This window comes from Gopherus evgoodei, chromosome 1, assembly GCF_007399415.2.
Source record: "Gopherus evgoodei ecotype Sinaloan lineage chromosome 1, rGopEvg1_v1.p, whole genome shotgun sequence".
Classification (NCBI taxonomy): Eukaryota; Metazoa; Chordata; order Testudines; family Testudinidae; genus Gopherus; species Gopherus evgoodei.
In genome coordinates, this window is record NC_044322.1 from 284185240 (window position 1) to 284257328 (window position 72089).

Here is a 72089-nt window from a genome sequence, read left to right on the forward strand (position 1 = left end):
CACTCTCTAAGGATTTAATATGGCATGTCATAAAGTGCCTGAGCACATGATAGCTTGATAAATTGCAAATTATAATATCTCATTTACAATATTCCTAACTGCAAACATTCAAAAATCATCTCAGGAACTCTAAAACAAAAAGATTGACTTAAAAATCATGAGGGTTTTGTTTTTAAAAAATATATATTTTCGATCTTTTTATTTGCCTTCTGAACCCTTAGGGTTCACTTTTACAATTCTTTTTCTGCAAACATGAGGAATAGAAACTTATTTTAAAAATACAATAAATAAATCTGAGATTCTCACATAATCATAGGAATTCAGAAGCTGGTACTTTAAGAAAAAAAACACCAAATATTATGAGACTTTTGATAAAATTGTGAGCACTGGTTACACTGGCATTAGTTACACTTTTTCTGCAATTCCATTTCTACAGCCAACTGCCATAAACTAGCATCCTCTTTAATGAGGAAGACAAATTACCAACTATTTACAATCTGCTTAATTAAGGCTCAAGCACTCACCCCAGTAGGCCACTGTGTCTGAGACCCTGGCCCTCTATGTTTGGTTATCGGCAAATAGGGAGTAGACAGCCCCAAAACTTTCAGGCAGCGGGACAATATCTTCCTCCTTCTCCCCACAACTGAGACTAGGCAGCGGAGAGCCAAGGAGGAAAGGGAAGGCCAGTTGCAGTTTTAGAAGTGCTGCTGTGTATGCAGTGAGCAGCAGGAGATTTCCCCCTTCTGTGAAGCTGCTGGAAAGATGACACAAGAAAATAGCTCCACTCACTAGCTGAAAGGCAGTGGCAGCACCAGACCCAGCCAGCAGGGGGAATCAGAGAGAAGAACCCAGTTTCTCTCCTGCTTGTAGCGCTCACAAGTAATGGGGGCAGGGTGACCAGACAGTGTGTGTGAAAAATCGGGATGGGATGGGGGGTAGTAGGAGCCTACATAAGAAAAAGACCCCCAAATCGGGATTCTCCCTATGAAATAGGGACATCTGGTTATTCTAAATGGGGCATGAGGGAAGGGGGAAGGAGGGAATGAGTCCCTTCACCACAGTCCTGGGGCTTCTGGGAGCAGGCAGAGAACAGCTGCCCACTCCTCCACCCAATGGAGGGAAAGAAGATATTGCTAGGTGGGGAGAGAGACCCTCCTGTTGAGAAGACAGGCACAACATGTGGTTAGGCTGGGACACAGAGAGCTCTATAAACATGCACAGACTCACATGGGCATGGAGTAAAATTTTCAAAGGGCTCCATGGCCTGAAACACACACACTTTGATGGGGTAAATATAGGACATGGTGTAAAGCAGGGGCTTTAAGGAGGTGAGGATTGCACTCATCTGTGAAGCCAGCTGCTTGTCCCACCTCCAACAAACTTTGGGTCAAAATGACTCCACTGATGTGATGTGGCCCGCCTCTGCACATATATACTGCCTGGCAACACCACTCCACTGGTGCAGCATAATCACACACTCCCAGGGGCCTCTAGTGCAGAGGTGGCTCCTTGCAAAAGAGTACAGTTTCTGGTACTATCAACTTTCCTCTGATGTTTGCGCTGTGTGCATGAGAGTGGGCTTCACAAGTGCACACGCAATTCTTGCCCGCTCCTTCCCCCAACATGTGACTTCAGTCTCAGGGAAAGCCTCTGCCAGGTCCCAGGATGGGGGAGGAACAAAGCTGCAGAGGAGAGGAAGAGCAGCCCCTTCTGCACAGGAAAGGAACAGCCATCCCAGAGGAATCCCTTCACAGAGAGACCAAGTGAATTCCAATCTGGCCACTGATGGTAAAAAACAGTACTAACAGCTATGCCCAGGAATATTAGATCCCCAGCATGCCAAAAACTCCTTAGCAAATGTCACGTGTTAACTGTTATCTCCCAATAAAAACAAAAAAACAAAATCAAGTTGACAAGCAAAACAATCTCAAGAATGCAAAGACTAGCTGCAGAGTGAGAAAGAACCAATGTGCTCCTGTGAGATATGCATAAGGGATTTTATTATCCCAGCACTGGCTAACCAATGTTACTTGGGTCATCCTGTTAATATTATCAGCTCTAGGCAATCAATTGTGAGTTAGATGATAGTGCCTCACATTCGTGCTGCTTTAGTTTTATCAGCATTTATTTGGAAAAAACCATCATTTTTCATTTGAAAATTAGCCCTATGTTAAAATCTGGAATATGATATCTCAGTTCAGAGATATTAAATATTGGCTCAACAAATATTGGAAGCGGTAAATCCAATTCCTTGGTCATTGCTCTAGAAATATAGTCCAGAGTTGGAGGGAAGTCTATTCTATTCATTTGTTTGTTTCTATCCTATAACTTAAAAACAACAAAAAGAGTGTGACTCAAGTTTTACATCATATTAGTCTATGTAACCATGTATTGCTAATTACCCTTATCTTCCCTCCCTGCTTCTCAGCACCAGCTCTAGTATATTAGATCCTAAGCTTTTCATGGCAGTGATGGTGTCCTTCTGTATCTTTGAACCACATCTGGCACAATGGGGCCACATCCCAAGCATGACTTTTTGGAGTGACTATAATACATATAATTAGTAAGATCAGTGTCTCAATCATTTAAGCAAAAATCCATTGCTTTTGTATTCATTATTCTTTTATTACTTTTTAAAAGAAAACTTTGTGCTTAGTTCTGTTCAGAGATTAAAAATAATAAAACAGGACAATGTGACATAGAGAATGCAGAACAAGCATGAAAATACACCAATGTATGTAGGAGCACAGCAAATGGAAATGGATGCAAGAAAAAGAAAGGAAAATTGGATCACTAGTGTTGTCAAGCTATGAGTGTTTTGTGTGGGAACAGTGGGTTTCTCACTCACACCAATTCAGCATAGGGAGTCAGAATAGGCACAATTCAGGTTGATTTCTTTCTTAAATAATTTGTTTAAATGTGAAGTTCCAATAAATAAGGTAGATTAGAGGGTACATCTACACAGCAATTAAATACCCCCAGTCGGCCTGGGTCTGCTGACTCAGGCATGGGGGGCTCCAGCTGCAGAGTTAAAATTTGCTGTTTAGATGGTTGGGCTTGGACTGGATCCTGGGCTCTGGGACCCTCCCCCTCTGCAACCACTGTAGAGTCTTGGAAGAAATGCTGTATTATTAGGGTTGGATGGCAGTTTCTTTTGCAGGGTGAAAGTTTGCTGCCTGCCTTAATCTCTCTAAATAAAAGAAACTCTTGAGGCAAAGTTGCTCCCTGACAGCTAGAGACTGAAGTTTTGGTTGAGATTCTTGAAAAAAAGGTTTTACCTGCACAATGTTTGACCACCTCTCTTCAAAGACTGGTGGATATAGAGCAAAATATTAGTTATACTAAGAAAATACCCAAACACAGCATCAGTGATTTCTCCTCCAATGGAAAACCAGCCTGCAAGCCTCCAAAATCTGCAACCAGTTGGTAGACAGGTGAAAATAATGTAATAAAGTAACTAGAAGGATTTATCTTGTGAAAACACTGCTGGTTGCTGAAATGTATAAGGAGCATTTCATGAACCTGTGGCAATGTCATCACAGTACAGTCTTTATTTTAAGATTTTCTACAGTGTCCATCACCATAGTATCTAAGAATTATATAGGCAAATTCGATCTACATGATGAGCTCAAAGGTGGGGTTTTCTCAAAGGATTCTTCTACCTTTTGTAATCCCCACCCAGGTTTTAGGAAGACCTGCTAGATCATTATTTTATAAATAAAATAATGATCTATATTATAAATAAAATAATGATCTAGCAGGTCTTCCTAAAACCTGGGTGGGGATTACAAAAGGTAGAAGAATCCTTTGAGAAAACCCCACCTTTGAGCTCATCATGTAGATCGAACATATATATATAGTGTGTGTGTGTGTGTGTGTGTGTGTGTGTGTGTGTGTGTGTGTGTGTGTGTGTAACAATCTGGACCTGATCCAATGTTCACTGAAGTCAATGGGAGTCTTCTCAATGATTTCAATGACATTGGAATGAGGTCCTTGGTTGGAAAGCCACAAGATGCATGGCCTTTTCTGGGAAATCTCTGTAGGACTAAAGAAGAACTGATGTGTATCCATCTGCTTCCACCCCTGACCTACCACACTGCTCCCAGCTCACCCAATTCTTCCCACCTCATGTGGATAGCTCTCCTTCAGAAAGGGTGCTGTGAGGTCCATAGGCAGGTAGAAGACAATGCCGCAAATGGTTGATTCCCTTTTTCCATGTGGGCAGAGAGATCTGTGTGCAGCTTGTCCCTCTTTGTACAGTTATGAAGAAGAGAGGGCAATCTGGCTCTGAGTGTGTTCTCAGGTATACCAATTATTCCAGTAAAGCTTGTGATGCAAATCTTGAAGTCCTCCAGTTGTCCTCTATTCTTCTTGAAGACAAACTCATATTGAAGGCTATGAAATTTTGCTTGAGTAAGTACAGTGTAAAAACAGAGTGAAGATGTCAGGATTTGATCCAAGGAGAGCAAAAAATTGGCCTCTATATTTTAATCTGACCTTTAAAAAAATCTATTTATACTTTGTTTTTTATTAAAAGAGAACAAATGTAACATATTTTACTGAGTAATAATGTTAGTTATATTTGTTTTTTCATATTTGGTCTGGTACTGTTTCTATGCTACTTCCTTTCAGACACTGAGCTAGACACTCAGCTGACATATACTGGCATAGCGCCACTGAAGTAATTGGAGTGAAGACAATCTAAACAAAGTGAGGATATGATTCCATATATTTACTGTTGCAGCTAATGACATCAGGAAACAGTTTAGAAGCTTACCTCTCCCACTGTGCCCACAAACTGTGAGAGCTCTTGTGCCTACACTTATTTGTGGGTTCAATTAATGTCTCCATTAATGCTCCAATGAAGCACTTGATTGTACTCACACTTCAGGTACTTATCTGCCTGCATTAACTGTACCTACATATTATTACTGACAAAACCTCCTAATCCATGGTTAAGGCTGCACTGAAAAGTTGATCTTCAGTGTGAAGCTTCTTGACTTCATGAAAATAATTTCTCTCTTAGTTCAGCAGAGCTGCAACTGGTGACGTTAACCAAGATTAAAACAATTTTCATAGTTCTGTTCTCTCCTTAATCACTCTACCAGTTAACTTCATCACTTCCTTTTTATACCTGTGTATGAGATGCAAAAACCAAAAAGAGACCCTTACTTCCAGTAAACCCATCTCTCATTGCAGAGATAAAATATATTAGAAGGAGCTTTCTCCCTATTCAATCACAGTTACAAATACTCCTCTTAGAGGAGCAGCACAGAATATCACTTCTGGGTTCTATTTCTGGCTCTGCCAACCCGCTGTGTAACTTTGGGTAAGCCACTTCACCTCTGTGCCTCTTGTGTCCCTGTAACAGAGTGGCATCCACCTCTCATGAATGCCCTCTTCTGGTCAGGTGCATCTGTTGTCTTGATTTCCTTAGCTCATAGTGCCCCCTGTTAGCGGCTGTGTTTATCAGGTGAGTCTTTGGTGACTCAGCCCTCTGGCCAAGTCACACTGTCCATATGCGAAACAAACAAACCCCTTCCAGGGTGCACAATTCAAAATGTCCCCAATGTCCTACAGCCCTCCCCGGGCTCAGTCCTTTAACAGTCCAACAGGGCCCATCACAATACCTTGGCTTGGTTCGGTAAGGTTCCTACTCTGGAATTGGCCAGCACCCTGAGGGCTTCTTCCCTGGTGACTCCTTGCCTCTACTTGAGTCCTCAGTGACGCCAGCCTTCTTGGATTCAGTTTGCTGACCACAACTCCCTGCTGATTCAGTCCCAGTGCAGTCCTCTCCCTTAGAGTGTGACAGTTCTAATTCCTTTCCTTAGGGCATAGCCACTTCTTCCAACAGCTGGATGGAGGGACCCGGTCCCACCTCCTGCTCTGTGTCCCAACTCACAGATCCTTTAAATATAGCAGCACATGCTATGTTCTTTTACTAATTGCTGCTTTACATTTCCCCGGACCACTTCCCCATAGCCTGTCTTAGTTTTCCATGGTTTTCAGGTAAGAGAGTATTCTATTTGCTACATCTTAGGAGCATGACAATGGGTGATGCTATATTGGTATCAGTTCTGGTCAATATCTATATAATAAATTCAGATTTTTCAATACCCATGACCAAAGAATTTGGAGCATCTTAGAAAAGAGTAACTAAGAACATGATTTATGGCAAATTAAGGAATGTACCTATATAAATTAGAATGTGGGCACAGACACACACAGCATCCCACACCATTATACAACAAAAGACATAGGAAAATAAATAGGAAAAAAAGGAATCTTGAGCTTCACCATTAAATTGCCTCTCATATGTAAAGGTCCTGCTTTCTCAGACTTTCAAAACTGTACATAGATGGCCAGAAGTTTCAACCCTATTATCACCATGGACCATAGAGACACAGAAGTCCTTTAGGCCAATTGGTCCTATATCGTTTAAGGCTTTCAATACTAAGAATCAGACCTCAAATTGCTCTTGAATTGCTGAACTATAAAGTATGCGTCTTGCAGAGTCAGTATGTGCAGACTCAGACAATGGGGAGATCATACTTTGTCTCCCTTCCACTGAAAGAAGTAAATGTTATCAACTTCTAAATACTGTCAAGTATGAAGCAACACAAAGCAGTGATTCATTTTTCTGAACCTCAGAAACAAAGATTCAGACTCAAATAAAAAATAACTTGTGGTCTGTTAACAGGGTGCACCACCAATACTACTATTTTTGTAAAACTCCAAAGCTGCTATTTCCTTTTTAGAAGAAAGGGAAAAAAACAATTTGGATTACCACAAACCGTGTAATGCTCATAATATGCACCCCAATATTTTCCATTTGAATGTAAGTGCAGGGTAAATATTGGACAAGCAAAAGGATAGGATGAAAGCTTTCAGCTGAAAAATAATGAGTGCCTGCACCACCAAGGATCTGGAGCTGAGTTGTTTTTAGTGGAACTGATTTGATATGAGTCAGCATTAACTAATATTTTTAAAATGTTGCAGGGCTTAAGGAAAAAAAAAACATTCAATTATTATTGAAGGCTGGAGCTAATGCCTTATTTTTCTTCATTCACCATATACTGGAGGCTAAGAAAACCTCATGCCTTTTCAGTAACTTACAACATGCACTACAAAAGCCACTTAGATTAAGTTGCCTGTGCCCGTGACACGGCCAGTGGATTTTAATGGAGATTTCATTTCTCTCTGCTTCAGCAAAAGTAGCAGAGCAATCAAATCAAGCAACGTTCAGTGGAAGTTGCATCTGCATAGCAAAACACAGAAACTTGGCCCACAGTATTTAATTCAAGATGCGTGAAAAATGCATACTCAATCCACACATTTTAGGTAGCAATGCTAAAGTTTCCATTGCCCTTTTATGTAGAGCTCCACACTTCTAACTGAAGCATGTGAGTTCTGTTCCTAGGTCTACTCTCTCTAACTGGGCAAGAGCAAAGGTAAAAAACTCAGAAGAGATAGTGTGTTTAATTTTTATGACTAAGGCTACATTTTAGTCACGGGTGTTTTTAGTAAAAGTCGTGGACAGATCACGGGTAATAAACAAAAATTCATGGCCTGTGACCTGTCCTTGATTTATATTAAAAATACCTGTGATTAAATTGGGTGTGGGTGTGTGGCTGGGAGGGTCTCTGGGGGAAGGGGAGCTACTGGGGGGTGGGTTCCCAAGGCCAGCAACACCAACTGCCTGGGCCAGCAGATCGCAGCAGCTCTGGCCAGCTGGCCAGGGACCACTGCCTGCAGACACTGGAGCAGGGGCTGCTCCGGCCAGCCAGCTATGGACTGCTGCCCGGGGCTGCTGGAGCAGGGGCTGCTGTGGCTGCCCCGGGGTCACCTAAGCACTGGCCCCTGCAGAAGTCATGGAGGTTCCAGAAAGTCCATGACCTCCATGGCAGACACTGAGCCCTACTTATGAGTACACCATATGCTGCCCCTAAATGGGAATGCCACAGTGATTCCTTCTGCCAGTGCAGAAATGATTGTTACTGAGTGCTGATAATATGCTCTTATTTTTACAAGACACAAATGACAGTATACACTGGGGCAGTGAAGGGAAATGTGAAAAGGAGACAGGCAGAATGGAAGATGAAGAGAGCTCCCCTGACTTCAGTTCTCAGATTTCACTGAGATGCTCCATGGGATTCCCAGAAGCCATCCTCAACCAGAAAGATAAGGCATGACAGGGAGGGAGACTTTGTTAGAGAAAGAGAAGTGAAAATGTGTACATACTTACAATGTTAAGGACAAAGTAGATTAGACAAAGAGTATTTTACCCATTGTTCTCATGAACTAAAAATTTTGCCTCAAAAAGTTCACAGTCTAAGGCAGGAGTGGGCAAACTTTTTGGCCCAAAGGCCACATTGGGGAATGGAAATTGTATGGGGGCCAAGAATGGTCACAAAATTGGGGTTGAGGTGCAGGAGGGGGTGCGGGCTCTGAGATGGAGCTGGGAATGGGAATGAGGAGTTTGGACTGTAGGAGTTTGGCGTGTAGGAGGATGTTCTGGGCTGGAACCGAGGGGTTCGGACAGAGGGAGGGGGATCAGGGCTTGGGCAAGGGTGCGGGAAGGGGTGCAGGTTCCAGATGGGGGTTCGGGCTCTGGAGTGGGGCTGGGGATGAGGGGTTTGGGGTGCAGAATGGTGCTCTGGGCTGGGATCAAGGGGTTTGGAGAGCGAGAGGGGAATCAGGGCTGGGGCAGGGGGTTGGGGTGTGGGGAGAGGCTCAGGAGGTACAGGCTCCGAGTGGTCTTACCTCAAGTGGCTCCCAGAAGCAGTGTCTTTTCCTTTCCCTGGCTCCTACACGGAGGAGTGGTCAGGCAGCTCTGCACACCATCCCATCCGCAGGCCCCACCCCTGCAGCTCCCATTGGAGTGCATAGGAGCCAGAGCGGGGTCATGCTGTGGCTTCCATGAGCCACATGGTACAGTCCCGACCCTGAGCCCCATCTGGAGTGCTGGAGCGGGGCTGAGCCATGTGGTGCGGCCCCAACCTTGCACCCTGGCCAGAGCAGGGCTGAGCTGCGTGGTGCAGCCCTGACCCAGTGCACCAGCTGGAGCGCGGGCCAGCTTAAAACAGCTGCGGGCCATAGTTTGCCCATCCCTGGTCTAAGGGTATGTCTACATTACAAGTGCTACAGCAGCACAGCTGTGGCGCTGCTGCTATGCGGCCATAGCACTGAAGTGTAGACTCTTGCTACAGTGATGGAAGGGGGTTTTCTGTCATGTAGTAAATGCACCACCTAAAGAGGCAGTAACTAGGTTGATGGAAAAATTCTTTGTTGACCTAGCAGCGTCTATTCCAGGGCTTTGATCAGCTTAACTACACTGTTATATTGTCCCAGGAGCAAAAGCAGTGACTGAATTGTGGCTCAGAGACTCGCAATCAGTTCCTGTTTTCCTGTGCCAGCCCTTTTCCTGGTACAGATTTATTTCACTACCATAGAGGCTCAGACATGCAGGTGAGCATGGCTGGGAGAGACCCAGGGCCCCATCCACCTCTTGTATAAAATGGAGAGTAATGGCTCCAACAGTGTTAAACTCAACCCCACTGCTGCCCTGACCCTGTTTTACGACCTGTAATATGGGTAGCTTCCTTACTCCCCTGCACTGGCATGTAGGCCGGTTTTGGACCGAACACCGATGACAGCCTATGAATGGCAGATTAAAATTCTGAACAAAATCACTTATCCCTTACAAATGACAGCAAGCAACATAATCACCTCTTCTGGGATAAAATTCAGATGTATTTATTGCTTCATCTCCGACCAGCATGAAACCTTCTATCACAGAATCTTTCAAGATGCCTTGTCTATACTATCCACAGACACATTTGCTTTTTTTCCTCCCTCACACAACTCTTTGAAAAGGGTTTGCATCCCATAAACACATCAAGACACTCACAATTTAGGTATCTGGGAGTTTTCTTATGGAAATATTAAGACCCAGAATGAACAGTTATGGTTCTGCCAATGATTTTCTTTAATATATTATCTTTTGGGATTGTCCAACTAAAACCAACATTCTCATCCAAGCTTTAGGATGCATTCTTGAATGATATCCATGAAATAAGAAACAGAATACATAGCTGAGTGGTTCCAGATTCTGAAGGATAGAAGAGTATTTTGAGAACTAAAAAGGAACAAATGTCCAAAGTGAATTTACAACTGCAGAAAAGTCTTTATGGGACATTTTTATTATGAAACATACATGTATTAGATCAATTGGATCATCAAAGAAAATTCCCAAACCTAGTAAATTACTATATGTATAATGGAAAAAAAAAAGCATTGGAGTCAATATTTGCTTGCAATGTGTTGGAGAAAGATTTATAGCATAGCATTCTAACAAAAATCCTAGTGTATTTTCATCTTTGATTCTTCTCCTCAGTTAATTTTTTAATTACATTATTATGGAAATAATGTGATAGAAAGAAAAACAAGACATAAATGAGTGAATGACTTGGCTTAAGATATATAAAACTACATTGAGGTTTGAATGTTATTTGTTAGATCATGGCTAGTGGTATAAAATAAACTGGGAAACAGAAAAGATCTGTATGTAATTTGTATTTTATTTAAAGCATTTTTTCCTCTAGAATACTAAAATTCCTTGTGTAGGGCTGTGGTTCGGAGTCTGAACTTTTTCAGGTTTGTGAAACACTTATCTTTTCCGTATTCCATAAGGACTGCAGATGGGTTGTCCTTGTAGAGTATACAGTATCCACCTGCACTTCATTAGAGAGCAGCATTTTACATGCCACACCACAAGATCATCAAAATGACATAGCAGCTTCAGAGAACAGCGTGACTAGTGTTTTTTTGGTTTGGGTTTTTTTTTGGGGGTTGTTTTTTGTTTTGTTTTTTTTTAGCTCTTGTATCACAGAGGATCTGGCAACCAGTTACCTCCTGACACTGTTTACAGCATATATTGGTCGATTCAGTCCTTTATTGCATCTGCTCTGGGAATTAAAGAAAGCAGCTTCAAGGCAGTAAGGTAAGTGCTGTTGCATGTTTTAACTATAATGTTCAGCTATTTAAATGTAGCTGTAATGGGGAAATGAAAAATGTCAGAACAAGTTTGCCAATTTGTAAATTGAACACAAAACAGTAGTTTTAGTGTATTTAATTTCACAGTTTGCTTACAATAACCTTGTATTGCATGCATTAGTGGTGAGCTTTTTGTACAATATTTGAGAAGGGAAACTTCATACACAGTAAAAGGAAAATTTAAAAATACTACTCATTTCAATTAGCCCTCCAGTGGTCTGTTAGTAACAATGATTTATCAGTGTTCTTGATGTGTTAAATCATTATTGTACTATTTAAATAGGAGGATGCAAAATAGAAACATTTAAATAATTAGTTTGGCTGTTGATGAAAGGTAAAATGCTAGACAGTTTGAAATTGTCATTAAGTTGTCATTTAACTTTGTTGAATACCCAATTAAATATTTTAATTTCCTGTTATACACCATAGCCAGCAGAGTGAAATTGATATTGCCGAATCACAATATTTTTAATATTGAAGATATTTATTGTTTTCATGACAATTAAACAATATAATGAATGTAGTCAATTTTCAAAAAATTTTAAAGAGTTTTGCCACTGTCTCTATTCCATTTTGGTGAGGTTTTTTGAAGTTTGCGGCGATGCAATTTATCATTGTCTGCATTTGCTGTGCACCTTCCCTACTGTGTGCTCAGGTATTTTACAATGAAACTTGTAAGACAACAAACAATAATTCATCAAAAAATGTTTCCAGAACAAGACTGGCATGTCTGAACACACTCCAACCTAATAATTCAGAATCATATGGTCCAGGGTAATATTTTGAGTATACATAATGAGCACTTTTTAAATATTTTTGATAGACTTTTTTAGATCCACTTATTAAGAATCTGGCAACAAGCAAGATAATTGTTCTACATAATATTTACTTTATGGTGGTAAAGTATTTATACTTTATGTATATATGTGTGTGTGTGTGTGTGTGTGTGTGTGTGTGTGTGTGTGTGTGTGTGTGTACACACACACACACACGCACCATGCTATATTTTATACAGATTTAAAAACACATTCATATGAATCATATGCCATCTCATTTTTAACATTTAGTTGATTACACTAATCTATATAAATTTAGTTTAAATCTTGATATTATTTCTAGTGTTTTGCATCATATTGAATATTGCATGTTCTTTGAAGCAAGTCTCCTGTATATGGAATTAAGGGGGAAAAAAACTAAGAACCATTAAGACTACAAATTAAAACCAGAAAAGCAATGAAATATACAGTTAAAGCAGACTATTCATTCTCCTATATTAGTAGGCCTTTACTTTTGCCAAAAACAATGCAAACATGTCAGAGAATATTACTGTATGGCCAAAGAGTGCCAGTCCAGATTGTTGGCCATAGCTCTGACTTTCCACTTTTGTAGGGAAATAGTAAGACCTCCCATCCTGAATGTGTTTACATAGAGGGGACCAGCCAGATTTTCAGCTGATGTAAATCAGTGAAGTTCCATTGACTTCAGTGAAGCTGTGCCTATTTACACTGGCTGGGGACCTGTGCCATGTTTTGCATTTGATTTAGTATGTTCTTAGACAATAGTGGCTAACAGACAAATAAAACCATACTTGTAACTCACATTTGAAAATCTCCCCGATGGCATCTCTACCCTACTTTATCTAATTAGGTAATATTTGATTGGCTAAGTGCCTAATTAAAGATATTGAATAGATCTCCTCAATCAAAGCTTAGCATACTAAGGCAGAGCAGAGAAACTTAAATTCATTGATCAGATATACCATAACACCACTTTAAAAACTCTTACATTCTGTTGGAGGGTAGATTAGCAGGACCTGCTTGGAGATATTTTAATTCAAGGATTATTTGCCCACTAGAATATAAAATGGCTTTTAGTGAGCAAAAAAAGCAAGGGAACAAACTTAAGGCATATGTGCTGTTCTTAACTAAATTGCAAGCAACACAGGAGCTTTCAATTGTTTGTTTAGCTCAGAGTATATTGTCACCAGATAAATAATAAAAATAACATCGTATTCTGCTGGAGTTTTCCATGGATCTTAGTTCCATGTCGGATGCTACTATGCATACCAAGTTGCATATGGATATGCTCTGAAATTGCTTAGGAACAAGAGGACAATTGAATTTTTTTTTATTGTTTTTTATTGCTTTTCCTCACATTCTGAACTGTAGTTGGGTCTTCAGCTGGTGTGACTCAGCCTAGGTTTGCTGACTTCAGGGGTGCTATACTGATTTACACCAGATATGGGTCTGACCCACTGTGTGAATTGGTAGTGGGACTGTATGTGTATATATATGCTTATATAAATATTTTAAAACACTAACCACCCTTATTAAGCAATTTTCTGTCTCAAGATGGCATCCCAAGTGCACTGAGAAGAATTTTGCTTCACTTGGATTAGAAAACCACCTGTGTTAAGCAAGTGGCTTAATGACCCCTTGAATGGCTGCTTAAAATAAGTTTTACTGTGGGAATCTGCAAAGTTATTTACATAAGTATATGACCAATTTATTCAGTCTATGTAGATATTAGAGAAAGAGATTTTCAGAGCCAGCTCTTCTTCTAGGCCTTCCAAATATGATGTGGATTTGCACACAAGTTTCCTAGTCACAAACCTAATTGGCACTTTTATAAATTAACTTTAATTAACTCAATCTTCCTTTTCGGTTTTTATGCATAATTTTATATGGTAAAATTAAAAGTAATATCAAGGAAAATTAATACAAAATTATAACTCTCACCCCATATAGGGACAAGACACATTTCAAAGATGCATCTAAGCTCTCTACCTTTCTTACTGGTATTAATCAGTGGCATTTTCTGCCAATATGACTATGATATGGGATATTTTCCAGACCCAGATTACCCTTATGTTCATCCAATGATGGGGCCATCTACAGCAGTCTGTGCCCCAGAATGTAATTGTCCTGAAACCTATCCATCCGCAATGTATTGTGATGACCTCAAATTAAAAAGCATCCCAATTGTACCTGCTGGAATAAAATACCTTTATCTCCGAAACAATATGATTGAGGGCATTGAAGAAAATGCATTTGAAAATGTAACAGACCTGGAGTGGCTGATCTTAGATCACAACCATTTGGAAAATTCAAAAATTAAGGGAAGAGTCTTCTCCAAACTAAAGAGTTTAAAGAAATTGCATATAAATTATAACAATTTGACTGAAGCTGTTGGACCACTTGCCAATACCATGGATGACCTGCAACTTAGTCACAATAAGATCACAAAAGTCACCGCCAATGTACTGGAGGGGTTGGTGAACCTGACTGTCCTTCACCTACAGAATAACCAGCTGAAAACAGACTCTGTTTCCGGGGCTTTGAAAGGCCTGAAGTCACTTTTATATCTTGACTTGAGCTTCAATCAACTTACAAAGCTACCAAAAGGACTGCCTCCTGCTTTACTCATGCTGTATTTTAACAACAACCAGATCACCAACATTCCTGATGAGTACTTCCAAGGTCTTAAGGCCCTGCAATATTTACATCTGTCTCACAATCGGTTGACAGATGGTGGAATACCAGGCAATGTTTTCAATATCTCCTCCCTAGTTGAGTTGGATCTCTCCTTTAACATGCTGAAGAGCATTCCAACAGTCAATGAGAACCTAGAAAACTTCTACCTCCAAGTCAACCAAATTAACAGTGAGTAACATCTGCATATTTTATTGTAATGAATAATACAATTAATGCCACTCCCTGCCTAGACCACAAGAGATCCATAGATAGTGACACTTCTATCAAAGCTGGGCATGTTCTCGCCCCATGTTTACCAGCTTTTACTTACCTGCTTTTACTTATCAGTTTTGTATTTTTCCATTTTGAAACCCAATTTTTTGGAGGATGGGGGTTTGAGGGGGAGGTTAACTTTGTTTTGAACTGAGCTGAAATTAATGTATCATGCCAGCAGTCATTTTAAGCACTGAAAGAAGGGGTCAGATGAGGAAGGGGGGAAGGTGGTGATACTCTCCTGGGGGCCACCTACAAAATAGACTCAATCCATTTGAGTCACTCAAATAGACACTACTCATATTGGATTGTGCTCCCTGAGCTTCAATGTGTTCCTAGAGCTTGGATCCCCTCACTGGAGCTTCAGTATGACCTTGGAGTCTGCTAGGTTCATTGAACTTGGGTCTTTCTTAACTGGGAGAGTGCGGGGGGTGGGGTGCGGGGAGAACTCATCCAAATACCATCCTTTTGTGACATCAAAATGAAATCTCATTCACAGTAAATTCTGGAGATCTGGAATTTTCTCTCTCCTTTCTTATGTCAAATAGTTAACAAATGTTGACATTTAAATTGTCATTATTGGGTATCTGAGTTAACACCTCATTGAGTTTACACTGCTCAGAGCAACTGCTGTAGGCTCTCTTCAGTTTCATGTAGACATCTCTGTGTATAATTTTCATAATCAGGTCTTCATTTTGGCAGATAATTGTGCATTTACTATGAATTACTAATTAAAAAATTAAGGCCAATATTTTCAAAGATTTGCATCTATAGTTGAGCACCTAAATCCAAGCAGGACCAGCGTTCAGATGTGCTAAGCACCTGCAGTTCTCAGTCCATGAAGCCTAACCAGTGTTCAATTCTTCAGAAAGTTGGGCCTACAGTGTTTGGGTATCCAAAGCAAAGAGGCTTGATTTTCAAGAATGCTGAGCACTCAGAGCTCCCATTGAAGACAATGAGAGTTGTGTATTCACCTTGAAAAATTGGACCTTTCAGAGTCAGCTTCCCTTCCACCCTGCAGCCCATGATACAGGTAGATAGCCTTGCACAGGGTAAAGGGGTAAAGGGCTATTGATGATCTACCCCAAAAGTTTTAGATAGAAAAAAGCAGTATTTAAAAACTGATGGACTGCATTTCAAACTATACTTAGGTTTTTTTTTTAAATATCACTTATATTGAGACCCAACACAAAACTATTTATGTTAAGGCACTCTTTCTTGTGTCCTTCATTTTCTGAGTCATATTTAGCAATTATCAGGCAATGTTTGTATTGCATGTCGCTTTGTCTCAGAGTTAATCTGTTCCATGCAATTGACCTTAGCCCTAACGTGAAACCATAATACTAGATGTGACAGAGTAAAAATAATATTAATGATACGTAACAATTAAACCATGCTTTTTTACCTTCTAAACACTGAATAATAATTTCCACTAAATGATTGTGATTTGATACCAAGATTAGACATGGAAAGTGAGCTGCTAGAGAGAGAGAGAGAGAGTGTGAGAGAATAATTTTGAATGCAAATTCTTGCTACATTATTAGAAAGAAAACAAAACATTTCTCAACATTAGTGTCTTCAGGCCTTCCTCAGGTCAGATTGCACTGCCTGCTGCAGAAAATGGCCTCAAAGCATATAAGAATTGGCCTGGTATAAGGGAATCCTAAACTGGTATCAAAACAGAGTAGCTAATCCTGTCCCTTCCCCACTACATGGAGCATGCTGGGGCCACCTATAGGCCTGGAGTGAGGCACCCTGGGATGACAATTGAGTGCAATGAATTCCACTGATCCCAGGACAATGGAAAAAGCCCTACATGGCCATTTTAGCTGGTGTAAGTTAATTGCTAGGTGTCCCAGCTAACATAGGCTCATTGGAGGCTTATAGGCACCTTTGTCCCCTCCAGTTCTTATACTCAGTGCAGCTAAGGATTGAGTCTTCTTAGTTTAAATATCCTATTTTTAGCAGGGTTGCTCCAGTGTGGATTTTCCTATTTAACCTAGGTCACAGTTTGTACCCAGACTTTGCTATGCCATCGGATTTTTGAGTTAGTCACTGGAGTTTCAGTTTGAGTAGAAACAACCTGGAAGCATTTCACATTTCTTTGTGTTAGTGCAGAAAAAGAAATATATATATTTTTTCAAATACAAAATGTCTTCAGTAAACAAAATACAATAAATCAATTAAATCAAGTTAAGTACAGTTATAGGGCTAGATCCTTCCCAATTCCACTTGGTCCAATACCTTGGAAAGCAAGAAGTGGGCAGATATGACTATTTTTCATCTTTATGGCCCCTACCAACTCTCCCCAGTGTTACAGCTGGCCAGAGCCATTCCAGGCCCTGACACATGGTAGAGCAGCCCTGAGATCAACATCAGCCCTAAGATCAACATCTTTTCAGCCTCTTTTTCACCAGCCAGGTCCCCAGTATACTCCCTTCACTTGGGGGCTACAAAGGGTGGTGATGAAGAGCTGAAAATGCTGGACCCAAATCACTGTGGATTCTCATATGCCAAAGGTAACCTTGAGTATCTAGCAAAAGTGTCTTTGAGATTCCATTTGTGCAGCAGCCAAAGTAGTTCAGTGGTACAATAATTTAGACCACAGACAAAATTTCCATGTGCCATTTTTCATTTGAAAAACACTGAGATTAACTAAAGCTCTAGTGACCAGACTATATGTGGGTGCAGTGCAGGAAAATCAACCTCTGCACCAGTCCTTTAATTCTATGGGCTGAATTAATAAGCACAGCCCTATTCTGCTGGTTCTGCATGGAGTGAGTTCTGGGGCCACTTCATTTTGTGTACACACTGGTCTTCCCCTGGTCCATTCCAGGCTTGCCCCCAAAATGATTTTGCACAGAGGACTGTGCAAGATTGGTTCAGACACCATTTCAATGGAATACAGAAGCAATCCTGCCTGGAAACTTGGCTAGCCAAAACTGGTCAGGAAATAGATTTTTATACTCCCAGTGAACTGCACTGATTCCACAGACAAAGGTTCCTTCTTAGCAATGGAGGAAGTGGCTGGATTTGCCCCATGGTTTCGATTGCCCCGTTGGAGTCCTGACATGTATTTAACTGCAGTCACAGCAGCATGAAAAATCAAAGTGATACCTACTGTTTCCATGGTTTATTTAGTGTCAAATTTAGTAACAATTACATAGACCCAATTCTACAAATATCACTCATGCAAATTATTCTTACTTATGTAAATAGGCCTATTGATGTCAGTTAGTATCTCATATCTGGAAGAATATCAGAATCAGCCTGTAAAATCACAGAAGCATAGCACTGGAAGGGACCTCAGTAGGGCATTACAGTCCCCTGCACTGAAGGCAGGACTAAGTAATAACTGGACCAATCTTGACAGGTCTTCCTCTAACTTGTTCTTAAAAATCTCCAATGACAGAGATTCTATAATCTATCTAGGCAATCTAGTGCTTAACTACCCTGATGGTTAAAATTTTTTTTTCTAAACCTCCTTTGCTGCAATTTAAGCCCATTGCTGCTTGTCCTATCCTCAGAGGTTAAGGACAACATTTTTTCACCATCCTCCTTGTAACAACTTTTTATGTATTTGAAAAATGTTATGTCACCACCTCAGACTTTTCTTCTCCAGACTAAACAAACTCAATTTTTAAAATCTCTCCTCAGAGGTCATGTATGTTTTTTAGATCTTTAATCATTTTTATTGCTCGTCTCTGGACCTTCTCCAATTTTTCCACATCTTTTCTGGACACATTACTCCTGTTGAGGCCTTATCAACATGGAGTAGAGTGGAAGAATTACTTCTTGTGTCTTGCTTACAACACTCCTACTGATACATACCAGAATGATGTTTGCTTTTTTTGCAACAGTGTTACACTGTTGATTCATATTTAGCTTGTGATCCACTATGATCCCCAGATCTCTTTTCGCAGTACTCCTTCCTAGGCTGTCATTTCCCATTTTGTATGTGTGCAATTGATTATTTCTTCCTATGGTAGTACTTTGCATTTGTCCTTGTTGAATTTGATCCTATTTACTTCAGACTATTTCTCCAGTTTGTCCAGATCATTTTGAATTTTAATCCTATCCTCCAAAGCACTTGCAACCACTTCCAGCTTGGTATCATCTGCAAACTTTACAAGGGTACTCTCTGTGCCATTATCTAAATCACTAATGAAGATATTGAAGAGAACCAGATCCAGGACTGATCCCTGCTGGAACCCACTCAATACAACCTTCAAGCTTGACCATGAATCACTGATAACTTCTCTCCAACCAATTATACACCCACCTTATAATAGCTCCATATAGGTTATATTTTCCTAGTTTGTTTATGAGAAGGTCATGTGAGACAGTATCAAAAGCCCTACTAAAGTTAAGATCTGCCACATCTACCACTTCCTCCCTATCCACAAGGCTTATTACCCAGTCAAAGAAAGCTATTAGGTTGGTTTCATATTATTTGTTCTTGAAAAATTCCTGTTGACTATTACTTATGATCTTCTAGGTGTTGACAAATTGATTGCTTGATTATTTCCTCCATTATCTTTTGAGTACTGAAGTTAAACTGACTGGGTTGTCCTTATTTCCCTTTTTATACATGGGCACTACATTTGCCCTCTTCTAGTCCTCTGGTATTGCCATAACTTTCTTACTCAGATCTGAACCTTAGAGTTCAGAACATGAGAAGTTAGCATGAAACCTCCAAACTTAATTACCAGCTTGGATCTGACATTGCTGCCACCAGCCAGAATTCCAGTGTCTGGCTCACTCTGGTCTCCCCAAAACCTTCCCTGGGGAACCCCCAAGACTCAGATGCCCTGAGTCTCACCACAAAGGGAAATAACCCACTTCCCTTCTCCCTTTTTACCTCCTCCCAGATTTCCCCACCCGGGGTACTCTATGAGATTCCCTGCTTCAAGTCCTTGAAACATCGCACCGAGAAATCAAATATTTCTCTCCCCTCACCCAGAGGTTATGCAAATACAGGCTTAGTAAATCTAACACAAAGAGATTCTCTCTTCCCCCCTGTCTTCTTCCTCCCACCAGTTCCTTGGTGAGCTGCAGACTCAATCCCCTTGAGCCCCCACAAAAAAAAAATCCAACAGGTCTTAAAAAGAAAGCTTTATATAAAAAGAAAGAAAAAGACATAACATGGTCTCTGTATCAAGGTGACAATATACAGGGTCAATTGCTTAAAAGAAAAAATGAATAAACAGCCTTATCCAAAAATAATACAATTTAAAACATTCCAGCAACTACACACATGTAAATAAAAAAAAACAATATAAACCTATTGTCTTACTATCCTTGTACTTACAACTTGGAAACAGAAGATTAGAAAGCCTGGAGATTCCTGTGGTCACTCTCAGAGCCCAGAAAGAGAACAGACCAAGAACAAAGGACTCACACCCAAAACTTCCCTCCACCCAGATTTGAAAAAGTCTTGTTTCCTGATTGGTCCTCTGGTCAGATGTTGTTTGTTACCCCTTTCCAGATGAAAGAGATAGTAACCGTTAGCTATCTGTTTATGACAGGTATCTGTCCTATCTGCCTTGAATTTTCAAAGATAACCGCTAATTGCTCAATTATCTCCTCTGGTAGCTCCTTGAGTATTCTAGGATGCATTTCATCAGACCCTGTTGACTTGAAGACATCTAACTTGTCTAAGTAATTTTTAACTTGTTCTTTCCCTATTTTAGCCTAAGATACTACCTCATTTTCACTGGTATTCACTATGTTAGACTTCCGATTGCTACTAAGCTTTTCAGTAAAAACTGAAATGAAAAAGGCAATTAGCACTTCCCCCATTTCCACATTTTCTGTTATTGTCTTTCCTTCCTCATTGAATAATGGGCCCACACTGTCCTTGATCTTCCTCTTGCTTCTAATCTACTTGTAGAATGTTTTCGTGTTATCTTTTATGTTTCTAGCTAGTTTAATCTCACTTTGTGGTTGGCCTTTCTAATTATGTCCCTACATACTTGAATTGTTTTCTGATATTCATCCTTCAAAATCTGACCTACTTTCTACTTTTTTCCAATATTCCAGTATGGAACACCTTTAGTCACATAAGAATATGTATTATCTCTCCCCCTTCAAAGAGAAGGCTGTACAATATATAACAACAGGGAAATTGCCAGTGTCAGAGTAAGGCAGAATGAAACGGAACTGCTGAGGTAGGCCCCACTTTCTAAAGTAATTTAAAAACCAACAAAAAACAAACAAAAAAACCTTTATTTTGTGAATCCCCCACAAAGCTTCACCCAATCTCCAATTTTACATCTCCATTCCTTAGAAATGACCTAAACCTAAATTTCCATGTTTTGAAGAGACTCCAAAATCATGTAGGAGCAGTACTTATATGTTTGGTTCATAGGGGCCATATTTTGCCAATGACAATGGAAGATTCTAATAAGCATGCACAAGGAGTCCCCTTGAAGTCCAAATGGGGATATCACCTACCATAGTTTTCAGATCTTTTTCTGTTTTCTTTAATACTCCATCAGGAAAAAGGTTTTTTTTTAATCTACAAGGTGCAGCAATTTTCCTAGGTGTCTTAAGGGAAGACAGCGTTAGTCAGCCTGAAATGAGGGTTAGGGTGGAATTTTCAAAAGAAATGAATTTCACATTGAGATATACTAAATAAAAAATAAGATATTTAAAAGATAATCTCTAACACAGAGGCCCATTGGCCTGCATCCATCTGCCAGCATACCCCTAGTCTGTTTTCACCTGCACATTTCTGTCTCTCTTCATATGTATGCCATGCAGCATTTGCTTTATACCTCTCTCCCAATTTATTCAGTATGGCCATGCCTTCGTCCCAACATACCTGCCAACTGGGTGCTGAGCTCTTTTGAAAATCTGGCCATTTATTTAAGTGTCTAAATGGGAGCAGGACTCTTTTTAAAATCTGGTACCGATCACAGATGCTGAATACTAGAAAAATCTAGCTCTGAGCGCCTTTGAAAACTCAGCAATTAAGTGTGAGCTCCTCATCTAATGTAAATCCATGGAGCTCCACCGAAGTCAGGGGAGCTATCACTTTACTCCAGCTAAATATATAGTCCATTGTATTCATGGCCACAGATATCTCCTGGGATTAGTCATAGTCTCAGACAATTGTGTCAAGTAGACTATTATGATTAATTATCATCATTATTTTGTGTTTCAGAGTTCCCACTGAGCAGCTTTTGTAAGGTTGTTGGACCACTAACCTATTCCAGGGTCAAACATTTGCGTTTGGATGGAAATAATCTCACTCGATCTGACCTGCCACAGGAAATGTACAACTGTCTCCGTGTAGCTGCTGATGTCTCACTGGAGTGAAGTGCCTCCGATTTCCTTATAACAGTCATAACTATACTGCAGATTTACACCACCATAACTCTTTAAAATTAGGATGTCTTAACAAAAGTCAATTTGCATATTATCTATTCTGTTTATTAATATTTAGCATGAACCTGGTGAGCCTAACAAAACATGTTTGTGCATAGTTTTACAAATAGTTTCAATTGTTTGTTTCTGGAAACACAAAATGACCCTATTCACCCCCCCCATCCAAATCTGGCTTCCAAGTTGGAGGAATATGATCACGATTGTAGAAATCTATGTGCATTCACACACATGCACACAAACATTGGTGTATGCAGTTTTGCTCAGGTTCTCATGGAAGTCAGGTGTGTTTTTGGTAGAGTACTGAATGGTAATTTAGGGCTGAAGTGTGTATGTACACTATTCACCCTGGTCAACTTTAATATTCTAAATTATTCAAGCCTTTGATATATTTTTAGAAATTGCAAAAGAACAGCATAATACAATTTAGCAATATAAATATGATAAAATGTGTATGAAAATATATTTTCAGAGCCCATTTGAATATGACATTAATGAGACATGAATGATTATGAAGAAACAAGAACATTTTTCAGGATTTTTAAATTGTTTGTTGTTGTTTTTGTCACTTACCTATATACTTTCATTGAGAGGTTTTTGTCCGCTACCAGTAGAATTGTTATTTCACAGTAAATCATATATACAAGCATTTTTATTCAATTACTTGCATGCTACGTTTAACCAGACTGTAGAAAATAAAACATAGCAAATAGCTCTGTTGTGTCCATATCATTGTCAAATATGTTGCAGTCTTTTATAAACTTGAAAAGGAAGTTCAGGTTAAAACAGAAAATTCTAAGGTATTATATTTTGCTGAATTTATTGTAAGGTTAAATAAACTGTTTTCTGTACTTTGTAGTTTCAAAATGTTTTCAAACATATCATCCAATTATATCCATTAGCATTTGTGTTTACCATTTTGTCCAGGCCTTGTGCACTGAGAACTGCCAGGTGAAGCATGTCTGCTATAATGAACTGTTAAGCAATCATTTGAAATGTATTTATGAATTTTGTGAACATGAAAATGAAATGTATCAGATGTCATAGACAGTAAGTGTAAGTCAGTGTCAATCCCTTCTGATACAAAGAAACTAGTGCATGCTACCTGGGAATGGGAAGTCAAAGTAATATGTGTCTTGGAACATACACTAAAATAGACTTGGCATCAACTAAAAGCTATTATGATAGCTTGCTTGTAAACAGGTACTGTCCCATGGATACTATCTGCCTTTTGACTCCTTGATTATAAAGCCCTTAAATAAGAACTACCTTAATTTTTTATGGTAGAATCATTGACTCCACCACCACCACCACCCAAAGAGATATCCCCTGAGTACTGCCAAGCCTAAACTTCCAAGAGCATGCAACAGGTACTCAAAATCATGAATTACAAAATAATGTTTTTTTTTGTTTGCCTTTTTTTAAAGAGCCTTTGATGTTTGTGATGTCAAGCTTTTCTCCACAACACTGAGGGCTAGAAACTTACTGAAAAAAAAATTAAATCTGCATTTCTCACATAATCACAGGACTCCAGCAGCTGGGACTTTACAAAAACACCAAATATTGCAGGAGTCACAATAAAATTTTGAGAGTTGACAACATGGTCCCTTTGTGTAGGAATTGAATTGGTATATGTTATGGTTTTGATGCCTCCTGTGTTGACTGATAATTTCAACTATTTCTACTATACTTTTGTGATGACCACCATCTTGATTGACACAGGACCTCTAGGGCTAAAAGAATGAGGCTTTACAGCTTAAGTTAAATGACAATTCCCTGTAGGTCAGAGATCTAAGACTCATATCCTCTGTGGACTGGGCACTGAGAAGGACCTGTAACATACACTGAACAGTAAGTTACACTGGCTCTTTCTCCTATTATGATTTTCCATATTTGATTAGTTATCTACCACTGTGAATGTCTGGCATCATTACAGGGTACTGAGGGGTAGATGGCACCCCTCCATCAAACTAAGGCAATATAGCACTTATGAATCCCCACAACCACTGAAGAATAGCCTCCTTTCCACCTCTGAAATGAGAAACAGATAATAACCATCATAGCAGAGAAGGTGGCTGTGGACATCGGGTACTTACCTTACTGTTTACTCCCTAAGCTTCATAGAGCACAGTCCTGCAGATCTCCAGCACAAAGCTTCCCAGGGGGCCCCAAGGGGGTAAGGATGATGATGCAGAACCAGTACTCACCTCTCACTCAGAAAATTTGACACAATCAGGGTCCCTGCAGCTAGTGAAAGAAAAAGGAACTATCCGCCCTCTTGTTTTCACATTCTGCTCCTGATTTTCACAGAGTGAGGAGCCAAGGTCCATGTGCATTTATGTGCCTTCTTTTGCATATGCAAATAGACCTAAATATCCATTTTGCACATGTAGCTCCCCAATTTGCACACGTGATGCAAAAGCAGGCAAATATAAATATGTATTGTCCCTGACCTTCATATTATGAAAACTAGGCCTTCCATATAAGTCAATACTTTCCAGACATTAAGGTAGAATGTCTGCGTTTGGGAACATTTAATAGCTAATGAAAACTTTAGAAAACTTGTCACTTGAGCTTGGCCCGTCCACTCTGGCTGGATGATGGGTTTGTTGACCTTGAGGATGCAAGACAAACCTTCATGCTACTTCTGAATGCTGACCCACAGTAGATACCTCCCTGTCTCCACCTGACCTGCTGTGATGTGTGTGTATATATGACTGAATAAAATATATGATAGATGTATGTGTGGCTGTTTGTATGTTGCTTACTATTTCTGTCCTTCTCTACTCTTCACCAGTCAAAATTGCCAACAATGTTTGCTATCACATTTCAGGGTGGAATTTCATGTGTGTGAGTTTGTACAATGAAGACATTTTGATTAGATGTGGATTTTAAGAGACGATATGCAAAAAATGTGGGCACTCAATTTCGTGAAGAACAACATTACAAGGGTTCCAGAAATACACAACATTAACTGGTGAAAATTTGCATATGGAATTTCAGGAACTGATTTTCATCAATTTCATCCAGCCTTTCACAGAGGGAAATGTGATTGACCATCAAACTATCATTTAAAACAAAAGTATTTCTTAATATAAAATATATTTTCATACAGGGCTAGATTTACCTTATAGACACTACCCATGACAATCCCAAAGGCAAACTGGGAGCAGAAAGCTTTCATGCTCTCCACTATACCATTTTGTAGAATACAATTTTATCTTCCCCTATGCAGCTGGCAGACACAGCACAAAGATAGCCCCTACATCAATGATCTTACAATCAAAATATAAGATGAGACAAGAGGTGGATACATGAAACAGGCAGGCCTGCAAAAGGTAATGGCAGGTTTGGTAATGTGCAGTGCTTCAGTGATGCACAATGCAGGGGAAAATAATTCATTAAAATTAAACTTTCAGTTGAAATGTGGTTGTTTAAGGAATATTTCTATTGATATTGGTTGTTAAAACCTGTTTGTACAGAAGCTCAATTTTGGATCTAAATTGGCATGTATCTATTAGGTTGTGATTTTTGGAGGGAGGGAGGGGTTCAAGTCCCACTGATTTTCAAATGCCAGCATTTACCACTAAACTATTCAAAAGAAATATGACAATACATGGGATCTGTCTCTCGAGTGCACAGGTTTTGCTTAAGTTCTCAGTGGAGAGCTTATAGTCCCTAAATATCTTGGTTCCCTCCCATCATAATAAAGTGTTTACAAAGCAAAAGATGTACTGGGCAGTCCATAGCTGAATAAAATTCAATTTCTCTCTGGATCTTGTTATATAGAAGTTTGATATTAAATGGCTAAGCCACACCATCAAAAATGGCAGTTCTTCTTTCTGTCCTGGTTTTGTCAGAGGTAGGAATAAATAGAGCACAAGGCCAGGCTACCACATAGACTCGCTCTGTAGCCAATGGATTTTCCTATTTAAGGCACCATAAGTGTAGCAAACTGGCCTGTGATCATTGCTGTAAAAGATTAGCAGTTAACACACATCTGGTACACAGTAGCTTTCTCTAGCTATCCTGATACTTATGGATTAGGAAGAATTACCCACAGTTGTTTTAAAGATAAAGAATATTATCAGCATCCACTGCCATTGTTTCCAGTAGCAGTAGTCAAGACTGAAATAACATTTCCATTATCGTTACCAACCTGTATATTCATTGTATTGTAATAGCTCCATAGACAAATTTTGGCAAGCCTGACCTCAGTCCAGAATTTCATTTTCTATGTAAATGGACCCTATATACATATTTTCAGTCATTGAAAATGGATCACATTTAAAGATACACATATTTTTAATCAATTTGCACTTTTTTGATGCTCCCTTTAAGAGGGCAGCATTAAGAGAATGGAATCATTTCAATGAGGCAAAGCTCCAAATGCACAGCTTGTTTCTGCTTCTGTTTAATAAAACAGATTCCCTTTGCCTTTAAGGACAGATACTCTAGTTATTTTTATTTTATAGGAATAAAGACACAATACAGGCCAGATTTATCCAATCCACGAACAGCGGGTGCAAAGTAAGGAAAAAGGCTTAGTGGGACAATAGGAGTACCCAAAGCTAGCACCAACTACAAGCATTCAAAAAGGAGCAGAGAGCAGAAGGGGCCATGTCCCTGCTTTTCCTTTGCACTAACCAGAGGAACTGGGCAGATCATGATGGGAAATAATGTCTATACTATCTAACGGTGATTCAATGGCTGTGTTCCCTGGAAGTTCCACAAGATATTGTGCATCTCAGATAGTTATGATCATGCCGCATATTTTTCCATCTGATATGCACAAAGTCCCACACAGATATCTTGATCATTATGGGCCAAATCTAAAGACTACCAGAGTCAACACAGGGTTTTTCAGCTGACATCAGTGAACCTTGAATTAAGCCATATAACAAAGATGGCAACATTTTCCTTTCGCTTCACCATCTCAGTGGGGTTTGGAATTGTGCAGGGAGCTGCCTGTTAACTACTGCTGACTCACTTTAGCCAGCATGGTTCTTTGGACTCCACTCTGAATATTAAAGAAGTGAGAATAGTCTTCTGGTGGAGGGAGCAGGTGTCTGGGGAGAAGATTTAGGATGGGGAAAAGAATTGCATCATTAGTCAAGCCTATGAAGAAGATTTAGGTTGGGGTACATATAGTGTTATTTTGGAATTACCTTTCTTCTTATGGTACCTTTTTGACTCTACAGTGAGTATGTAACTTTTGTTTGTAGTTTTGTGGGGTGTTGACCAATTTGCAGTTATCTGTTGCAGGTTTTCTATTAGAAAACCATATCCACAAGATATTTATGTCAACACATTTTTTTTTGTGGGAAATATATGTCTCAGGTAGCTCAGTGTTGTTTGTTGACCCTTTACCTCAAAGAGAAATGGAAGAAGGAGATGAATCTATCTGCTCTGCCTGAATTTTTGGAAACTATATTGCAAAATGTTATAGAGCCCCTCAAATACAAAGCAGTAAACATTTCATCTACATTTTTTCACTTCCAGTGCTTACCTGCTCAGTTTTACCCAAAGAGAAAGGAATAGTTTACTACTCAATGTAACCCAAATCCTTTGGAAAAGGAGTGTTTAGAATGTACTCAGCAAAGATCTATACCTGAGTATAAAATGCTTAAGCAAAGACACTCCAGCTGGCAACAATTGTTGTTGCGATGATAGAAAATTGAAGAGGTTGATAATAAAGCTATAAATATTTTGCCCTGTATCCCTCCAGGGTATATGTACAGCTCTGTCATTAATCTTTATTTCCACTTAGCATAATTCTGTATGCAGTACAGAAAGCTTGTATGAGTCCAATACTGAACAAAACTGTTCATTAAGCAATTTTGCTGTGGGGCCTTTGGAGAAAATGGTCCGGTTGAAAATGTACAGAGCACATTTAACTAGAGGCAAAAACTGATGCTGGTTTAATCACACCATCAGTTATTGAAAGTGAAACAAACTTTATTTTTTAAAGCCAGCTGGTAACTTAACATGGCACACAGCAATTCTGAAGTAGCCTTGTCAGTGTATGTCACATAGGAACTGGTTAGTGCAATAGGAAAAATCCTTTAGCACATTTAGTCATAACACTGATTAGAGCAGTGCAAACTTTTCAAAGGAAATCTGAAACTACATTAAATTCCATATTAAATCACATTAAACCCATACTGAGTTTCGATTTTTGGGTATCCAACTTAGGTCACCTTAAAGGGATTTTATATTCAAAAAGTGGCCCCTGACCTCTTTTTTTTCTTTTTATTTTGGTGTAGGTTCTATCAATCCCCCAAGGAAATAAGAGAACTAATTTTCCCCAACCCACATTTCCTCTCAAGCCATGCTTAGAGAGATACAGAGTTAAAACATTATGTTTGTTTTACAAAGAAATAGTAATTAATTTTTTATGTGTAATCTCAGAGGTGTTACTGAGAAGAAACCTACTCAACCTCCATTTGAATGCTCCTCTTCGTGAATCTTAGCAGGTCAGATGAATCCTCCCTCACCCTGCCAGCACCACCCCAAAAAAACCCTAGCGATATCACGTGGAATTTACTCTTTATTTTCTTTGACATCCTGAAATGTGTTGCTTTTTCATTCCCATGAACTATAGCTGCTTTATCGCAGGATAAAAAGGGGAGAAAGCTGTCAAACTATTTTCATAAAAAAGCAAGGAAAAGTCACAGGATGTTACTTTTTCTTTATGAGCAAAGCTTTGCCATATTACAATAGTTTTATAGCTTCAATCTCTGTATTAAGTTGTATAGCATCAATAGATCAAGCTGAGAAAAATGCAGCAGCAAGTATACAGACAGCAGGCAAGATAGCAAATGGTGTAAAACAGTGCATCTCAGCTGAAGTAAATGGAGTGACACTGACTAAATACAAGCTGAGGATCTGGCCCTTTATAAATAGTGAAGAATACTTTTATATTTACTTTTTAAATGTCTGTCATAGCATAGGATATTATTTGTAACAGCTTTATTGTTTATTTATTTAATGTGTGGGACCAAATCCTTACACAATTTTCATTTAAGCAAATTCCTGAAGTGAATAAAATTTTGCTTCAGGACTGAATTAAATCTGAATAAGGATCTCAAATATGGTCCATGGTTTGTAACCTCAGTGTGTAGTTTTAACAGAGATAGTCAAAAAGTTTGATTTTCACTTTGTGGGCAATTCTGAGATTTTGAAATTTGATATCGTCCTGAAGCAGGATGAAAAGTGCTGCAGTACCCCTTTGTGAAGCTAGCCGTGTAAGCCCAGATTTTTAAAAGGTATGTAGGTGTTGCTGTGCTCAGCACTGAAGTGCCTAACTAATTTAGGAGTGAAACTGCAGGCACCATTCCTGGCTAATGAGAGCTGCAGAGCTAGTGCTCAGGGCAGGCTGGGGGCAGCGTGCAGAGCTGCCTAGCCATGCCTCCATCTAGGAGCAGCAGAGACAGGTTGCTGCTTGTGGGGAGCCACCCAAGGTGAGCACCCCCTGGATCCGGCTCCCCACACACCCTCCCGTGCCTCTGCTCCACACCCTCCCGTGCCTCTGCTCCAAACCCTCACCGCCCCCCAAACTCCCTTCCTCTTAGGTAACTGGAATTTTTCCACTTACTAGCACTCCCTATTCCCTCAACATGCTGGATAAAAAAGCTTTTACTGTAACCTTTAAAAATCTGGGCCTAAGGAGTTATGTCATGTTTTTGAAAATAGTACTTAAGGCCAGATATTTAAAAGTATTTAGCTGCCTAAAGATGCAGAGGGGGTCTTTCGAAAATCCCATTAAGTGCCTATCTGCACCTTAGGTACTTAAATACCTTTACAAATCTGACCTTTGAGCTCTTTTGAAAACATTACCCAAAGCCTCAAAAATGTACCATAGAGAATAACTGAATTAGCACGTACACTTTTGCCTTACACAATGTCTGTGATATAGTATCTGTATTCTGAAATCTTTTCTATCCTCTCTCTCAGACAAAACCAGCAAACAAAAATCCATAACAAACTCAGAATCTACTGGAGATCATTTGAAGGAACAACCAGGCAGCCCTGGGGAAGTTCCTGTTACAGTCTTGTTCTCCAAGATAGCAAGGAGATGGATTTCTGGAGAGGTGGTGTACTCAATTTCAGTGACAGAAGAAAATGAATGTGCTACAGTAACAACAGCCCCTTTGGCTAACTGTTCTGGAAGGGATCATTTCATGCTTGCAGCATCATACTTGAAATATTTAGACTGCCTCAAACCACATGCATCTAAATCATGGCAGGACAGACTCACCCCTTTATCCTTCTGAGCTAAAGTTGTCAACAGTTTACTGCATATGGATCTTCTGTATGTTTAGAAAGCAAGATCCTATATGGCATGCACGAGTATTAAAGAACCCATCATACTGATCATACAAGCATCAGTAGCGCTCTTTCCCCACTGCCCTGCAGTGTGATGTGTACTGACTGGCTGCTGTCCAGAGAGGACAAATACAGGAAAGAGGGAGACAGAAACATGGTGCTAATGCCCCTGGCTTCTGGTTCTCAGGAGAGCTTCATGCTCTGGGGTTCTAATACCCTTCTCTTTCTGTGGAGAGGAAAAACCCACATTCCCATAAAGAATAATGTCCCGACTGATGGAGTTTCCTATCCCATGAGTGAGAACAACCCAAGTAGATGATCCTTTGATCTATAGTTTCTAAAACTTTTTGGGATGAAAGGCGTAAGGAACATGTTGCATAACATTAATCAGTAGAGACTCTTTGTTTGTGAACTCTCCTCACCTTTCCCATCAAACCCACTTGCAACAGTGACTCTAGGAAAAAGAACTCTCCCCAAAGCCTTCCGAGTTGATTATTGGGTTTGTCTCCAATTGCTATAACAAAAAGAGCTCCCATTTTCTAAAAATGGCTAATGGAGGTTGGCAAAAAATCACTTGATTCTTGTGAATGAAAGAAAAATCTAGTTATTTTTCCCCGAGGGGGAGAGAATACAATGAAGTTTGGGAGGCCAGAGGGAACTACAGCATACTTTTTGATCAGGCCACTTATGGAGCTGCCTAAATATGGCTTTTGATAACTTTAGATGCCTGTTTTTGAAAATCTTGGCCAGAGATTCCGTGGTTCCTGTGAGACCTCCAACTTTTTACATCCTTTGGGGGAGCCTCTCTCCTATCCCATTATTGGAGCCCCTTCTGCAAGATAAAAGGCCATATTACCTATAAGGCAGCCAACATTTGTGTACTTAATATGGGGTGGTGGTGGTGGTTTGCAACTCATTTCTCAGCATCCTAACATGGAATGTGTGTTTGGATTTTGTCTTTATATAAGAGGGACAGCTTTGGTGGGGGTGTTTTGGATGGGGCAGGATAGCTGGACCGCAGGGTTTTACGTGTTAGTTTCTGTGCAGTTGAATTGTTTATCCAACCCTTTCTTATCTACAGATTTCCACTTTCAGGTTCTTAGCCATAATTAGTTTAAATAAAACCATTTAGGGTGGTCTGCCCAGATTCTGAGTGTTTACTGCGTGTCCTCTATTGGCTCCTTAGATTGCTAACATTGCACCCATTAAGATAAATGTATTACTCTGACTTTCCCTGTGATGTTTTCTGGAGCAATTAATGTCTGCACTCTGGGAGTGCAGACTGTTTCCAAGATGAAGTAATTGAACATTCTTCAATTTGGACATATTCTCCTGGATAGTCCGCTGACCCCCAAAAGTCTTTCTTGACCCCAATCTCTTAAAGCCTGAACACCTCTGCCCAGAAGGCAACTCCTTTGCCCAGAAGGACATATTATATGGAGGAGTGATACTGATATGCTCCAACGACAGCACCATTCAGTCTTTTTTACCTGAAAAGAAGGTGACTGCAAAGTTGAGAGAAAACCATGGACTCTCAGATTCACAATAAAAATATGAAAACACTTGGGGGAGAGGGAGAACCATGGCTTGGGGACAATTAAAATAACAATAGATCACAACATTATAATCAGTCAAATATACATCAAGCTGACTCAGACAAACCATTTTCAATAATTTTCAAATATACTGATAATTACACCATGCAGAAGAACAACTCTGATGTTTCCTTGAATTTGAAGGAGTGCCAGGGTAAGCGAAGATGGAAATGGAGGCACCATTATACTTATCAGCCTGCACATGTCCAGTCTTGGCTACCCCAAAATAACAGTGGCATTTTTCTATTATATTTAATACTGCTTGCAGGAACTCTTCTTTACTGAAGATAATGATTTAGTTGGAAAACTAATAAGACTGCAGATAGAATTTTTGCAAATTTTATATCTTATAAGCAATTTCAGTATTGAGTTCTCATTAAGATAAGGGAGACCAAATGCGACCTTTTGAAAACATGCCTCCTTTATGAATTTTCCATGATCACGTCCTGCACATCTGTAACCCATCTAGCTCTACCGGCTGCTTTCCAGATTTGATAAACAATGTTTACTGGACTTCATATTCATATTATTGGGACCATTTTGTGGGATGATGTAATAAAGTCCCGTGGGCTCATAAATATTTTTAAGGCCAACAAAGTAAATTGGAGGGTCAGCATTTTGATCAAGATGCCTAAAGTTAGGATCCTAAATTCTAAAAATAGCAGCAGAGCTCATTAACTTTAATAGGAATTTGTGTTTATTCAGCACATCTGAAAATAAAGCCAGTTTTATTTAGGCACCTAAATATGGATTTTCAAAGGACCTCAGAGTGGAATTTTGAAAAGCACCTAGTGACTTATGAGCACCAGACCACTGACATTTAAGAGGAATTCTGCTCTTAAGTCACATAGGAGCCAATCTTTTGAAAACTGTGGCTAATGTGGCTATGGTTTTTAATCCTATATTTTGCAGTGTGATTTTACTAGCTACTAGTTTCCCCAAAAAGGATTTATATTATCAATCCTATGTAAAATATAACACAAGCAGTAGAGAAGAAGACAGAGGAAGGGCTGGATTTACATGATCTATGTCTTTTTTTTTTAAATGTCTGCATGGACCCTGATTCTCCAGCCTTGCCTCTAATGGATTCATTTATATCTGTGCTGAAAATATGTATCATACTATCCACATGCATGTATCAATACCCAATGTGTATGTGCAGTCATGGGAGATGAAGGTACTAATTCTGTCTATTGATCTTCACATCTAGGCTATGTTTAAATCTTGCCAATTCCTTCTCCATAATATCTCTATGATTAGGCCTTTATTATCCATCCACACTAAAAGTTCTCATTTACTCAAGATAGTTAAGTCCAAAGCAGACTGCGAAGAGTTACAAAGGGATCTCACAAAACTGGCTGATGGGGCAACAAAATTGCTGATGATAAATGTTGGTAAATGCAAAGTAACATGTTGGAAAACATAATTCTAACTACATATACAAAATGATTCATAGATTCATAGACTCTAGGACTGGAAGGGACCTTGAGAGGTCATCGAGTCCAGTCCCCTGCCCTCATGGCAGGACCAAATACTGTCTAGACCATCCCTGATAGACATTTATCTAACCTACTCTTAAATATCTCCAGAGATGGAGATTCCACAACCTCCCTAGGCAATTTATTCCAGTGTTTAACTATGCTGACAGTTAGGAACTTTTTCCTAATGTCCAACCTAAATCTCCCTTGCTGCAGTTTAAGCCCATTGCTTCTTGTTCTATCATTAGAGGCTAAGGTGAACAAGTTTTCTCCCTCCTCCTGATGACACCCTTTTAGATACCTGAAAACTGCAATCATGTCCCCTTTCAGTCTTCTCTTTTCCAAACTAAACAAACCCAATTCTTTCAGCCTTCCTTCATAAGTCATGTTCTCAAGACTTTTAGTCATTCTTGTTGCTCTTCTCTGGATCCTCTCCAATTTCTCCACATCTTTCTTGAAATGCAGTGTCCAGAACTGGACACAATACTCCAGCTGAGGCCTAACCAGCGCGGAGTAGAATGGAAGAATGACTTCTTGTGTCTTGTTTACAACACACCTGTTAATGCATCCCAGAATCATGTTTGCTTTTCTTGCAACAGTATCACACTGTTGACTAATATTTAGCTTGTGGTCCACTATGACCCCTAGATCTCTTTCTGCCATACTCCGTCCTAGACAGACTCTTCCCATTCTGTATGTGTGAAACTGATTGTTCCTTCCTAAGTGGAGCACTTTGCATTTGTCTTCATTCGGTTTACCTCAGACCATTTCTCCAATTTGTCCAGACCATTTTGAATTTTGACCCTGTCCTCCAAAGCAGTTGCAATCCCTCCCAGTTTGGTATCGTCTGCAAACTTAATAAGCGTACTTTCTATGCCACCATCTAAGTCGTTGATGAAGATATTGAACAAAGCCGGTCCCAAAACAGACCCCTGCGGAACCCCACTTGTTATAACTGTCCAGCAGGATTGGGAACCATTAATAATTACTCTCTGAGTATGGTTATCCAGCCAGTTATGTACCCACCTTATAGTAGCCCCATCTAAATTGTATTTGCCTAGTTTATCGATAAGGATATCATGCGAGACCATATCAAATGCCTTACTAAAGTCTAGGTATACCACATCCACTGCTTCTCCCTTATCCACAAGACTCATTATCCTATTGAAGAAAGCTATCAGATTGGTTTCACACGAATTATTATTTACAAATCCATGCTGGTTATTCCCTATCACCTTACCACCTTCCAAGCGTTTGCAGATAATTTCTTTAATTACTTGCTCTATTATCTTCACTGGCACAGAAGTTAAACTAACTGGTCTGTAGTTTCCTGGGTTGTTTTTATTTCCCTTTTTATAGATGGGCACTATATTTGCCCTTTTCCAGTCTTCTGAAATCTCTCCTGTCTCCCATGACTTTCCAAAGATAATAGCTAGAGGCTCAGATACTTCCTCTATTAACTCCTTGAGTATTCTAGGGTGTATTTCAATAGACCCTGGTGACTTGCAGGCATCTAACTTTTCTAAGTAATTTTTAACTTTTTTTTAATTTTATCTTCTAAACCTACCCCCTTCCCATAAGCATTCACTATGTTAGACATTCCTTCAGACTTCTCAATGAAGACTGAAACAAAGAAGTCATTAAGCATCTCTGCCATTTCCAAGTTTCCTGTTACTGTTTCTCCCTCCTCACTGAGCAGTGGGCCTACCCTGTCCTTGGTCTTCTTCTTTCTTCTAATGTATTGATAAAAAGTCTTCTTGTTTCCCTTTATTCCCATAGCTAGTTTGAGCTCATTTTGTGCCTTTGCCTTTCCAATCTTGCCCCTGCATTCCTGTGTTATTTGCCTATATTCATCCTTTGTAATCTGACCTAGTTTCCATTTTTTATATGACTCCTTTTTATTTTGTAGGTCATGCAAGATCTCGTGGTTAAGCCAAGGTGGTCTTTTGCCACATTTTCTATCTTTCCTACCCATCGGAATAGCTTGCTTTTGGGCCCTTAATAGTGTCCCTTTGAAAAACTGCTAACTCTCCTCAGTTGTTTTTCTCCTCAGTCTTGATTCCCATGGGACCTTACCTATCAGCTCTCTGAGTTTACCAAAATCCACCTTCCTGAAATCCATTGTCTCTATTTTTCTGTACTCCCTTCTACCCTTCCTTAGAATTGCAAACTCTATGATTTCATAATCACTTTCACCCAAGCTTCCTTCTACTTTCAAATTCTCAACGAGTTCCTCCCTATTTGTTAAAATCAAGTCTAGAAAAGCTTCCCCCCAGTAGCTTTTTCAACCTTCTGAAATAAAAAGTTGTCTGAAATGCAGTCCAGAACCTTATTGGATAGTCTGTGCCCCGTGGTGTTATTTTCCCAACATATATCTGGATAGTTGAAGTCCTCCATCACCACCAAATCTTGGGCTTTGGATGATTTTGTTAGTTGTTTAAAAAAAGCCTCATCCACCTTTTCCACCTGGTTAGGTGGTCTGTAGTCGACTCCTAGCACGACATCACCTTTGTTTTTTACCTCTTTTATCCTAACCCAGAGACTCTCAACACTTCCGTATCCTGTGTCCATCTCCACCTCAGTCCAAGTGTGTACATTTTTAATACATAAGGCAACACCTCCTCCCTTTTTCCCCTGTGTATCCTTCCTGAGCAAACTATACCCATCCATACCAGCATTCCAATCATGTGTATTATCCCACTAAGTTTCAGTGATGCCAACAATGTCATAGTTGTATTTATTTATTAGCACTTCCAGTTCTTCCTGCTTATTACCCATACTTCTCACATTTGTATATAAGCATCTAAGATACTGGTTTGATCTTGCCTCCCAGTTTTGCCCTGACCATCCTTTCTCTCTGCCATTACAGCCCACGCTCCCTCTTGTTTCCGACCCATCTCCCAAGTCTTCATGTTCCCCACTCACCTGTGGGCTTTGCTCACCTGTCCCCATCAAACCTAGTTTAAAGCCCTCCTCACTAGGTTAGCCAGTCTGTGTGCAAATGGGGTCTTTTCCCTCCTTGAAAGGTGAACGCCATCTCTGCCTAGCAGTCCTTCCTCAAATAGCATCCCATGGTCGAGGAAGCCATAGCCCTCCTGGCCACACCATCTTCGCAGCCAGGCATTCACCTCCATGATGCATCTGTCTCTGCCTGGGCCCCTACCTTTGACAGGAAGAATCGAAGAGAATACCACCTGCACTCCAAACTCCTTCACTCGTACTCCCAGAGCCCTGTAGTCACTCTTGATCCACTCAGCGTCGCACCTCACAGTATCATTTGTGCCCACATGGATGAGTAGCATGGGGTAGTAGTCAGAAGGCCGGATAATCCTCGACAATGCCTCTGTAACATTTCGGATACAGGCCCTCGGCAGGCAGCATACCTCCCAAGATGAAATGTCAGGGCTACAGATGGGCTAAAAAGGAATTAGATATGTTCATGGAGGATAGGTCCATGAATGGCTATTGGCCAAGATAGTCAGGTATCCAACCCCACATTCTGTGTGTCTCTAGCCTCTGACTGCCAGAAGCTAGGAGTGTACAACATGAGATGGATAATTCAATGATTGCCTGTTCTGTTCATTCCCTCTGAGGCATCTTGGCTACTATTGGAAGACAGGATACTGGGCTATATGGATCATTGGTCTGACCCAGTATGATCATTCTTATCTATTATGTTCTTATCCAGGCTTTCATCATCTTGTGTCTCAATTACTGCAACATTCTCCTCCCTGACCTTGACAAATGCAATCTTGACCTGCTTATATGCATTCAGCATACTGCTGCAAAGATCATTTTCCAAGCCTGTCATTTTGGCCAAGTCGCTGCTCTCTTTGCATCCCTCCACTAGCTCCCCCTTCTCTATCACATAAAACATAAGTAGCTGGTATTTATAGTCATTCCACATCATAACCATAGTCTATCATTCACTTTTAAATAATCGATGCTCATCTCCAATGAGCCCATGATGCCAGCCTCCATTGCCTACTTATTAAATTTGCAGCCAAGTACCCATGCTGCCTGTCATGCTTGAGGGGTTCTCTTCATAATTGTCTGCTGAAGGATTAAAATCCATGTGCATTTTATATAACAACCTAGTATATGGATTGTACCAGCTCTTTTCCAGACTCAAGTTCCAGAGTATGGTCAAGAGACCAGAGGCCTAGCAAATAGTGATCAGCTAAGAGAAAGCTAAGGTAAACAGCTAACCTTGTTTTGCTAAAATAAGACTAGTCAGTAAATTGCCAGGTGTTGGAGCTAAGAACTAAATAATTGTGTCTTATTGAGAGTTGCTGACTGAACAAAGAATCCCTGTTCCTATTGTGTTAGTTTCTTCTGTAGGGAGACGTTTTCCCCACAGATCCAACCTTGAGTTTATAAAAGGTTGGCATATGTCAGTATAAGTTATGGCATCCTCCCACCTCCCTTTCCCAGGGAGCAATGCCTGGCTTAAGACATAAAGGAGACAATCTTTATTGCCATATATTTTCACTGTTTCTTTGCTTTAACCCCTAGGAATGTATCTGCTGGACAATCAGAGGAGCTACTCCATTCCTATGGACCCCAAATCACAATTCAACATATATATTTTATACTAATAACGTTTTATCAAAGTATTAATTAAATGTTAACTTGCTAACTTAAGACCATGGGCGGAGACATTATGAAATTTGTTAGCCATTGGCTACTGTGCTATCTTGTCTTACTGCAAAACCTATCTCGGGGTGTGGAACTGCCTACCCTGTCACTTTCGCCTGCCCATGTAAAATCCATATATTCTATTGTAATCAATTGATTGACAGTGTCTCTAAGCCTAATAAGCAAGGCGACATTCTGCCAGCACTGTGTGTAATAAACTCCTATCCTTGACCTCTACACGATGTGGATTTATGTCCTTCACTGCAAAACTACCTGCCCATTCATCTTTCAAGCCTTCCTAAAAGTGCTCTAGGCCATGAGGCCTACAAAAGAACCTGACAACTGTTAGGCTGCTGGTGTGCAGAGACCACACTGACCAGTAGGATCTCATAGAACCACAGAAATGTAGGGTGGAAGGGACCTTAAGAAGTCATGTAGTTGATCACCTGTGCTGCAGCAGGTCCAAGTATTCATAGATCATCCCTGACAGGTATTTGTCTAACCTGTTCTTAAAACCTCCAGAGATCGAGGTTTCTCAACTTCCATTGGTAACATTTTCCAGTACTTAACTATGCTTTTAGCTGGTAAGTTTTTCCCAATATCTAACCTAAATCTCTCTTCCTGCAGATCTAGTTGATTATTTCTTGTCCTTCCTTCGGTGGACATACTGAACAAATGATCACCATCCTTTTCAAAACTGCCCTTAACTTATCAGGTACCCGCATTAAACCTTTTTTTCTCAAGTCTAAACATGTCCAGTGGTTTTTACCGTTCCTCATAGGTCATGTTTTCTAAGCCATTTATTTTTTTTTCTTTTCTCTGGAATCTCTCCAAATTGCCTACATTGTTCTTAAAGTGTGATGCCCAAAATTGAGCACAATACTTCGGCTGAGTCTCACTGTTGCTAAGTGAAGTGGAACTATTTCCTCCTGGATCTTCCATACGACACTCCTGTTAGCACTCCCCAAATGATATTTTCTTTTTTACAGTTGCATCAAATTGTTGGCTCATGTTCAATTTGTGACAGACTATAACCCCCAGATCTGTTTCAACAGTATGGATTATTCCTCGTTTTGTATTAGTTTATTTGATTTTTCCTTTGTAAGTGTAGTACTTTGCACTTGTCTTTATTGAGTTTCATCTGGGTGATTTCAGTCCAATTTCTTGCTTTGTCATGATTGTTTTGAATTCTGATCCTGTCCTCCAAACTGCTTGCAACTCCTCCCAGCTTAGTGTTATAAGCAAATCTTATAAGCATGTTCTCCATTCGATTAGCCATGTTGTTAATGAGAATATTGACAATTACCAGACCCAGGACAGACCCCCAGGGAACCTACTAGTTACGTCCTCCCAGTTTGAAAGAGAATCATTGTTAACTACTTTTTGAGTATGGTCTTTCAACCATTTGTGCATGCACCTCATAGTAATTTCATCTAGACCATCTTTCCCTAGTTTGCTTATAAACAATGTCATGTGGAAATCTCTCAAAAGCCTACTAAAAATCAAGACATATCACATCTGCTGCTTCCCCCATCCACTAAGCCAATCACCCTGTCACAGAAAGAAATTAGATTGGTTTCTCATGATTTGTTCTTGATCAGTCCATGCTGGTTATTACTTATTATCCTCCAAAGGCTTACAAATTGATTCTTTAATATTTTGTTTCAGTATCTTTCCATGTATCAAAGTTAAGCTGACTTGTCCATAGTCCCCCAGCTTCTCTTTGTTCCTCTTGTTGAGCATAGATACTATGTTTGTTCTTATGCAGTTCCAAGAGCTCACCATCCTCCATAAGTTCTCAAAGGCAAAAAGTTCTAAGATTCCTTAAGTACCCAAGGGTGAATTTCATTAGGCCCTGCTGACCTGAGTACATCTAATTTACATAAAAAATCTTTAACTTATTTTTTCCCTTTTCCAGCTTGTGTTCTGTCCTCTGTCACTTATACTCCCCTATCTGTCTGTGTCAATCTGTTGTCTCATCTTAATCTTAGATTGTACGTCTCTTGAGGCAAGGGCTGTCTTTTTGTTGTGTGTTTACACTGTGCCCAGCACAGTAGGGTCCTGGTCCATGATCAGGGATCTTAGGTACTATTGTGGTAATAAAAATAATGATTACATAAATATTTGCATATACAGTTATATACCTGATATTTTAATAACCAGACTCAAAGAATTTACCATGGACAGGTTTGCTTCAATATTGACAATGACAGCAACCAAGTGCTGATTGCTTAAAGCATGAAGGCAAATTGAGGTAACAGATTTACAACAAGATTCACATAGCAGGTTAGTTAAAACTAGCCAGCCAAGACAAATTCCATTCTCAGTCCCTGGCATGGAACTCAGTGTCAGATCATGGAACTTTTGTGAAGAGCACAGAACAGAGAAGGCAGATGGACAGCCAAGTATTTCCATAATGAAGCACATTCAGCCATGCTGAATACTTCATATAGAGGGTGAGCACTTTCTCCACAGTGGCTAGGTACACAATGACTTTTTCTTTTCTGTACTGTGTTAACCCAGAAGAATGTCCTACAGTAGAAAGCTCCAGTTCCATCTGAGAGTAGCAGGGGTAGGAATCAATGACATCCCTTGAAGATTTTGTACCTATGCATATGCTTATCTGTGTTGTAATCCATGAGGATAGTGAGCTAGCTCCTGGTTTTGCTAGTAATGAGCTTTGTAGCATGTTTGATGCTTACTAGGCCCTTACTCATGCAGAAATGTAAAAGTAAGCCATTTTTCCCTCTCAGCAGCAGTTCTTAAGGTACTCTCAGTTCTCCAGAAATTTTAGCTGCTCAAATGCATGTACATTTGGGTCCTGAGCTTGCCTACCCCTGAGCTCAAAGAGATGTTGTTGTCCTCTGTTGACATCACTTTTCTTAACTTGTTTATTTGATTAGGCATGGATTATGATATACTGGATAATAAAATGCTAAAGCTAGGGCCTGTAGTAAAACCCTAACGAGTATTTAACAGTCTCTAACAGTATTAATTGTTAAAATACTGTCAACAGCAACTTTTTTTTTAAATAAAGCCCTTGGGATAGACTTAAAGCTAATAAAAGCATTCACCAGATCTTTATACTTGGTTCTCTTCCCTTTACCTCCCTGAAAGCCCCTTGTGTTTGTTACTGTTTCCCATTTTTGTATCTTAATTTAAGCACTTAGGAACAGGGACCGTGGTCAAAATTTTCAGAAGTGACTGTGATTTTGAGTTCTTTGTAGTTTGGTTGCCCAGGTTTCAGAAAGTGCTGAGCACCCACACTCTGAAAATCAGGCCCCTTTATATAGGGTCTCAAGTTGGCCACTCAAAATCGAAGGCACCTCAGATCACTAGTCACTTTTGCAACCTTGCCCACTGTCCTTTATTAGTCTGTAATTATATATGCCCATTTATTATACTAGTTAAACAAGAAACAGTAACACGTGAAAGGGGACAGGAAAAACATGTACATGATGGGGAATTTGAGAGTAAGGAAACTATTCAATATATTGTAAATTTATATTTGTATAGCTTCCAGTATTTGCTTCATCTAATTTTCATGAGTAACCAATAATTTGTTAACAACTTATTTGAAACACTAAAACCAAGGCCAATGCAATAGACGATTGGAAAACTACTAAATTTAGGATTTTTCTCACAAGGGGAAATTCGGGCAAGTTAGAAACTGCATACTGAAAACTTGAGGTTTTCACAGCCACATCACAGCCCCTCACTGAGGCTAAGATATCAAACTCATGGAAAAGACAAAGAACATGGCTGTAATGCCTGGGGATTTACTTCAAGTGATGGCTACTGATCTAAACCCCATCACAACACATTCCAGCTTTATCCCTGAGCACATGGCCACGTTACATGCCATGCTATTGTTGGATCCTGCATTGTGGGTGCATGTTATTATCCCTCCCATGGAGAGGTTAGTTATACAGAGCAGGAGGTAATGATATAATTCAACACTGACCTTCTACCGATCTTAGATGCTTACATAGCCTCCATTACCATGTTATCTAAGCATCTTATGATCATTAATATATACATCTTTACAGGACCTGTGCAAGGTAGAGAAGTATTATTATCTCCATGTTACAGACGGGGAACAGAGGCACAGAGAGACTAAGGCCTAATCTGCACTATGGGGTTATGTCAAAATTAGCTGCATTAGGTTAATTTAAAAATGAATGCATCCACATAATCTTCTTAAAATCGACTTCTGTACTCCTCCCCGGTGAGGGGAGTAGCACTAAAATTGACTTTGCTGGGTGGAATTTGGGGTAGTGCAGATGCAAATTGACAGTATTGACCTCTGGGAGCTATCCCAGAGTGCTCCATTGTGACTGCTCTGGACAGCACTTTGAACTCTGATGCACTAGCCAGGTACACAGGAAAAGCCACGGGAACTTTTGAATTTCATTTCCTGTTTGGTCAGCGTGGTGAACTCAGCAGCACAGGTGACCATGCAGTCTCCCCAGAATTGTAGAGCGTAGAAAGTTTGTAAGCCCCCCCATCATCTCCATCTCTGAGGTTATAGCAGATTAGAAGGCAAAAAAAAATGCACTCGCAATGATATGTTTTCCGAGCTCATGCAGTCCTCCTGCACTCATTGGGCAGAGCTTAATACATGGAGGCATTCAGTGGCAGAGGCCAGGAAAGAATTAATAAGTGAAAAGAGCGGAGGCAGGACATGATGCTGAGGCTAATGGGGGAGCAAACGGACATGATGAAGCATCTTTTGGAGCTGCAGGAAAGCCAACAAGAGCACAGACCCCTGCTACATCCCCTGTATAACTGCCTACCCTTCTTCCCATGTTCCATAGCCTCCTCACCCAGACGCCCAAGCAAGCAGGGGAGAGAGGGAAGAAGAGGCTTCAGGCACCCAGGGACTCCACTGCAGAGGATGGCCCAAGCAACAGAAAGCTGTCATTCAAACAGTTTGATTTTTACTGTAGCTACAATAAGCAAGGTGGCCTTGTCCTTTCCTCCTCCCCCATCCCACCCAGGCTACCTTGTCCATTATCTCTTTTTTTAAAAAAAATTAATTAAGAAAGAATGAATGGTTTCAAAACAATAGTTACTTTATTTCGATGTGGGGAGGGTGGTAGGCTTAAATCGACAAATGGGGCAACGAAACCTGGCCAGTCATGAAACTGGTTTTCAAAGCATCTCTGATGTGCAGCACACCTACCTGTGCTCTTCTAATTGCCCTGGTGTCTGGTACAAAACAATTGTCTGCCGTTGCTTTCATAAATGGAGGGGCGACTAATGACATGTACCCAAAACCACCTGTGACAATGTTTTTGCCCCATCAGGCCCTGGGAGCTTAACCCAGAATTCGAATGGGCAGCAGAGACTGCAGGAACTGTGGGATAGCTACCCACAGTGCACCGCTCCGTAAGTCGATGCTAGCCATGGTAGTGAGGATGCATTCCGCTGACAATGTACTTAGTGTGGACATACACAATTTACTATATAAAATCACTTTTTAAAAATCGACTTCTATAAAATTGACCTAATTTTGTAGTGTAGACATACCCTAAGTGACTCAAAGTCACTCAGGGTATCTGTGAAAGAGCAGAGAATTGAACAAGAATCTCCCAAATCTCAGGCTAGGGACTGAACTAACTCATCTTTCTAACTTTGAGAGCATCATGAAAATTGGGCTCTTTTGTAAGGGACTCAGCCTGGCCATCCACCCAAATCCTTGTAGTATCCCAAGCACATGATGGTCACACAGAGGTTTCTGTAATACTGAATGCCTACATCAACATGAAATATATTCACCTCTTGCTCCAGTCCTGATTTTGAAGGCTTTTTGATCAATTTTCATGCTCTTGAGTTACACAGTAGACGGCAATGTCAGACTACAAACCACTTATTTTCTTATTTTCTTGATTGGACTTCCCCAGCACAAGAAAGCCTTGGACCATTCTTAAGTGGGTAGTGGGGGAGACAGGAAGTGGCCCAGGGAAGATAGCCTTAAGCAGTCTTGCTTACCATACTACTGGTAGCCCAAAAGGCCCTGAATTGTAGCCTGGTGGAGTTGGAGGGCCTGGGCTCCCCTACCAACAACCCCACCTGCTGGTCACAGAATGCAGCCTGACCACTAAGCCACGTTTCCCAACCAACTCCTGAGTTAGAACCTGTACAGGCCCTTACAGTCTCACTGCTGTTATAAAATTATGCAACAATATGTAATAGAAGCCTGCAATGATTAACAAGTTAAAGGTTACTTTCAGACAGACCCCAGTGGAAAGCATAATACATCAGTCAATCTTTCTTTTCTTCTAAAATGTACCACATCTGGCAGTTTAGTGACTATCACAATAGATATTTGGCTCCTGGACTCTCTATTCTATGTCTCCATAGTAAAGAGATTTTGATGTTCTCAGTTCAGTAGTGAACAGACCTGTATAACACAATATCCTTCCATACATTATGCAAAAGCTTGCTACAAAGTCAAAACAGATTTACATTGCATTGGCTAGCTTTTACAATGACCATGAACATACCTTTCACAGCAAATAGCCCCCAAACTTAAAGAAACTGGTAATAAAATATGATACCTACAACTATATTTCCAACTTCTCAATGACTTTCTCCCATTCATTGCAATTGTCAAACAACTCCTATTTTTCTTCTCTATCAGAGGAATCCATGGCAATATTATGGCTGTTCATGGAGGTCAGACTAAACATTGTAAGGCCTAGATATTTAAAGGGCCATTCATGGTGATGGGAATAACATGGTAGATTCAGTTACTGTAACCTCATTTATTATCCTCTTTGCTAGATATTTAAAAGAATTTTAATGGTAGATCTAAATACACAACATGGTGTACGTGAAAGAATACTTATAGGTATGAGCCTCAATTTAGGCTGCATCTATATTACGATGCTAGGGGAGTGATTCCCCAGCTCATGTACACATTCATGCATTAGCTCTCATTAAGCTAATGTGAGTATAAACAGTGCTGTAGCTGGAGTAACGCAGGCAGCAGTTGCAAAGATGTGGCTGAGCTGTACAGAGTATGCACACACCTGAAACTGCTAGGAACGAACTTGGCACTGCTCAGCAGTGTTTCCGCTACCACTATCTGTGCTGCCTCAGCTATACTGCTGTTTACACTGGCATTAGCTCAATGAGATCAAGCACAAGTATGCTTGAGCAGGGGAAACCACACTCCAGCTCACAGTAGCCTTAGAAACAATTAATTTTCCATGAAACTGAAATACCTTGAAGAAATCTGAGCCTTGATTAAACAAATCACTTAAGCTGGTGCTTAAAATGAAGTATATACTTAAGTCCCAGTGAAAAAATAGGATTTAAGCATTTACTTTAATGTTTAGCTGAATCAAGACTTTGAGCATGTTCTTAACTTTAGGGAGGCACATAAATATCATTGAAGTTAAGCACATATTTAATGTTTTGCTAAATCAGGTTGACCATCCTGTGTTTGCAAGATGATGTGAAAAAGTAAGGGTTAAAATTTAATTATGAACCTTTTTGTCTATTTTACTACTAGATTTCTTTCTATTTCACCCTATTTATGAGAGCCAAATATTTAGTGTTATAAAACCATTATGTTTTATCGAACCAAACCAGATAACAGTAAAACTAAAATGGTATTATATCAGTGAGACTTCTATAAAACAAAGCCCTATAAACATGGCAGAATGTTTTTTATGTTGGCAGTATTTCACATTAGCTTTTCTCTTAAAATATTTTTGTCATTATATTATCTTTGAACATGGCTAATTTTCCTGAAATCAGATTGTTAATTTGAGTTTGCACTTGAAAAGAAGAAAATGTGAGAAGCCTGTATCTGTGCTCTGGATAGCATAATGGTTGGAAAACACTTGTTTAAAACTAATTAGAAACAAAACATTTTATTGGTCCAATAATTATTAAAAACAGAGCTCACAAAAGGAGGCACAAAATCAAGTCTAGCAGACTACATCATCTCTGTAGAGGAGCATGTAAAATATCTTCATTAAAGAAGAGGTCAAGTACATCATCTAATTCTTATAGGACTAAAAATATATTTGATTAAAAAGTTCTTATCAAGTGGTTTTACTATCTGTTTCTCCTAAGCAAGTATTCATATATTTAAATGGCATTCATGCATCTGGTTTTCATCAGAATCAAATAAAAGACTTCCTTAGGATCAGATGGCACTGGTTTTAATTCTTTTTGTCCTAATTTAGGTATTATGAAAACAAAGTATGATGTAAGCAAACTTTATATATAAAAGTATCACTTCACGTAATATTGTGAACAAAGATGCATTTTATATCACCCGTTTCACCTAAATCAAACCTGCTCATTATAAAAAATCTGAGTAAAAGTGTCCTTAGTACTGTTGCTGCTTGATGTTAGAGTCAGGATTTCCTGTCTTTTTGTAGCTATGTGCTGAGGTTCCTTAGTTATTTTAGGGGTTAAAAGCTGTAGGCACTGATGCGTATATATTAGGCTGTATTCATAAAACACAGCGTGTAGCCTGAGTCAAACTATTACAGTCTAACCACAGTGACCAATAGAAAGAGAAGAGCCAAGAAAGCTGAGGTAAGCTAGATTCTGAAGCATTGTCAAGTTAGAAAGAACAGATAAGGTGTAAACGATAATGTATCAAGGGACGTTGGTGTGTACTTTAGGATTTATATGCTAATAATTGTCCGGAGGACAGGATCCAACAAATTGCTAGCAGCCAAAGCTTTGCTCTGTAAAGTGATTTCTAACAGGCTTCAGATATCTGCAGTAACTTGACTAACAAGGTAAATTATTTTAATTACTTTTAAAAATATTTTTAAGACTATAGATATTTATATAATGGGGGATAACATTTCAGTGTGTGACGCAACTATGACATTCCCTAGAAATCTTTTGTTTGTCCTCTTTGGAATACTTCCAAATATCCAGCAATTTCTGGGGCTAACAGATCTGTGGGAATATTGCACTTGCTGCTTCTAGCAATAATAAATAATTAATAATAATAATAATAATAATAATAAAAGTAATAGCAATAAAAGATCACATTTTACACACAAATAATAGAACCCTTGAGTTTACTCTTGCATCAGTGATAGAGATATTCTTTCAATCTAAATTTTATTTTTGCCAAAGTAACTTTTTGTATTTCACCACAAATTTGTGCTGCTGATCTTTTGTCCTTATATTCCAAAAATGCTATCTAATCATTGTCAAAAACCAGAAAATACAGCAGATCCTATGAGGTATTGTTACTATGTTACCCAAACGTTATCCATAGGAACAAATTATCAGTGATTATGCCTCTTTCATTGTCTAATAGTGGAAAGTGTTAAACTCGGAATGGAATTGGATACAAAACAAGTGAATTTGTATATTTAATGAAACAGGGTAAATCTTTATACTGGACTTCTTTTTCAAGTTTTTTACCAGGAGTTGAAGGGCAGAAAGGGAAGTTAAAGTAGAAAAACTGTAACTTGGGGTAGGGGAGAGGGAGGGGAATGGGTTATTCAAACAGATTTCTTCAGGCTTTTTTGGAACATGCCAAGCAGCTGTTAAAATACTCTTTGATCTTTTTTTTTTTGTGTGATGAGAAAATCTGATCCAGATGCCTTTTATAATTTAGCAGTGAAAGTAGGAACATATGACTACTTTTGAGGAGGCTCACAATAGAATTGAATTAATAACACTATGACATCTGTAGCTGACTTTACTGTGATGCTGTGTGTAACCTCTAGTTTATATGAAGTGGTTCTACATAGGAAACATTATGTGATGCTACAAATAACTATTTTCATATCTACAGGAATCATTGATTTAATATAAAAAGTAGTATTTCCAGATTCTTGGAATGATCACCCAATGTGAATCTAACTTGAATCAAGAATATATTGTGCCAAGGTGAAAATCTGTACTATTTGACATCTTTAATATTACTGCCAATTTTTCCCTAGTATATAGAGTCAGGAAAGAATTTGGCCCTTTATAAAGAAAAAAAATTGTTTCAGAAAAAAGTTTAAAATAGCTAGTGAGCTGTGGAAGAGTACAATTATTTACATTTGGCTGAAATATATGATTTTGGTATAGGCTATTCTTTTCATAGAGAGAGCTAATTGCTTTTCTTCCTTTGTAAGGCAAACAATGACTGTAAAAGTCTATCCCAGCCTTTTGGTATTATTCCTGACCAATACTGTGTGGACTCGGAATGTGAGACAAGTCTATGATGCTATGGATCCAGAGGATTGGTCTCTCTTCACCTTTGAGTGTCCACAAGAATGCTTCTGTCCTCCCAGTTTCCCCAATGCTTTATACTGTGATAACAAGGGACTTAAAGAAATACCTGCAATCCCAGCAAGAATCTGGTACCTCTATCTGCAGAACAACCTGATTGAAACAATTTCTGAGAAGCCTTTTGTGAATGCCACTCATCTGAAATGGATAAATTTAAATAAGAATAAAATCACCAGCAATGGAATTGAAGAAGGTGTGCTCAGCAAACTGAAGCGTCTGCTTTACTTGTTTCTCGAAGATAATGAGTTGGAAGAGGTGCCTGCTCCATTACCGACAAGCTTAGAGCAACTGAGACTGGCTAGAAACAAAATCTCCAAGATCCCTGAAGGGGTCTTTAGCAACTTGGAAAACCTTACGATGCTAGATCTGCATCATAACAAGCTGTTGGATAGTGCTCTCCAGAGTGACACCTTCCAGGGGCTCAACAATCTCATGCAACTCAACATAGCGAAAAACTCCCTCAAGAAAATGCCACTAAGCATTCCAGCTAATACAATGCAGCTGTTTTTAGACAACAACTCTATTGAAGTGATCCCAGAGAATTACTTTAGTGCAATACCCAAAGTGACTTCCCTTAGACTGAACTACAATAAATTATCTGATGATGGTATCCCCCCAAATGTGTTTAATGTTTCATCTATTCTAGACCTACAGCTGTCCCACAACCAACTCACTAAAATTCCACTTTTCAATGCTCATCTTGAGCATCTTCATCTTGATCACAACAGGATCAAAAGTAAGTGTATATTATCAGTGTGGGATTACACCAAGGATTACAATCCTATTAAATATCTCTTCACACACACACACAAAAAGCATACTTCACTGTCTGGTTATGCACAAGAATGGCTATTTTCTTAAATTCAGGAGTCTTTGAACTGGTTAATTCCTTTAATTTCCTGAGAGGTTTAAAACATATTTTATATCATCAGTCTTGACAGTATTATAATCAACATGCGAAGAACACAAGAAAAAATACTTATTTAGAGTGAAAAGACTCAAGAATATGCTATAAAGAACAATCTTGCAAGAGTAATGAGTAAGATGATACATTGGGCCAATTTCTAAGACTTAAACTTTAAGATATGCCAACAAAAATATTTACACACACAATATTGCACTTACAAAATCAGCATTTGCACATGCAGAATATTTGGCATGCAAATCATATAAATGAATGCATTAAAGTGCACCTGGGCACTCACTTTCCCAGTTAAGGAGGCAATTAGCCATATTGTGCCATCAAATGCAGAAGTTTACATACAAGGGCTAAGATTTTCAAAATAAAAGAATAAATAAATAAATAAAATGGGTGTCTCAAGTCAGGCTGTTAAATCCATATTTAGGCACTTAAACAAGATGCCAGATTTTGAAAGTTGCTGAGCATCCAACAGCCCCTAATAAGATTAATGAAGGTGCTCGGTGCTCAACACTTCTGAAAATCTGCCCCTTTATTCAGATACCTGAATATGCAATCAGGAGTCTAGCTTCGGGCACCAATTGTTTAGTAACTGAGGCCCTGATCACTTGTCTATGTAAATAAGGACATATTAGGAGCTGAATTTTGAAAATCTGATTATGTCTTCTCCATCTTTTGGATTCTGTGAGATAAATCCTGAGATCTTGACTCAGTCCTTTCTCATGAAAAACTTCCATTGACTTGACACAAGTTTTTTTCTGAGTCAGGATTTTAGGATTTGGATCCCTTTGATCTATTTAATGTTTTAATATTATATAAATAATTAACATCACATTTCATTCTCAAGACAATTTAAGTTTAGCATCATATCATCGTGCTGGTTGCAACAACTTAAATCCAGCATCCAATCAGACATACTTAGGATCTGAGGAGCAGTTATGCCATCAAGGTTTCCCAACCAAAAAGTCATGCAAAACTAAAATTATCTCACTTAATATCATTTAACTTTTTCACACCAGTAAACTATTTCTGTTATCAAAACCAAAAAGTGATCACTTAATAGCTCTGCCCAAAAGAAACTAAACAAATAAAAGCCAACACATGTTGACTCATTCATACTTTGGTCTGACATATTATCCAATTCATTTTCTAACCTTCCCTGTCACCACTGAAATCCTCTAACATGGCAAATAAATTAGTCCTTATTACTGTGTGATGTCATATCTCACCAGTGTATTAAAATTAACAGCTTGATTTCTGGGAAAGAGGATTTAGCAACAGGTGCACAGCTAATTTAAAATTAATCTGATTATTAACAATCAGATTAATGAAATACTATTTCACTGCCTGTACTTACAAAGTCAAATGTATAAACTTTTATATGAGTGTGTTAGTTTTGCTTAGCTTGATGCCATTTAAGCGGACTACAAAAAGAGTGAGATTTAATTAGTGCTCATGTCATGTGTCGTTACTGAGCAAATTCGCTGCTCGCAGAGGGATTTACCTTAATATGTCCACTGCAGGCCTCCAGGTGCATACTTTATCTGTTTTCATTTTAAATGGACACAGTTGAAATAAGTGGAATGTGAGCAGTTATGTACCTGGTGTAATAGGTAGCAGTGAAGTCTTTAAATAGCAACCATGTTATCTTTTATTTAAAAGCAAAAAAAGATCAAAAAGTTAAATTTCAAAAGTGCCTAAGTGATTTAAGAGCTTAAGCCCCACTTACAAAAGGGACATAGCTCCTGAAGGCCCAGATCAAAGGTATTTAGGTGCCTTACTCTCACTGGAGTTAAGCACCTAAATACCTTCGAGGATCTGGGGTTTAGGAACTTAGATCCCAATTACTTCTAATGAGACAGGCTCCTAAATCAGTTATAAAAATTTTGTATTCGTTTTGAAATTTTTAGACTTAACCTTCATGTTACTGAAGTTTGGAAGAAAACCAGTTAAATTGGAGAAGTCAGTGTTGGAGTAAGAGAGGAGGGGGGTAGAGAGATAGAAACACAGAGGAGAAGGAGAAGGACAATGGCCAGGAAGAGTGGTTGGACAGGTGAGGGAAATCTTTCTCAGAAAAAATAAAAACAAGATCCTCTGCAGTTGCTGGTCTATGAGTGTTCAGCAGGTCTGCAGTGTTATGCATCAGTGGAGGTTATTTCCTATTCCACGGGAATACTTCTCCCAGGGTAATGGCTCCATATTCCCAGTTCAAACATTATACATCTTATCAAGACTACCATCCACATAGGCAGTTGGTCATGTATGACAATCAGGAAAACAACAATTCTATCACCAGGGACTGACTTTTCCTTAAGAATTCTTCAGCAAGGACAGAATTTTAAAAGGGGTCAAGTAGACTGAAGACATCACTTTTCAAACTCATTGATGTTGCTTCTCCTGGGCTGAAAACTCTATTCCAGAGCTCTGCGAGGAAAGAGGAAGGGGTATCTCAACATAAAGATTTCACTCTTTTATCCCACTCCAAAAACTCTGAGGATGGGAGTCCCTACAACAGCATGAGGGAAAGTGGGGAGACATCTTCACCTTATTAGCAGCCAGGGGCAGGTGACATTGATTAGAGATAGGACTTTGAGATCCTAGTAGGGGAAGTGTGAAAGATGCCCTCAAACCGTGCAGAAATCATTTCTTTTTACATGGTGTGTGGTCTGGCATTTTCTTCTCTTTTATTGCCATGTTCTATGGTTTGAGTAGTTAATATGGTCTTTGAAGCCCAGTGCAGAAAGTAAACTTTGGATGGAAGACATGGTGGGGCATTTTTTGTTTCTTATTTTGTGACCGTTCTGTCTTGTATCTAGACTGTCATGTGTCATTGGTCTGCTGAATCCCATGTGGCCTGAAAGGACAGATATTTTCTGCTATACAGAGGTCATTCAACATCATGCCTTTTAGTAAAGGCTTTCATAATGAAATATCACTCTGTGGCTTCCAGTTTCTTAGCCTGACACATAAATGAGCTTTATAGCAAGTCAACAGCTTTATGATACAAATGAAATAAATTGATTGCAAGACATACATAGAGCAATAGTATATATTATCATATATAATTCTTGTAGGTAAGGGTTGCTTTTGATACCCACTCTTCTGAATATAATTATAAATAAATAACTAGATTTTTCACATCTGTAGCACTTTTCTTCCATGAATATTGAGAGCTTTACAAGCTTCAACACATTCCTATGAGGTAGGCCAGTGGGGGGGTATATAATAAAGGAATCAGATCTTGGCCAACTTGATGCATTTATGTAGCTCTCATGAGAGATTCATATTCTTCAAGATAAAAACCTTTATTAAAAAAAAAAAAGGTTTCTGCCCCTTTGTGTTGTGAAGATGAAGTCCAAGCTGATGTTATAGATGGCATTTTGGATACAGTTGTTCAGGAAATTATTTTTCCCCTTTAAAAATACTGACAAAAACTAAAGTCGTTTTCATCAAAACTTATTTTCATAGAAAAATTCATTGACAATTTTGAGGCTCTCAAAAATCAAAAATGCCTCAAATCAAAAATATTTCAGATTTTTTGTTGCCAAACATCAGAAATATTTTTAAAAAATTTAAAAAGAAAAACATTGCCGTATGATAGCTTTGGGCTGCTTAGAGAATGTGTGTGTTTCCCTGCTACAGGAGACCTCCTCAAGCTCTTTTTGAGGAGTGTACGATAGCCAGCAGCAGCCTCAGGTACTCAGGTTAGTAACTAACTGCTACAATTTGGCCCAATGAGTTTGGCGCCCTTGATACATATAAAAAAAATCACTTCAGCCATCATTAATCTGAAGCTGCTTATAGGCTGAAGCAAGGCACCTGTTGAAAATCACAATACAACAGTTCGCGACAAGATATGTGGAATACTTCACACAACTGAAACTGCAGATAGAATTTAGCAGGGAAGATTTAAAGAAGGTAATACCCCTAATTTTAATGAAAATAAAATGATTTGAGCCACAATTTCAAATCTTTATCTGAAATAAAATGAGATACTGTATCTATTGCTTATATATAACAGCAGTTAGTACCTGTAAAATAGGAATGGTAGCACCCCAGTGCATCAGTGATGTGAAATTTGATGAAGCCATTGTTCAACAGGATAGAAGAAATGGGGAGCTTGTATATTAACACTCTAGAAAGGATACATGTAAGAGGAGTTCCTCTGATCAATATTCTTAGCCTTTGAATGTCAAATATCATGAATTGGACAATATTTTTTCTTTTTAATGCCGCTAATGCGGCAGTAAAAAAAGTGGGATTTTCAGCAGTGCTCAGGATTGACCTAACTCTGCGCTCATTGGAGTCCTATGCGAGCAGAGTTAGGCCAACGCTGCGTATTTTTGAAAATTTCACTTTAGCAGTTAAATGTCTTACTCTTACAACTGTCCAAAATGTAGGCAGACATTCTGGTACTTCTCTAGAAGGTAAATTGATAGTAATCATGACAAGTCATTCACAGAATGAATTTGATTATACTAGCTTAACACAATTACTCTTTTTTAACTGAAATTATGACTAATTCAATATTTTACAGTATTGAAAAGAACAGCGAAACACTGTATAAATATTGTTAAAATGCACCATAAAAATTTAATCTCCTTGCACTGTTTTCATACAAATTAAATAACATAGTTTAATTGTATTTATAGGTGTCAATGGCACTCTAATGTGTCCCACCTCTACTGCCATAGAAGATCACAGTTCCTACGGTAATATGCCACATCTCCGCTACCTCCGCCTGGATGGAAATGAAATTCAGCCTCCTATCCCACTGGACATCATGATATGTTTCCGGCTTCTTCAGGCTGTTGTTATTTGAAGATATCTCACGATCACATTTGCATTTTCAGAGTTTAAGAAGCAAGTTTTGCTGGCATGAAACTTGTTCTAATTCATAAGTCAATCAATATTTTTTTTACTCTAAATTCCTACTTGCTACTATCATTTTATATTTGCAAATATTTCTCTTCCTTCAGAAAAGAGGTTCCCAGATCTACATGCAATGTGGTTTTTTTTTAATTCCTAATGCAAATTACTGCAATTATGTATTTTTAACGTTCCTACAGTCCCAGTGCAAATTCATCTACTCTTTGCCTATCTTCTTAAATTCTACATTAAGTGTGAGTTCCACTAAGGAACTCTATTATAATGCACAGATTTATGAATTCAGGTACACTTGGCCTGATATGTATTATACAATAATCAAGTACTATAGTGCTATTTGTTATCATACCTTACATTCTCCTTTCTTAAAATAGGCACTGCTCTGACAGTGAACAGCCTTTCATTGTATCAATAAATTACACCAATTTCTTGTTCGTTTTTTTTTTCCTTTACAGATTGAAGTCGTCTAGTGATACTTCCCTAGCTGAATAGGCACGACATTTATTAGACTCTGGGTACCACAGCACTTCTAGGGATACCACCTACACTGAACTATGCATATATAGAACTGCCATACAAATACATGAGATGTGAAGTGTTCTGAACTCAAAATCATGGATAAGGAAATCCAGGCTGAAATCCTGACTCCATTGAAGTCAGTGGGAACCTTTTTCCATTAACTTCAGTAGAGCTAGGATTCCATCCCCAATGTTCTAATTCTGTTCCCTTCTGTGGCCTTGAGTAAGTCACTTAACTAATGTGTTTCGGTTTCCATATAGGTAAAATGGGGATAATACTGCTTACCGACTTCACAGGAATGTTGTGGGGAAATAGTTAATGTTTGGAAGAATATGATAACACAAAAACCCCCCAAATATGCCCTGCAGATACATGATAAGGATGTGTCAAAATATCCAAGTGTTTTAATTGGAAGAAATGTCATTTTTAAGGCAAATGTACTCAGCTCAGTGTAATATTCCTAAGCTATAATAAGTGTAATAAGCTATTGACTCATGCAAAGAGGCTGGATTTTAGAGACGTCCAGGTACGTAAACAAGGCACATACAAAATCCATCAATAGTGGCAGTACCATTGGGATATCTTTGTGTAAAGTCTTTCTTTCCTTTTTTTATAGTAAGTTATGTCAATAGTCGGGTCTTCAGGACACAACCTGAATATTACAGTGAACTGCTCACGGGGGCGGGGGGGAATATGAAGATTTTAGCTATTTCTGATATTTAGTATAAATGATTTCCCACCAATCACATTGTTTGAATCTCTTTTTAAGTAGAAAGAAATAGTTGATGTTTGATGGCCTGCATCTAATTCTGATATTTTAAGACAGACCTCAATGAGAAGTATATAAGGAATATGCATGATGTATGTAAATACTAACTTTCCCCATCAAAATGAAACATTTTCTTAACTATTTTAGAAGGGCTGAGAATGTGAAACTCTAAGTTGAAGGTTCTCAATATTTCCAAAAATCAGGTCTGTAAAGTTTTTATTCTGCTCTAATATGCTGTCAATAATACTGATGGTATGTTGATGTAATGAGATACCATATTGACTTTTCCAGTTGCAGTTTTGCCTAAAATGTATAACTTTTCACCCAGCATGTTGGAATTGCAACCTCGGTCAATGTCTGAATTCACCAAAGCTAGCCAAATGAACACTGCATGTAGCAGAAATCAGTTTTTAACTTAAAACTTCACCATAATGCAATTAGCTCTTTCATATCCCTACTGCAAAAGATATTTCTTTCATGGTTAATCCTGTGTGCTGGTTGGATACTATCCTGCCTTTATAACTAAATACTATCTAGACTTAGGTGTTCACAAAAAGGGAGAAAAGCAAACACGGAGGCTTAAAAATATAGCTGTATAGTACATATGCATGTTAATGTATGTTCTTAACTTTACTAATGGTAGAGTATAGTAATTTATTTTTTATAAAAGCAATTATGATATTATTATGTGGCTTTATTTGCAAAATAATTCTTAATTGCTTTAGAAAACAAATTATCTATATTTATATAGATAAATATAGTGTGCACCCATCCAACCTATCAGTATTGGTAAATATTTGTATTTCAGTAGTATCTAGAAGCCCACTCAAGGACTGAGACCCAGCTATGGTAGGCACATAATAAAAAGATTGTTGCCTTTCAGAGGCATGGATTATCTAGTATATGACCGAGAACAATAAATAGATAGGGACCCTAGATTGTGAAGGAGCATGATTGTATTTATAACAGCATTGTAAAGTTTCAAATGCCATTAGTCTTATCACATGTTTTCCACCCATGTGGTTGTCATCAATAACTTTTCAAAACTCCGACTGAGGAGGTTTAATTGTGTATATGTGTGTATGGTGGCGGGGAATGGTGACTGCATAAAATAATGCTTCTGGAGTCAGCATTTATTGCATAACCTTCATTGGCTGATCCTATTGATAGTGGCCATTCTTGGCCTTGTCCCCTTCCATTCTATAAAGGCAGAAGGACCATGATATATCCATGAGGAAGGTTTTATGGTGCACATTTCCTTCCTGTGTCCCAAGGAGTTACTGTTGCTGCCCTTTCCATGTTCCACATCCCCAAAGCACACAATCTGGCTTCCATTCTATTCTATATAGTTTCTCATACCTCGGTCCTCACCCTAGTATCTGAGCACCTTCCTGTAGCACATTAAGCAACATGACTATACATCTGTCACATGTGTTTTCTTATCCTCTCTCCAAGGGGAGGAGTGTGTGCAGTGGAGTGTCTTGTTTTGATTAGGTTTTTTTGCTACATGTTTATGTTAGACAAGGCAAAGTCAGAAAAACCTTGCAGTTGGAGCAGATTTGTGATGGTCCTTGTGAAAAAAACACTTCCTTTTATTTGTTTTAAACCTGCTGCCTATTAATTTCATTTGGTGACCCCTAGTTCTTGTGTTAGGGGAAGTTGTAAACAGCACTTCCTTATTTATTTTCTCCACACCACTCAGGATTTTATAGACCTCTATCATAGCCCCACCACCCCTTAGTCATCTCTTTTCCAAGGTGAAAAAGTCCCCAAAAAGCTATTCACAGTCCCCTCACAAACAGGTTGTGGTCCAGAAAAAAAAATGTAGTCCTCCCATAGTACTCTACTACAGGCAGGAGGAATAGAACTTTGAATGCCCCCAAATCCTGTGTTAATAGCTGCCAGCATATGGTGTCAGGGCAATGATACTCACATGCAGCACTGCCTGGAAAGTCAGATTCTACATCTGTCTGACTCTACATGTGGGGAAAGGCTAGCTTGCTAAGGGGTGCTTCACAGAGTGACAACATTATCAGATGAGATGCCTGTAATTGGCCCTGAGGTGTGTGTGCACTCATCCAGCCTGCTATCCATGGCATCAGTTCAACAGGCTCTTATTTCCTCCCCTGGGAGACTTGACATCTATTTTACATGATTATTTCTGTTCTTCTCAAACTTCTCTGATTGGAATATTAGTGAGGCTAAGATTTTGTCTTGGAGGACATGGAAGTCACGGAATCTATGACTTTCAGAGACCTCCATGACATTTTTGCTTCAGATGTGAGCAGCTCAGTTGGAGTTTTCAGTTAGCAGGGCCCCCACAACTCCCCGCTGCAGCCAGCGAGGACTCGAGCAGCTCTGAGCCACTGCTGCGGGGAGACCCTGCAGCCTCGATCCACCTCCATGGGTGTCTGGAGACCCCCACAACCCTGAGCAGCTGCTGGCATCAGGGGGACCCCCGCAGCCCCAAACCACCACCACAGGCATCGAGGGGACCCCTGCAGCTCCCAATCCTGTGGGGTGCAGGAGGGATGCAGGAGCTCCCATCTTCCATGGGCAGACCTTACAGATCCAAGCTGCTTCTGGGGGAAGGGGGGAACCCCATGCTCTCAGCCACTGTGGGTGGGGGGAATCCTGGAGCTCCAGCAGGAGTTATTGCCTGTGACCTGTCCTTGACTTTTGCTAAAAACAACCATGACAAAAATCTTAGCCATAAATATTACATATTGCACAAAAATACATAGGTGCTGGAAATAGGGGTGCTACTGCACCCCCTGGCTTGAAGTGGTTTCCATCATAAACCCTGTATCCTTTCAGCACCCCGACTATACAAATTATTGCAGTGCCACTGCAAAAGTAAGTATATTTATGAGGAGTCTGAGAACTTGGGGACAAAGAGGTTCTCAGCAGTTTTCTGGAGGAGTGTGTGGACATCCCCAAGGTATCCAGCAGTAACTGTCAATTACTAATTAAACTTCCTAACCAGCAGTGCTTTGCAAGAAGTGTGCATTATGTATTATCAAAAGTATCTCACTACAGTTATCATTGATTTCACTATCTGTACATCCAAATGGGAGTGGGTAGTTGGTCAGTCCATCAACCAGCTGGCTTAGTGGTCAGGAAGTGGCTTCACAGCTCTTTTCAGTCTGCCTGTCCTGGAGGGGACCTTTCAGGTCATATACAGCAGGTCTCAGTTTCACTTGTGTGCCTCGTCTTCCCACTTTGGGGTTCAGTCATGAAGGACAGTAGGAGAAGTGCTGTGGGGAGGAGGAGAGGCCCATGATCTGGGCCCTCCCATTCTAATGGGTTCCAACTCAGAGCCGTAAAGGAGTGTTGCAGTGTTTGGACTACTCGTTGATTCATCTTAAGTTACACTCATCCCAGATCACTTCCTGCGAGGCTGTGACTCCTCTGTTTGGGGCATGCCACAGACTTAGTAGTATCTATTTTGTCTGCTGAGGGCTCAATATCTCATTATCCAGGCCCCATGGGTCCTCGGCTCCTTACCAGGGGAAATATGGATCATGGATCCCAAAGTGGCTGTACCAAGGCTGCAGTATCTCCCCACACTGAACCAGAGATCAGCCTTACTTCCTGGTCTGGTGCAGCCTGTGGGCTTCCCTTTTTAAACTGCCCCCACAACTGGAAGTGCCAAGGCATGGGTTAATCATAGAATCATAGACTATTAGGGTTGGAAGGGACCTCAGGAGGTCATCTAGTCCAACCCCCTGCTCCAAGCAGGACAAATCCCCAGATTTTTACCCCAGTTCCCTTAATGGCCCCCTCAGGGATTGAACTCACAACCCTGGGTTTAGTAGACCAACACTCAAACCCCTGAGCTATCCCTCCCCCCTGAGCTTAATGAGGAACTGGAGGAAGACAACAAGGAAGAGAAAAAGAGAAGGGAAGGAACAAGACTGAGGTTGATTTGGAAGAAAGAACTTTGAAAAAGTGAGATAAGGGGGAAGCTTGGGTTAAAAAGAAAGTAGGAGAAGCCGGGAGCATGAGGACCTCAGGTGAAGCTCTCTTGTTAATGAAGGTCTGCAAGTCCAGAAGGTTGGGAACCATGACTCTAAACTGCCTCCTTTCGTAGGTCATGGTCTTTTACAAAACCAGAAATTTACAACCCCTCAAACTAATCTAGTATTACTTGCTTCGGAACTAGTGGGGGAGTGATCATAGTCAGGAACATTGTCTACTGTATATTGTTTAGTAACACCATGATTAATATGTAATCCAACAGTTTGGCATGATGAAGCATGCAGGATCTGTGCCCATGTGAAAACACCACCACTGAGCATTCTTCAAATCATTCATTACTATATTCTGTGCACAATTACATGATGATGTGCAATAGCCTTTCCAAATAAGTTCCAGGAAGAATTTAGTAATAGGTCACAATAATTAATTTTGTTAATGATGGAAACCATGCGAGAAGGCAATGTCAGTTCACAAATCAGCTCTGTAATTTTCTGACTCTGAACCCTCTTATTGTAAAACCGCTGTGTACTTTATTTTATTGGCAGGGACATTGTAGAGTGGATGTTTTAAGGTCAGTGGCCTATTATAAGAATAAAAGAACGGCCATACCGGGTCAGACCAATAGTCTATCTAGCCCCATATTCTGTTTTCCAACAGCGGACAATGCCAGGTGCTTCAGAAGGAATGAACTGAACAGATACTCATCAAGTAATCCAATCCATTATCTTTGAGTGACACTCACTTGCAGTTTGCCATGGAGTAATGTGGTACATCAGACCCTTGTAGATGTCTGGTCACAAGACAGGCACACCCACAAGCTCAGAAGCAAGCGCTGTAGGTACTTTAATTTCCAGGCCCTGTTGACTTTTGGTTCTTGTGGGTGTCCAGTTAACAATCAAAAGTGAAAAGTCTTGATCTTTAGCCTGGCAGAAAAGAAAAAAGAAAAAAGAGAAGAGAAAAGGAGTCAGTGTCATAGTTGAAAGTCTAAGATGGGTGGCTACAGAAAGAATATTTGTAGATTGAGTCCTAAGTATAGATCTCGAAGGTGCAGTCCAACAAATGGGTAACCTTAATCCTCATGACTCTATAGGTCTCACATATGGGGTGTCTCATCAAATCCATCTCATTTAGAGAGGGCAAACATAAATGTGGGTCTTTAAGACACAGTGGTGTGTATTACTTCTGTCTTTGATATCTTGGGTGAGATCAGGTGGTCTCATTTGCAGCATAAATTCATTATTGGATAACTGTCACCTAGAAATCAGAGGATGAAAAGACCACTTGAAGAGAAAAACATCATGAGGTCATCCTGCCTCTTGAAATAAAGTCATTGAACTCTGGAAGATATAAGCAAACACAGAAGTCATATTTGGCACCCATCACTAGACAAGATGCCAGAGGTCTTGCAAGCTGAGAAAGATGTACTGGGCCCAGTACTATTTAACATATGCATTTTCAGATGATACAAAACTACTCAAGATAGTTAAGTCCCAGGCAGACTGTGAGGAGCTACAAAACGATCTCACAAAACTGGGTGACTGGGCAACAAAATTTCAGATGAAATTTAATGTTGATAACGCAAAGTAATCCACATTGGAAAACATAATCCTAATTATACACATACAATGATGAGGTCTAAAATAGCTGTTACCACTCAAGATCTAAGTCGAACTAAGATGCACAACTTCAGCTATGAGAATAGTGTAGCTGAAGTCAACGTATCTTACATCGACCCCATCCCCAGTGTATACCAGGCCTTGGGGTCATTGTGGATAGTTCTCTGAAATCATCCACTCAACGTGCAGCAACCATCAAAAAAGCAGACAGAATGTTGGGAATAATCAAAAAAGGAATAGATAATAACATAGAAAATAAAATCATAGTGTCTCTATATAAATCCATGGTACACCCACACCTTGAATACTGTGTGCAGATGTGGTCACCTCATCTCATAAGAGATATATTGGAATCTGAAAAGGTTCAGAAAAGGGCAACAAAAATTATTAGGGGTATAGAATGGCTTCTGTATGAGGATAGATTAATAAGACTGGGAGTTTTCAGTTTGGAAAAGAGGCGACTAAGGGGGATATGATAGGTCTATAAAATCATGAGTGGTATAGAGGAAGTAAATAAGGAAGTGTTATTTACATCTCATAGGGGCCACCAAATCAAATTAAAAGGTAGCAGGTTTAAAACAAACACAAGACAGTATTTTTTTCATGCAATGCACTATCAACCTCTGGAACTCCTTGCCAATACTATAACGGGGTTCAAAAGGGAGCTAGATAGATGCATGGAAGACAGCCATTGATGGACCTATTAGCCAGGATGGACAGGAATGGTGTCCCTAGCATCTGTGTGCCAGAAGCTGAGATTCGGTGTGTCATAAACAGATAAGGAAGAGTTAATAGAACAAAAATGCTTCATATCTCTTTTGCCTGGAAAGGATTAACAAGAACAGTAAGCCTGGCTGTCACCTGACCAGAGGACCAATCAGGGGACAGGATGGTTTCAAATCTTGAGGGAGGGAAGTTTTTGTGCTGTGCTGTTAGTTTTTGGTGGTTGTTCACTCTGGGGGCTCAGCGGGACCAGACGTGCAACCAGGTTTCTCTCCAATCTCCCTGATACAGGTTCTTATAGATCCAGAATAGTAAGTACTAGGTAGATAAAGCGAGTTAGGCTTATGGTTGTTTTCTTTATTTGCAAATGTGTATTTGGTTGGAAGGAGTTCAAATTGGTATTTTGCTGAAAAGATTTTAATTTGTACTTGTATACTTAGGCTGGGAGGGTATTCCCAGTGTCTATAGCTGAAAGACCCTGTACCTATTCCGTCTTAAATTTACAAAGATAATTTTTACCTTTGTTCTCTCTTTAATTAAAAGCTTTTCTTGTTTAAGAACCTGATTGTTTTGTTTTTTTATTCTGGTGTGAGACCTCAGGGGAGGGGGTCTGGATTCACCAGGGAATTGGTGGGGAGAAAGGAGGGAAGGGGGAGAAAGAGGCTAATTTCTCTCTGTGTTAGGATTACTGTCTCTCTTAGGGAGAATCTGGGAGGGGAAGAGAGAAGGAGGGGGGAAGGTGCATTTTCCTCTCTGTTTTAAGATTCAAGGAGTTTGAATCACAGTGACCTTCCAGGGAAACCCAGGGAGGGGAAGCCTGGGAGAGGCAATGGTGAGGGAAAGGGTTTACTTTCCTGGTGTTAAGATCCAGAGTGTACCAGGCACTGGAATTCCTGGTTGGTGGCAGTGCTACAAGTACTAAGCTGGTAATTGAGCTTAGAGGAATTCATGCTGGTACCCCATCTTTTGGATGCTAAAGTTCAGAATGGGGAATTATACCATGATAGGGTGACAGGGCATGGATCGCTTGATGTTAACCTGTCTGTTCATTCCCTTTGGGGCACCTGCCATTGACCACTGTCAGAGGACAGGGTACTGGGCTTGATGGACCTTTGGTCTGACCTAGTATGTCCGTTCTTATGAGTCCTTCAACCAAAGGGCAAGGGTTCAAGTCTCTGGAAACTGAATATAGGTGAAAACCCCACATAATCAAAGATCTTTCATGGGGGAAAACAAGGGAAGCCAGCATCTTGCACTTCTGTAGAAGGTTCTGATTGAGGAAAAAAATCAGCCATGGCTGAGAAGAAGAGTGACTGAGAGGAAACCATCTGGAATAAATTCTGTACCTTGCTAGATTAAGTTTTAGATTTTTAGATGCATTTTTTCACTTTTATTTGCTTGTAACGCTTTCTAACTTTGTACCTTTTACTTGGTATCACTTAACCTATGTCATATTGTTAATGATTTCTCTAGTAGTAAACCAATTCAGTGCTGTGTTTAAATTGAAGGGTGTATTAACCCCCAGTTAAATTAATACACTGTGAGGTGTTTTTGTGTCTTTAGAGCAACAAAATAAACCTTATTTTCTCTCTCAATTGTCCAGGAGAGGGCTGGACTTTGCAGAACACATGGTTTTAGGGAAATCTGGGAGTGGAAGTGTGATGGGGTCACCTTGCTCATTGTAACCAAAGATGGTGGAAGCCACAGTAGAGCTGTAGACAGGCTGCTTTGGTCAGAGCTCCTGAGCCAGGACTGTCTAGCACATGTGTGGGCACACACACACACACACGCTTGTGAACATCCCAGGCTAGGAGTAGCAGCAGAAAAGCATTCATTGCAGGGCACCCAAGGTTGTAGGACAAATAGTGACAACCCCTCACTGGTCTGGATTTCTTCTCAAAACCTGTGATATATCTAGGCTTCTGTCCAGATATGAAGAAAGGAGAGAAGAAGAAAACTAGTAAATATGGATAACGTTTTCCTCTCCCCTTCTGGAGTAACAATACCTGCGGAATTGGTACCAGAGATGGGGTTTAGGACCTGAACATTCAACAGCAAGTGAGAAAGACAGATGGTTTTGTGATGTGAGAAGAGATGTTAAGAAGAATAGGAGAGAAGATGCTCTTGTGCTGAGCTTCAGTGCCTACAATACTATCTCCTTCAGTATGATCACAATGCCATTGTTTGTTTATTGCAATAGTTTAGAAAAGAAAAAAAAAGCTATTGTATTGCATGTTGCAGAAGATCTCATACTCCTTACACTAGCCAAAAAATAAAACAAAAAAGTTAGATTTAAAGGCATTCATGTGTTTAACATACACTGGGATTTTATCTTGTGTAGGTAGTATGAGATAAGGCCCTGTGTGCGTTTATTTCAAATGAACCACCATCCAATTATGTGCATGTCTGATGCATGAAAATAACATACTGCCCATGCATAGTCCTGATAAGCTATTTACATATGACCATACGTTCTTAAATTCTCAGACAATAAAGTACGCCTTTTTCAAAAGGACAATATATATACCAGCTTTGACACACAAAATTAAACTGGTTTTAAGTTACTCCATGGGAGAAAAAAGTCTGAACAATTTTCTTTAGCTAAAGTGTAATAGCCCAGGGGGCAAGGGATGATGAAGTATCCTAGGATGCCTAGTAAAAATTGTCATGTTTACATGGCTCAGAGCAATTAAAGAGGGGACAGTCCTGTGTGAAATGGCCCATGGAGTTTCTGCCTAGGAATCAGACTGCAATGGGAGTCTAGGATCAGCACTGGCGAGGAAGTATGTCCTGTCTACAGGCATGTCTATGGTAGAAGCACACAATGACAAGGAGACCTGCTGCTCATTTTTCCCTCAAACTCAAGTAAGTCAAAATGGCTGAACAGAATGTTCCCAAGCTCTCAACATTTAAAAGGAACACCTTAGAGAAATGTGAGCAAAAGCAAACATAAAATATGTCCTTGCAAAAAAGTTAGTTTTAACATTGGTTGAAAATGTGTTTCTGAAAGCAAAGGGTTAGAATTAGCATTCTTCTTCAACAAGAACGGTAGTATCTCTCCTAACAGCACTGGATGAAATCCAGCAAAAGAGAGTTGAAAAGCCAGAGGGATGAGAGAACCGGTATAATAGTGAATATAAACTATTATGAAACAAAGGCACTTTTTTTTCCCATTTGAACTGGTGTTACTTACAGAATAAAGAAGCTTTCAGGCAAAATCAATGCTTCAAGCTACTCCGGAAAGAATCCAACAGAAATAAAATGAGAATGGGGCACATCAAAGCTTCTGTGTTTGCAGTAGTAACAGCTGTGTCTAAAAACTTGAGCTGGGGTGGAGGGTTTGTTATTCAAACAAGTCTGTTTGAAACAGCATTTTGAATTCAAGTGCACATAACAGTCTGTTAAACAACGGGAAAGTGTAAGGATATAGAGCAAATGACATATGATTTGAAATAAGGTGCTTTTACAATCAAATGCCACAAAATTTAATGCAAGACTAGTGCTGAAAATGTGTTGCAATTCTATTGAATTTAGTCTTAAGGAGTTGTAAAAAGGAACAAACATTCTAGGACCAATGCCCATTTATCCTATTCTGCTCCACATGCAAGAGATATGTATTAAACCAAGTGCATATCTGGAAAAAATTAAATCATCATCTACGATTGGCAAGCCTAAAGGAAAAGTTCACAAAAACGCTCAGTTTTGTATAATAAAAGTTCTCATGTTTCTTGGTCAGAATTGAAAAGCATGACTGCCAAAGGGAACATTTTTTATTGCTTTCAGTTATTATCCTCCCTGGATAATATATTTTAGGGTTCTCCATTGCACCCTTTCATTTAATGATCCAGCATTCTGTACTTTGTATGAGTGTTATCTGAAAAATGTTCTCTAAATTGAGTCAGTTTAAACTATCACAACAAACGCCGTAGGAAGGAGGCACTCATTAGTGATATCTAACGGCATTTTTCGTTAGCAATAAAAGATAACTGCCCACCCCAGCCATGTTCCTTTTTAACTTTTGAAAAATAAGAGTTTTTTAAACTAGTTCAAAGGTGCTTGATTTATTGAATGCTTTTCATGGGCCAAAATCTGCCATTAATAAACGGGATTCAGTGGGTATGAATAAGAACCGAATTTGCTCCAAGGGACTAAATTCACCTTTGTCTCAAATTAATTTACTTCAAGGATGCATGTGATTCAGTATTGTAGTGTGGAGGGGCAGGGATGTAGTGTTCTAAAGAGTTACAGATCACAAGCAAAACAAGTTTAGTGGTTTCATCCTGTCACCATAGAACATTGGCAAATATTAAGCCACTTACAGTTTTCAGGGCAAGATGCTCAGCTGTTGTCAGTGCTCCTCAGTGGAGATAATTTACGTCAGCTAAGGATATGACCCTCAGTCTTTACACAGGAGAAACCCACAACTATAATATAAAACATGCTGTGGATCATAACTGAGCTTTAACAACAGATGTATAGAAAGTTTGCTTTTTAAATCTGGCATCAGAAAATGAAGTGATTTACCACTGCTGTGCAGCACGAATGGTTTTAGCATGCTTAGCTTTAAAACAAACATACACACAACAGCAATGAATGGGGATTTAATTTTTCTTCTTTATGCAACAGTACATCAATATGCAAATGATAAACTTAACAGTTGGTAAATTATTCATCATCATGTCTTTCCTGGGCTTTTAAAACTCCATCCATTCCTGGTTCTCCTCCTACTTCTTTCATTTCTTCAGTATCTCTTTAAGGCTATCTCCACAATTTTGCTAGGAGTGTGATTCACTGCTTGTGTACATATACTTGTGCTTCCTCTGAGAGCTAGCACAAGTATAACTAGCAGTATAGCCATGGTAACACGGGTAGCAACACTGGAGGCACAACCAAGCTCTGCAAAGCATAAACCTGCCTGAAAGCAGTGGGTCTGTATTTGGCATAGCTCAGCCATGCCTCCACTACTGCTACCCGTGTTACCATGAATACACTGGTGTCTCTGCTCACGCTAGCTTGATGAGAGCTAGTGAGAGTATGTGACTTCTAGTTCATAGTATAGGTATATGCTCACTGAGGCCGTCTACATAGCAAAGGAAAAACCTGTGACTGGCCCCTGTCAGCTGACTGTGACTTGCAGTGCTTGGGCTGTGGGGCTGTTTCATTGCTATGTAGTTCAGGCTGGAGCCCAGGCTCTGGAACCTTCCCACCCCACAGTGTCCTAGAGCCCTGGCTCCAGCCCTAGCTCAGACATCTCCACAGCAGTGAAACAGCCCCACAGCCTGAGCCCTGCAAGCCCCAGTCAGCTGTCATGGGCCAGATGCAGGTGTCTAGTTGCTGTGTAGACATACCCAGTGAGTCCTTTACTCCACTTTCCCCCTGACTGGAGAGTCTGTTTTTTTACCTCTGGTAGTCTCCCTGTATTCCTTTTTCTTAGGTAACCTTTTTGTAGATGAAGTTGCAGGATAGTCTTTTGGATGACTCACAATCCCAGCCTCTCTCTCTGACATTTCCTGAATGTCACACCAATAACTTACATTAAATATGGACAAATGAACTCCTGATTTTTCCTTGAAATCCTCCCCAGGCCTTCCTTCTCTGTCACAACTGACAGTACCATCATCCTTCCTGCTACTCAGAGCTCAAAGTCATTTTTGTTTCCTCCTCCTCCCTCGCTGTGTCCAATCTTACTACTTCTTCCTCCATATAAAATTTCTCTAAGATCTGAACTTTTCTTTCTATCTACACCATGAAAACTTCAGTTTTCATTATTGTAACTGCCTTATCTCTGGGCTCCCTGATAACCACATCATGTCATGTCACGTCACGTCACACCCCCATCCCCACCTGCAGCTTCTAAAATAAGCTCCCCTCCTCTCATTCGGACCATGTTACTCCCCATTTTCATCCTTCCACGACTCTCCCTTTCCCACTGCATAAAGTTCAAGCTTCCTGTCTTCACATTCAAGGCCCTCTATATATCTGACCTTCCCTACATATTCATTCATCTCTTTTGTGCACGCCACTTTCTGCCAGCAGGGTGCCATTGTGCAATAAATCTATTGCTGCAAGTGTGAACTGGTCAGGAAATGGTTTTTCAGTACAACAAAACTTCGCAGAGTATTGAAAGATTTTCCCATCCAAAATGGGATGAAAAGTAAAAGCCTCAAAAATGTTAATGAAAAAAAGAGATCTTAAAAAATAAATTTCAGTTTGGATAAATTGAAGTGTTGCATTCTGATATTTTCAAAATGTTTCACTCTGATTTCAAATATTTCATTTTTTTAACTATAACAAAGTTCTAAAGGAAAAGTTGTTATACAATGAAAAACAGAATTTTTAATTTTGAACCACCAAAATGAAGTGTTTTTGACAATTCAAAAATTCAGAAGTTTTCCAAGTTGAAAAATTTCTCACTAAACCTCTCACTGAAAGTTTCAGTTTTGACTCATCCGCATTTGGTGATGAAAAAATGTTTCCTAATCAAATTTTTAACCATCTCTATTGCAAATGAACTAACAGTAATCAACCCTACATATCTGCAGAGTCTAGAATGCTCTCTCTCTCTGTAATAAAAACACTAGAATGCAACATTGTCCACTCACAGTGGACAGGGTCCTTACGCCATTTCTGTTACACACACTATAGGGTTTTGTCCTAGACTCATTCCATATACCCAGATTTGCATTTAATTTAAACTACAGAAATATAACTAAACAACAGCAGAATTTAACACACATGAGGCAAGGCTGTTCTGTGAGTTTGAATTCGGTTGGCTCACAGTAGCTTATGGAACTGGTATTTTTCATCTCTGAGACTGACATCTTGTACCTTGTAATCTAAGCTGCCACTTAGAAAGCATTTTAATTAAGTGTGATCCTGCCTTGCTGTATACCTGGTAAATCTCACTGCTTGTGGATCCCTCTGTATAGAGAGATGAAAGCCTCCATGGCAGATACTACATCATTCCCTGCCAGCTGATTGGCATGGGCCAGATGGCCTTGGATAAGGGACATTTGGCTAGGGTATCAGCATTCCCTGGTGATCCCCAGCTGCTGCAAGGTACCTTGGATGCTGTTGAAGAAATTTATTATGAAGATTTGTGCAAGTGACATTTCTGTGTCTCCAGTCAATGGAGCTCTGTTGGGTAGATCTTGGGATAGTACCACTGCTCTTCTCCCAGTTCAACCCCTGACCACTCAAAAAGAGCTGCCTACAGACCCTCACTCTAAGCAGATCTTATTCAGTTAGATATGATTTATTCCCTGTAAGACTTCTTTTCTCTCCCTCTAGTCCCCTCATCTCAGAGGACTACCCATTTTTTCCCCTCTAACTGGTGCTAGTGAGACCTACTTGGTCTGGCTACTAGGATGAGTCAGCAAAATAACTCTACACAAAGCCTGACATCCAGTCACACATCACTAATGCATATTGTAGTGATTATTAAGGACAGAAACAGAAGAGAAAGACATTCATTGGATAAATTTACCTAATCCATTCCTCTTTTGCATTGCTGCAGAGTTCCCCTGTGTAACGGAGCCAGCGTGGTTCTATTGCACTAAAGGAAGGTGGGACTGGGATGAATATAAATGGAGGTTTTCACAACTTCTTGCACAAAATGAAACCTGAGACCCATGGGTGGCTATTAGCAGAGTAATGAGAGAGAATGGGGCATGAATTGACCAGAATTGTTGCTCAGGGATCCAATGCTGAGCAGACCCTCCTGTCCTCGCTCCTAATCATGAGTGAACTGTACCAGAGCATCACAAGACTACTGTGTCACTGAGCTACAGGAGCCTCTGTGGAGTGAATCCTCAGCCACTTTCAGTCCTGAAGGAAAGGAGGGGAAAAACAAACAAACAAACAAACAAACAACAAACATCCTGCCTCTGATTTTCCTAATACTCAGCACATATACTCAGGCCTGGTCTTGATTTCTGGATGTGTCCCTTTCTTCTGATAAACAGTAGTTAAAATTCTGCCCAATAGGGAATTCCTAACTACATTAGGTCTGCCAGAGAAAACCCTTTCACAAAGTTACTCAGATACTGTTTCTATTAAAGCAAGGGTTCTCAAACTGGGGGCTGTGACCCCTCAGGGGTTTGTGAGGTTATTACGTGAGGGGTCAGAAACTGTCAGCCTCCACCCCAACCACCCCTTCTCCTCCAGCATTTTATAATAGAGTTAAATATACAAAATGTGTTTTTAATTGTGGGGGGGTCGCATTCAGAGGCTTGCTGTGTGAAAGGGGTCACCAGTGCAAAAGTTTTAGAAATAATGTATTAACTAATAAAGAGATGACAGCTTTCCCTCATAGAACAAAGTATATGGTAACTGATGCAGACAGTAGTCCATTAAAGTTTCAGTAAATGCTGGTTGCAGACTAATTCTCAGTAGAGAAAGTAAATGACAATGTGAAAGCAATGAAGCAAAAAATAAATAAAATAACCCTTAACAAATAAGATATTTCAAAGCCACTTGATGAGAATCATTTTTAGGCTCTGTCAAGTTAGCAAAGTCATGTATAAGTCACAGGCACACATGAAAACATCATGCAAAAATCATACAAGAACTGGAAAAATGGGTTATGAAAAGCCAGCTCAACCAAAAAAAGCATGAAGCACCAATGTAAATGTTTCCCCCGAAACATTTATTCCTCAAACATATGACTAATGTCTGATGTCCATCCTGGTAGCAGAAATTCATTTTTTGTTTCTGAACCAATATTAGCCTTCACCTGTGTTATGCAAGTAGAAATCTACACCTTTGCCAATTTGATACTTAGGGTGATCTTTTCTGGGAACCAACGATTTGTTAAATATGTTACAATGATAGGTTTAGAAACCTGGTTAATGTGATATTTTACTCTGAGCTGCTCACATAATATTTCAAATAATTTAAAAAGTCTCATTGACAAAAAATAGTGTAAATTTTCAAATGTGCCCTTCTGCCATGTGTTGCTGACAACAAAGAGAGCCAGGTTCAATTACCTAGGAATTCCTTCTGAAAGTTTAAACCACATCAGCTGAAACCTCAATCCAGAAACAGAGGAAATCTAAATTACCTCCTTTGAGTGTCCTTGGTAGGCAAAACTTCTCCACTCACAAGTACTAATTTTGGGAAGGAAGGGAAGGATATGGAATAAACTTGGGAAAGCCAGAAATTACAACCTCAGGCCTTCTCTCACTTATGGAGTAGCTAATGAGGCAATGTATTCTAGCATTAGCTACCTCCCTCTACCCCAACTCTGCACTGAGTTTGTTTTCCAAGGTCAGCGGAGGCCAGAATTCAGGCAAATCCAGTTCATAATGGAAATGCTACCTATTCTGCTCCAGGGACTTTATCATCTATCCCAGCTGAAGCAATTACAGTTTTGTTTCTGCATAGGTAGATCATCACTAGCATTCATCAGGTAGGTTGCTACTGCTTTGTATAGCTTCAGCCCAAACCACCTCGGCACATGTCCACTACCTCAGCTCTACTGAGTAGTCAAAGAGAGATCAATGGCATTTCAGATTGCAGTTCTGGTCAGTGACCTCTCACCCCAGGTAACATCAGTACAGTTTACTGGCCCGTTAGTTTCCCTACAGGGATAATAGCTTTACAACATCCCCAAATTTAACTGAACTTTTACCGAAATCACAAAAACTCTCTGTCATGAGCAGATAGCTAAGGGTTAATGTCTCTTTCACCTGTAAAGGGTTAACAAACAGTGACCTGCAAACACCTGACCAGAGGACCAATCAGGAGACAAGATACTTTCAAATCTCGTGGAGGGCAGCCTTTGTTTGTGGATTTTGGGTTTGGCTTTGTTCTCTTCGGGTCCTGGACGGGACTAGAGGTGCAACCAGGTTTCTGCCAATCTCCCTGCTACAGTCTCTTATCTATTCAGAATTGTAAGTAAGAAAAGGCGGTCATAGTCTTTTAATTTGTTTTTTTCATTTGCATCTGTGTACTTGTTGGAAGTAGCTTAAATTGTGTTTCTGCTGGAGAAAGTTTCTTTCTGTTGTTTATAAGTTGAAAGACCCTGTAACTGTTTACCATCTAAAGTGCAGAGATAGAAAAAAGTAGAAGGTTTATCTTTTTTATTAAAATTTTTGCTATTAAGACCTGTTTGACTTTTTTCTCCTAGTTAAGGTTCAAGGGAATTGGTGGGGAAAAGGGAAGGATAAAT

General features: G+C 39.6%; 2 protein-coding genes across 2 annotated transcripts; both read left to right on the top strand.

Moving 5' to 3' along the window:
- Nucleotides 1-10729: 10729 nt before the first annotated feature.
- LUM (lumican) lies at nt 10730-22902 on the top strand. The gene is made up of 3 exons (XM_030548571.1): nt 10730-11002; nt 13803-14717; nt 21970-22902. The coding sequence occupies exons 2-3, from the start codon at nt 13823-13825 to the stop codon at nt 22122-22124; spliced, it is 1050 nt and encodes a 349-aa protein (XP_030404431.1). The 5' UTR covers nt 10730-11002; nt 13803-13822; the 3' UTR covers nt 22125-22902.
- A 23930-nt stretch (nt 22903-46832) lies between these two features.
- Nucleotides 46833-54744, top strand: KERA (keratocan). Its single transcript, XM_030553939.1, has 3 exons — nt 46833-47000; nt 48348-49240; nt 54076-54744. The coding sequence occupies exons 2-3, from the start codon at nt 48355-48357 to the stop codon at nt 54243-54245; spliced, it is 1056 nt and encodes a 351-aa protein (XP_030409799.1). The 5' UTR covers nt 46833-47000; nt 48348-48354; the 3' UTR covers nt 54246-54744.
- The last annotated feature ends 17345 nt before the right edge of the window (nt 54745-72089 follow it).

Excerpts from the sequence above, each read along its gene's own strand:
- LUM (XM_030548571.1), top strand. The coding sequence starts at position 13,823 with ATGCATCTAAGCTCTCTACCTTTCTTACTGGTATTAATCAGTGGCATT. Across the intron at positions 14,718-21,969 it reads CCAAGTCAACCAAATTAACA|AGTTCCCACTGAGCAGCTTT; the intron begins GTGAGTAACATC and ends TTTGTGTTTCAG.
- KERA (XM_030553939.1), top strand. The coding sequence starts at position 48,355 with ATGACTGTAAAAGTCTATCCCAGCCTTTTGGTATTATTCCTGACCAAT. Across the intron at positions 49,241-54,075 it reads TGATCACAACAGGATCAAAA|GTGTCAATGGCACTCTAATG; the intron begins GTAAGTGTATAT and ends TTGTATTTATAG.